Source organism: Triticum aestivum, chromosome 2B (assembly GCF_018294505.1).
Source record: "Triticum aestivum cultivar Chinese Spring chromosome 2B, IWGSC CS RefSeq v2.1, whole genome shotgun sequence".
In the NCBI taxonomy this organism is placed as follows: domain Eukaryota; kingdom Viridiplantae; phylum Streptophyta; class Magnoliopsida; order Poales; family Poaceae; genus Triticum; species Triticum aestivum.
Window position 1 is genome coordinate 773139316 of NC_057798.1, and position 67660 is coordinate 773206975.

General features: G+C 44.1%; 1 protein-coding gene across 1 annotated transcript; it reads left to right on the top strand.

Annotated features, from left to right (window-relative positions):
* Positions 1–42139: 42139 nt before the first annotated feature.
* Positions 42140–55638, top strand: LOC123047293 (uncharacterized). The gene is made up of 24 exons (XM_044470795.1): positions 42140–42390; positions 48463–48689; positions 48810–48915; positions 49334–49435; positions 49520–49579; positions 49690–49768; positions 49880–50030; positions 50507–50630; positions 50978–51155; positions 51269–51297; positions 51613–51761; positions 51839–51941; positions 52116–52211; positions 52298–52350; positions 52463–52586; positions 52813–52875; positions 52957–53013; positions 53124–53285; positions 53814–53884; positions 53973–54066; positions 54290–54426; positions 54529–54609; positions 54822–54927; positions 55282–55638. The coding sequence occupies exons 1-24, from the start codon at positions 42196–42198 to the stop codon at positions 55324–55326; spliced, it is 2592 nt and encodes an 863-aa protein (XP_044326730.1). The 5' UTR covers positions 42140–42195; the 3' UTR covers positions 55327–55638.
* The last annotated feature ends 12022 nt before the right edge of the window (positions 55639–67660 follow it).

A 67660-nucleotide genomic window follows, 5' to 3' on the forward strand; every position in this document is an offset into this window, starting at 1 on the left:
ATATTGGAATGGCAAACAATGTTGCCTAAGGAAGTTTTCATTTTCTTTGGACGAAAAAACCATTTTCCATTTTTCGAGTGCCCAAAAGGAGGTTTTTTGTGAAGGACCTCCCAAATAATTGTTGCAAAATTGGACTCCATCAATTTTCTAAAATACTACTCCATATTTAATATACAATTGACCAAATGGTTGGGTGTCAAAAGCTTTGATCCACCTCTGCTGAAAAATACAAATTTCCGCCAATTCAGCTGGAAACGGGTCGAATTTGAACTGCAGCTGCCTCATAGTTTGCTATTTATTTTTTCCAAAAATAATTTCTAGTTACATAAGTACCTATTTAATCGGAGAAACATCAAAAAAATTCCAAGATTCAACCACTAGCTAGGAACGGTCATTTCCGCCGTTTTGACCGCATTTTGAAACGGGCATAAAAAATTCAAAAAAAAATCAAAAAATTGGGAAACCATCGCATTGTGTCATTATATGTGGCCAAGTTCCCAGGAAAAATAACAAACTTGTAATTCGGCAATTATTTTAAAAAAGTGTTCTCAGAAATGAGCTATCATCTCTGAAGATTCATGGCTTTCAAGCCAAATGATCAATCTTATGGCCACATTCATGGCATAGTTTGTTCAAATGATCTCATACTGTGCACAAGGGTGCATATATATTGGAATGGAAAACAATGTTGCCTAAGGAAGTTTTCATTTTCTTTGGACGAAAAAACAATTTTTCATTTTCCGAGTGACTAAAAGGAGGTTTTTTTGTGAAGGACCTCCCAAATAATTGTTGCAAAATTGGACCAAATCAATTTTCTAAAATACTAGGACATATTTAATGCACAATTGACAAAATTGTTGGGTGCCAAAAGTTTTGATCCACCTCTCATGAAAAAGACAAACTTCCGCCAATTCAGTTGGAAGCGGGTCAAATTTGAACTGCAGCTGCCTCATAGTTTGCTATTTATTTGTTCCAAAAATCATTTCTAGTTACATAAGTACCTATTTAATCATAAATACATGGTTTGGTGGCGATACGTCGAGGTTTGGGCGGTGGCCGAGGGCCCCAACTCTAGAGCGCGTAAACTCGCATGCCCGCCGCATGGTCACCGCGTGACCGTGGCGTTGCCATGTGTTCTGGGCTGCCTAGGTATGTCTAGTGGGTTGGGCACTCCCCATGTAGGTGCTAGGAAGAAAATCACAACATAAGATTCTCACGAGGAGACCGATCGATGCTCAAACATGAATAAGCAGCCAAGTGTTTGATTTGCGGTACGGGAAATGAACATGGCTAATGGGCGTGGGTTTTGGCTGAGGATGATCAGTTACTAAGAAGACCGTCTTCACAAATTTTCACCTCAAAAGGAGGAGCCTAGGTGGTACTTGCTTTACAAAGTACCACACTGGACATAAATACGAATGTTGAAGCTCGGCTCAAAATAATGAATGGATTGAGCTGGCATTTGGTGGAGGATGGTTATTTGGGCATAGGAAAGCACTGTAGAAAATGGATACCATTTGGACATGCCAAAGTGGTACTTCCTTCACAAAGTGCTGCTCGGAACAGAATAGGAAAATGAATATTTTCGAATTATTTTTGAACTAGGCAAGGAATGTTTTTCACATATTTGATGAAGATATGATCTAAAACATTTATGAGAATTTTTTGGGAATTTTGGGAATAACAGAAATATAGGTTGCTTCACAACCTAGGGCAAAAACTGCCACATGGACATGACACATAGGCAAAACTGATGAGATGGCGCCTAGTCATCACAACCCACCACAATCTACAAGGCTATGACCATCTATATTGGTCATTAACAACTAGAAATAAGGCAGCGGACTAGCACTGTTTGCTCTGTGACCATTTCGTGTAAGGAAATTACGACCTTTCTGACCAAAATGGTCGCAATGGTTTAGGGTTTGGAGCCCCCCGAACAGCTTTTGACCAATTGGTCTAAAATGGTCATAGATCTATGACCAATTCTTCCAGGGTCACTGACAGAAGGTCACTAGTTGACATATTTCTTGTAGTGGGCTACGGCAAAAACTGGATGCACTTGGTGTACAAAATGGACAATCTCTTTCGTAGTATCAGGGTTTCAGACGAAAACTTGTCTGTTACAAAGGGATTTCATTTTTTAACTTATTTGAACTCCAGACTTTTTGTGTGTTCAAAATGCACCATTCAAAGCCATAATTTTCAACCCTTTTTGACTTCATTTGTTATTTTTCATGCATTTACTGATTTTTTTGAGCTATATGACCCTGAAATTGAAAAGCACTTCAAATGAACTCTGAAGAGGTTGAAAGTTGGCATGGTATCATCATTTCACCCAGATAGCATGTGCTAAAGAGTTGAGAGGGTTACGGCAAAAACATGGATGCACTTCGTGTACAAAATGGACAATCTCTTTCGAATTATCAGGGTTTCGGACGAAAACTCATCTGTTACAAAGGGATTTCATATTTTTGAACTTATTTGAACTCCAAACTTTTTGTGTGTTTAAAATGCACCATTCAAAGCCACATCATCAATTTTCAACCCTTTCTGACTTCGAGGTATCAGGCTTTCATACGGAAACTTGTCTGTTACAACAAGCATTTCATTTCTTCACATGTAACTGCAGTGACATTCTAGATCAAAGGCATCATCATAATAGTTGTGGAAAGAAAGACTTTACTTTTTCTTCGCTTGTGTCCTTTGCTTATTGCATCGTAACCATGGATAATCTTCATCGTTTATCAGGGTGCTTGGGTCAGCCTTGACTTTGAAGGTAGGAATTTCATGAAACTTTTCTTAATATTTGGACATGTCTGTCTCTCCCTCCACTCCGACGATGTATCCTTTTTTGTGAAAGAACTATGTGGCACTTTGGCTCATTGTATGATGTGTTCGCTTCCTTATCTTTTCTTTTTCTCGGTTTGGTAGACATGTCCTTCAAATAGAAAACCTGTGCCACATCATTGGCTAGGACGAACGGTTCGTCTGTGTACCCAAGATTGTTCAGATCCACCGTTGTCATTCCGTACTGTGGGTCTACCTGTACCCCACCTCCTGATGGATTGACCCATTTGCACTTAAACAAAGGGACCTTAAAATCATGTCCATAGTCAAATTCCCATATGTCCACTATGTAACCATAATATGTGTCCTTTCCCCTCTTGGTTGCTGCATCAAAGCGGACACCGTTGTTTTGGTTGGTGCTCTTTTGATCTTGGGCGATCGTGTAAAATGTATTCCCATTTATCTCGTATCCTTTGTAAGTCAATACAGTCGAAGATGGTCCCCTGGACAACGAGTACAACTCATCACAAACAGTGTTGTCACTTCTGAGTCGTGTTTTCAACCAACTGCCGAAAGTCCTGATGTGTTCACAAATAATCTAGTCATCACACTGCTCCGGGTGTTTGGAGCGTAGATTGTTCTTGTGTTCATCGACATACGGGGTCACCAAGGTAGAGTTCTGCAGAACTATGTAGTGTGCTTGAGACCAAGAATGCCTGTCCCTGCATATTATTGAGTCCCCTCCAAGCGTGCCTTTTCCAGTCAGTCTTCCCTCATACCAATCTTCTTAAGGCCAGGAATGAAGTCAACACAAAACCCAATGACATCCTCTTTTTGATGGCCCGTGGAGATACTTCCTTCTGGCCTAGCGCGGTTATGGACATATTTCTTTATGACTCCCATGAACCTCTCAAAGGGGAACATATTGTGTAGAAATACGGGGCCCAAAATGACAATCTCGTCGACTAGATGAACTAGAACGCGTGTCATGATATTGAAGAAGGATGGTGGGAACACCAGCTCGAAACTGACAAGACATTGCGCCACATCACTCCTTAGCCTTGATATGATTTCTGGATCAATCGCCTTCTGAGAGATTGCATTGAGGAATGCACATAGCTTCACAATGGCTAATCAGACGTTTTCCGGTAGAAGCCCCCTCAATGCAACCAGAAGTAGTTGCGTCATAATCACGTGGCAGTCATGAGACTTTAGGTTCTGGAACTTTTTCTCTGGCATATTTATTATTCCCTTTATATTCGACGAGAAGCCAGGCGGGACCTTCATACTGAGCAGGCATTCAAAGAAGATCTCCTTCTCTTCTTTGGTAAGAGCGTAGCTGGCAGGACCTTCATACTGCTTTGGAGTCATGCCGTCTTTTTCGTGCAAACGTTGCAGGTCCTCCCATGCCTCTGCTGTATCTTTTGTCTTCCCATACACGCCCAAGAAGCCTAGTAGGTGTTGGGGAACATAGTAATTTCAAAAAATTTCCTATGCACACACAAGATCATGGTGATGCATAGCAACGAGAGGGGAGAGTGTGTCCACGTACCCTCGTACACCAAAAGCGGAAGCGTTAGCACAACGCGGTTGATGCAGTCGTACGTCTTCACGGCCCGACCGATCAAGCACCGAAAGCATGGCACCTCCGAGTTCTTGCACACGTTCAGCTCGATGATGTTCCTTGAACTCCGATCCAGACGAGTGTCGAGGGAGAGTTCCGTCAGCACGACGGCGTGGTGACGATGATGATGTTCTACCGACGCAGGGCTTCGCCTAAGCACCGCTATGATATTATCAAGGAGGACTATGGTGGAGGGGGGCACCACACATGGCTAAGAGATCAATGATCAATTGTTGTGTCTCCATGGGGTGCCCCCCTCCCCGTATATAAAGGAGTGGAGGAGGGGGAGGGCCGGCCCTCTCTATGGCACGCTTCCAAGTAGTAGGAGTAGGAGAGAAGGAAAGGGAAAAGAGAAGAGAAGGAAGCAGGGGGCGCCGCCCCTCCCCCTAGTCCAATTCGTACTAAGCATTGGGGGGCGTGGAGCCTCCCCTCTCTCTTTTCCCTAAAGCCCAATAAGGCCCATATACTCCCCGACAAATTCCCGTAACTCTCCGGTACTCCGAAAAATACCCGAATCATTCGGAACCTTTCCGATGTCCGAATATAGGCGTCCAATATATCGATCTTTATGTCTTGACCATCTAGAGACTCCTCGTCATGTCCCCGATCTCATCCGGGACTCCGAACTACCATCGGTACATCAAAACACATAAACTTATAATATAACAGTCATGGAACTTTAAGCGTGCGGACCTTATGGGTTCGAGAACTATGTAGACATGACCGAGACACGTCGCCGGTCAATAACCAATAGCGGGACCTGGATGCTCATATTGGCTCCCACATATTCTACGAAGATCTTTATCGGTCAAACCGCATAACAACATACGTTGTTCCATTTGTCATCGGTATGTGACTTGCTCGAGATTCGATCGTCGGTATCTCAATACCTAGTTCAATCTTGTTACCGGCAAGTCTCTTTACTCGTTCCGTAATGCATCATCCTGCAACTAACTCATTAGTTATAATGCTTGCAAGGCTTATAGTGATGTGCATTACCGAGTGGGCCCAGAGATACCTCTCCAACAATCGGAGTGACAAATCCTAATATCGAAATACGCCAACCCAACAAGTACCTTTGGAGACATCTGTAGAGCACCTTTATAATCACCCAGTTATGTTGTGACGTTTGGTAGCACACAAAGTGTTCCTCCGGTAAACGGGAGTTGCATAATCTCATAGTCATAGGAACATGTATAAGTCATGAAGAAAGCGATAGCAACATACTAAACGATCAAGTGCTAAGCTAACGGAATGGGTCAAGTCAATCACATCATTCTCCTAATGATGTGATCCCGTTAATCAAATGACAACTCTTTGTCCATGGCTAGGAAACATAACCATCTTTGATTAATGAGCTAGTCAAGTAGAGGCATACTAGTGACACTTAGTTTGTTTATGTATTCACACATGTATCATGTTTCCGGTTAATACAATTCTAGCATGAATAATAAACATTTATCATGAAATAAGGAAATAAATAATAACTTTATTATTTCCTCTAGGGCATATTTCCTTCAGTCTCCCACTTGCACTAGAGTCAATAATCTAGTTCACATCATCATGTGATTCAACACCAATATTCACATCTGTATGTGATTAACACCCATAGTTCACATCATCATGTGACCAACACCCAAGGGTTTCACATCGATATATGATCATGTTTTGCTCGTGAGAGAAGTTTAGTCAACGGGTCTGTCACATTTAGAGCCGTATGTATTTTGTAAATATTCTATGTCTACAATGCTCTGCACGGAGCTACTCTAGCTAATTGCTCCCACTTTCAATATGTATCCAGATTGAGACTTAGAGTCATTTGGATCGGTGTAAAAGCTTGCATCGATGTAACTCTTTACGACGAACTCTTTTATCACCTCCATAATTGAGAAACATCTCCTTAGTCCTCACTAAGAATATTTTTGACCACTGTCCAGTGATCTACTCTTAGATCAAAATTGTATTCCTTTGCCAAACTTACAGCAAGGTATACAATAGGTCTAGTACACAGCATAGCATACTTTATAGAACCTATGACTAAGGCATAGGGAATGACTTTTCATTCTCTTTCTATTTTCTTCCATGGTCAGGTTTTGAGTCTTACTCATATTCACACCTTTGCATCACAGGCAAGAACTCTTTCTTTAACTGTTCCATTTTGAACTACTTCAAAATCTTGTCAAGGTATGTACTAATTGAAAATCTTATCAAGCATCTTGATCTATCTCAATAGATCTTGATGCTTAATATGTCAGTAGGTTTACTGAGGTCTTTCTTTGAAAAACTCCTTTCAAACACTCCTTTATGCTTTCCAGAAAATTCTACATCATTTACAATCAATAATATGTCATTCACATATTGAGGGAGTCCTGGATTAGGGGGTGTCCGGATAGCCGGACTACCATCATCGGCCAAACTATCATCGGCCGGACTATCATCATCGACCGGACTCCAAGACTATGAAGATACAAGATTGAAGACTTCGTCCCGTGTCCGGATGGGACTTTCCTTGGCGTGGAAGGCAAGCTTGGCGATACGGATATGTAGATCTCCTACAATTGTAACCGACTCTGTAACCTTAGCCCTCTCCGGTGTCTATATAAACCGGATGGCTCTAGTCCATAGGACAACCAACAACATCAACCCTTACAATCATACCATAGGCTAGCTTCTAGGGTTTAGCCTCCCTGATCTCGTGGTAGATCCACTCTTGTAAACATCCACAATATCAATATCAATCAAGCAGGACGTAGGGTTTTACCTCCATCAAGAGGGCCCGAACCTGGGTAAAACATCGTGTCCCTTGTCTCCTGTTACCATCCGCCTAGACGCACAGTTTGGGACCCCCCACCCGAGATCCGCCGGTTTTGACACCGACATTGGTGCTTTCTTTGAGAGTTCCTCTGTGTCGTCACCGATAGGCTTGATGGCCTCTTCAATCAACAACGACGCAGTCCTGGGTGAGACTTTTCTCCCCGAACAGATCTTCGTATTCGGCGGCTTCGCACTGCGGGCCAACTCGCTTGGCCATCTGGAGCAGATCGAAAGCTACGCCCCTGGCCATCAGGTCAGGTTTGGAAGACTAAACCTCACGGCCAATATCTGCGGGGACTTGATCCTCGACGGATCCAAGCCGCATCTAAGGGCGCCGCACTGTCACAATGGGCACGACCTAACTCTGCCGCCGGACAGCGCCTTGGAGGCCGCACACGAATCCGCTCCGACCTATAGTCCGGAGCCAATCGCGCAGATCGAGGACGGGTGGCTGGACACCGCCTCGGGAGCTGCAACTTCTACGGCGATGGAGCCAAACACTGACCCTATCCCGCATATAGCTCATGACTCCGAGGTGCCGGACTCCCTACCGGACTCCGAACCTCCTGCGCCCCTGCCAGTCGAATCCGATTGGGCTCCGATCATGGAATTCACCGCTGCAGACATCTTTCAGCACTCACCCTTCAGCGACATCCTAAATTCGCTGAAGCATCTCTCGCTATCCGGAGAGCCCTGACTGGATTACGGCCAGGACGGTTGGGACGCGGACGATGAAGAAATTCTGAGCCCACCCACCACCCACTTCGGAGGCACTGTCGACGATCTAACCGACGTACTCGACTACGACTCCGAAGACATCGACGGTATGGACGACGATGCCGGAGACTATCAAGAACCAGTGCCTACAGGACACTGGAAGGCCACCTCGTCATACGACATTTACATGGTGGACACCCCAAAAGATGAGGACGGCGAAGAAGCAGTGGAGGCAGATTCCTTAAAGAAACAGCCCAAGCGCCGACATCAGCGGCGCCGCTCTAAATCCCGCCATGGCAAGAATGGAGATTCCGGCATAGGAGATAATAACACCCTAGAAAGTGCTGAAGACAACCCCCTCCAGCAAGATTCAGCGCAAGAGGAGACAGAAGCAAGCCCTCACGAGAGGGCGGCAGACAAAGAGGTCGAGGATGATAATTACATACCTCCCTCCGGAGACGAGGCAAGCCTCGACGACGACGAATTCATCGTGCCTGAGGATCCCGTCAAACAAGAGCGTTTTAGACGCACGCTAATGGCCACAGCAAATAGTCTAAAGAAAAAGCAGCAACAGCTTCAAGCTGATCAAGACCTGCTGGCCGACAGATGGACCGAGGTCCTCGCGGCCGAAGAGTATGAACTCGAACGCCCCTCCAAAAGCTACCCAAAACGCAAGTTGCTCCCCCGACTGGAGGTGGAAGCATACAAACCGGCAGCACTAGCGCACAATACGGCAGACCGACCACCTCGTGGCCGTGACAGAGAGGCATGTAAGCCCTCCACCAAAACCGTACCCCAGCACTGCTCAAAAAGCGCGAAGCCACGGGGGAACGCGTCGGACTTGCGGGACATATCGGAGGACAAGGCAAGATAATCCAGATCTATCTATGGATCACGTGGGCGCCCCAAGACCCACGACGAATACCGTCGCGCCGGATACAACTACTCCGGCCGGGCCGAACACAGCAGACAACGCTCTCTTGAGCTACGTCGCGATATTGCTCAATACAGAGGCGCCGCACACCCACTATGCTTCACTGACGAAGTAATGGATCATCAAATCCCTGAAGGGTTTAAACCCGTTAACATCGAATCCTACGATGGCACAACAGACCCCGCAGTTTGGATCGAGGATTATCTCCTTCATATACACATGGCCCGCGGCGACGATCTTCACGCCATCAAATATCTCTAGCTCAAGCTTAAAGGACCAGCCCGGCATTGGCTTAACAGCCTGCCCGCAGAGTCAATTGGATGCTGGGAAGACCTGGAAGCCGCATTCCTCGACAACTTCCAGGGCACGTACGTGCGACCATCGGACGCAGATGACCTAAGCCACATAATCCAGCAGCCAGACGAATCGGCCAGGCAATTCTGGACACGGTTCTTAACAAAGAAAAATCAAATCGTCGACTGTCCGGATGCAGAGGCCCTCGCTGCCTTCAAACATAACATCCGCGACGAGTGGCTGGCCCGGCACCTAGGACAGGAAAAGCCGAAATCCACGGCAGCCCTCACATCACTCATGACCCGCTTCTGTGCAGGAGAGGATAGCTGGCTAGCTCGTAGCAACAACCTCAGCAAAAATGCTGGCAGTCCGGATACCAAGGACCACAATGGCAGGTCGCGTCGAAACAAAAACAAACGCCGCATTAACGGCGACAGCAATGAGGATACGACAGTCAACGCCGGATTCCGAGGCTCCAAACCCGGTCAACGGAAGAAGCCATTTAAAAGAACTACCCCGGGCCCGTCCAATTTGGACCGAATACTCGACCGCTCTTGTCAAATACACGGAACCCCCGAAAAGCCAGCTAACCACACCAACAGGGATTGTTGGGTATTCAAGCAGGCAGGCAAATTAATTGCCGAACACGATGACAAGGGGCTACACAGCGATGACGAGGAAGAGACGCGACCGCCGAACAACAAAGGACAGAAGGGATTCCCCCCTCAAGTTCAGACGGTAAATATGATATACGCAACGCATATACCCAAGAGGGAGCGGAAGCGTACACTAAGGGACGTATATGCAATGGAGCCAATCGCCCCAAAATTCAACCCATGGTCCTCTTGCCCGATCACTTTCGATCGAAGAGACCATCCGACCAGTATCCGCCATGGCGGATTCGCCGCATTGGTTTTAGACCCAATCGTTGATGGTTTTCACCTCACGAGAGTCCTGATGGACGGCGGTAGTAGCGTGAACCTGCTTTATCAGGATACAGTGCGCAAGATGGGCATAGACCCTGCAAGGATTAAACCTACGAAGACGACCTTCAAAGGCGTCATACCAGGTGTTGAGGCCAATTGTACGGTCTCAGTCACACTAGAAGTGGTCTTCAGATCCCCGGATAATTTCCGAAGCGAGGAGTTAATCTTCGATATAGTCCCGTTCCGCAGTGGCTATCATGCTCTGCTCGGACGAACCGCGTTCGCAAAATTCAACGCGGTGCCGCATTATGCATACCTTAAGCTCAAGATGCCAGGCCCTCGTGGAGTCATCATGGTAAACGGAAACACGGAACGCTCCCTCCGAATGGAGGAACATACAGCGGCTCTCGCGGCAGAAGTACAGAGCAGCCTTTTAAGGCAATTCTCGAGTCCGGCCGTTAAACGGCCGGACACGGCCAAACGCGCCCGGAGAAAAATCAACCAAGACCACCTGGCACGTTCCGAGCACGCGTAGCAATGCGGCCCCAACCCCCGCCCTCGCACAATTGCAAGACAAACTCTCCGCGTACATAATTACGCCCTGGAGATACCATGGGTCTAGGGGAAGGGGCACGACCACAACAAACCCAGAGTGTGGTTCGACCACACTAGGGGCTCCCAAGTGTGTCGCTCTTTTTATCTTTTATTTTCCCTTTTTTATATATACAGGAATCTGTCTGGCAGCGAACCTGCCGAACTCATGATGCAACAGCCAGGGAGGGACAAAGGCTGCGACGAACACTCAGGTGGTCTCCATTACGAGCATTAAATTTGTTAAATACACCATTCCGCGGCCTACCCCTGGAGGGAGACGCCCTTAATTCGTCCGATCCCTTGCTTTCCGCACTATTTGTATCATTCCGCACTCATAGCAGACCTTCTTGAATAAAATGCAGCACTTTTTGCCCATAATTGCATTACTTTCTATATATATATGTTCATTTATGACATGTTGCATCCGTATATTTTGGTACGGCCGAATACACCAGGGGCTTCCGTTCCCCGCATTATGGTGTGATAAGTCCGAACACTTTCACAAGTGCGGCACCCCGAACTTATAGCATTATATGAATCGGCTCCGAATCATGTCTTGGGTCAATAGTTGGGTTTGCCCGGCTCCCATGTTTGGCACCTTACGTTTCCGTTCTATCGGCTAAGGTAGCACTGGGAGAACCACTGCGATTGCGCCCCGGTTGAGCCGGGTTAATGCCTCAGTGGAGAAAGCTAAAACTGACCGTCATGATAAGGCGAGAGACTGGTCGCTGTTCGAGAGGTTTTTTCGGGTCCTTAAAGGCCTACGCCGCTTCGAGCGAAGTTCTGGATAATGTCCGACGAAGGCGTGGATAGCGCCCCAAATTCGGTCTTCCAAATACTAGGGGCTTCGCCGAAATTTAAAATTATAGAATTCTATGGCTAAGTGAGAGTGTTCAAGCATTATAAGTCCGGTTGCCTTGTTCGTCGTGTTGAGCGCCTCCCTAGATGGACCCAAATATGGGAACAAGAGTGCTCAAGTTTATCCCGAACACCCCAGCACTAGTGGCATGGGGGCTGAAGCCAACGACTTGCCATCTCTCAGATTTTATAAACGTCCGCACAGAAGGTAATATTTTAAATTAAACAAGCATTGCTTAGCGCATATGAACAAAGTTTTCAGCGCACAGGATACTACATAGCGAGTTTACTCAATAATTACATCTCGGGGGCACTCATCCGCAATCTTGCGGGCACCCTTCAGGATAGTCTTATAGTACATTTCGGGCGTACGATATTCCTTCCCCATCGGCGGCGCGTCAGTGATTAGCTTCTCCGGATCTAGCTTGCCCCAATGCACCTTTGCGCAGGCAAGGGCCCGACGAGCACCTTCAATACAGGCGGAGCGCTTGATGACCTCCACCCAGGGGCACGCATCCACCAGCCGCCGCACGAGGCCGAAGTAGCTCCCAGGCATGGCCTCTCCAGGCCACAGCCGGACTATGAGGCCCTTCATGGCCTCCTCAGCTACCTTGTGGAGTTCGACCAGCTGCTTCAGCTGGTCGCTAGGGGGCACCGGATGGCCGGCCTCAGCATACTGAGACCAGAAGACCTTCTCCGTTGAGCTTCCCTCCTCACCATGGTAGAATGCGGCGGCATCAGACGCACTGCGAGGCAAATCTGCAAACGCCCCTAGAGAGCTCCGAATCCGGGTAAGTATCAGGTAGTTTACATTAACATGCTTGCTTTGCATGAAAAATGCCTTACCCGCCGCTATTTTCTTCACATCTTCCACCTCCTGAAGGGCCTTATGGGCCTCGGCCTTGGCGGCTTTGGCACTTTCGAGAGCCGAGGCAAGCTCGGACTCTCGAGTCTTTGAGTCACGCTCCAAACTCTCATGCTTTTCCATGAGAGCCTGGAGCTCTTGCCGAACCGCCGCCACCTGCGCCTCCTGCTTTTTTCGCTCTATCCGTTCCGCGGCCGCACTGCGTTTGGCCGCGAACATGGCCTCCTTCAGGGCTTCCACCTCGTTCGTGGCCCCTGCAGTACCCATGTTATCCTTGTTATTCTTTTATTGCAACCTAAATCCTTTTCTGTAAGGTAACTATTCAAAGTGGTGTTACTCACCTTCTTTGTCCTGGAGCTGCTTCTTGGCACGGTCGAGCTCTTGCTCGGACCGCTTGAGCACCTGCTTCAAAGCACTGACCTCCGTAGTCAGTGCGGCAGAGGTCAGCAGTGCAGCCTGCACACCCATATTGACATAATTTTTTTAGCAACCCTGCGTATATCTTTTTTTTCAGATCCTCAGTCCGGCTTTTCTTTCCGAACACCGAACTGAGCATCAGGGGCTACTGTCTATGCAGTATTACATTACATAATTTTAACTTCTTACCTCAAAGCCTATTAGAAGGCTACTGCAGGCTTTGGTCAGCCCGCTCTTGGCGAGCTGTACCTTCTGAATCACCGCACTCATGATAGTGCGGTGTTCTTCCTTGATGGAAGTGCCTTGGAGCGCCTCCAACAAGTTGTCCGGCGCCTCCGATTGGACGGAAGCCGCCGGCGTCACGGTCTTGCCCTTCTTGCGAAGGGGCCGCCGGCCAGACTCCGAAACCACTGCGGGTTCCGATGTGGAGTCCGGCGCAAAGTCCGGGAGGCCGCCTTGTCGCGCCTCCGGAGCCTCCCCCTGATGGGTCCCTTCTTGGGATCCCACCTCGGCGTCCTCAGTGGCACGAGGGGTAGAGGCCGTCGGGATGGAATCCACATCCGACGGAGCCAATGACCCGCTCGATGAAGCGGGGAGATCATCATCGGCCGGACTACAGGCAGTATGCGGCATTAGAAGGATGCTATGTGACATAAAAAGAAATTATAAATCATTCAGGAATCCGGATACTTACGATCTCGCCGGAGGCCTGGCCCTTGAAGGCCATTCTTCCTCGCCAACGTTGATGTTGGCGGAGCTGTCCGGGGGAATAGTCCTTCCCCTCTTGGGCCCTTCGGCCTCCCCTGTTGGGGAAGCCTTCCTCTTCCTCTCTCCCTCCTCGGGGAGAGAGTCCTCTTTCTCCTCCTCATTTTCGGGGGAGGAGTCCGCCTCGGAGTCGTCGGACACCTGAAAACGGGAACTCTTTCGAGTACCCGTGGCCTCCTTCTTGGCCTTCTTCTCCGGCACCACGTGCGGTGCCGGAACCAGCAGCCTCGCTAGACGGGCGTCTACTGGGTTATCTGGCATGGGAGCCGGGTAGTCGATCTGCCCCGCCTTCTTCATCCAGTCCTGTCAAAGGAAAGGGGGAAATCAAAACCCGCATAGAGTCAAACTATGAAAAAGCAAGTGTCCCATAAAGGGGTAGAATCACTTACCTCGTCAGCTTGGCGCTGCGAGCGAAATATGCGATCTTCAGTCGCGGATCCACGGGCTTCGGCGCCCTTAAACAGCACCCTCCAGGCGCCTTCGTACGTCATGTCGAAGAGCTCGCTCAACGCCTGGTGCTGTTCCGGATCAAACTCCCACAGATTGAATGCCCTCTCTTGGCATGGGAGAATCCGGCGGATGAGCATGACTTGGACCACGTTAACCAGCCTGAGCTTCTTCACCAGCTTCTGGATACAGGCTTGGAGTCCTGTCACCTCCTCCGAACTACCCCACTGCAAGCCCTTGTTTTTCCAGGAGGTGAGCTGCGTGGGAATACCAGATCTGAATTCGGGGGTCGCCGCCCACGTAGGGTCACGCAGCTTGGTGATATAGAACCACCCTGATTGCCATCCCTTGATGGATTCCACGAAGGCCCCTTCGAACCAAAGGACGTTGGGCATCTTTCCCAACATGGCGCCTCCGCACTCCGCTTGAGTGCCCTTCACTAACTTCGGCTTGACATTGAAGGTCTTGAGCCACAAGCCGAAGTGGGGCCGGATGCAGAGGAAGGCCTCGCACACGACGATAAACGCCGAGATGTTGAGGATGAAGTTCGGCGCCAGATCATGGAAATCCAGGTCATAGTAGAACATGAGCCCTCGGACAAAGGGGTGAAGTGGAAAGCCCAGTCCGCGGAGAAAATGGGGAAGAAAAACGACCCGCTCATGGGGCCTGGGGGTGGGGATGAGCTGCCCCTCGTCGGGCAGCCGGTGCGCGATGTCGCCTGACAGATAGCCGGCGCCGCGCAGTCTTTCGATGTGCTCCTCCGTAACAGAGGAGGTCATCCACTTGCCTCCCGCTCCGGACATGGTCGGAGAAGGTCAAGACAAGATGCGCGAACTTGGGCGCTGGAGCTCGAGTGCGCCGAGATGGATAAGCAAAGGAGGAAGAAGGCGTAGGTGAAAAGGTGAATCCTTATCCCTTATATATAGGCGGACGAAGACTATGCGTCCCCACCTGCCTGGTAAAACTCTCTTATCTCCCAAGCGTCACCATCAATGGCGCGGTTGGGTTACCCACGTCCGTATTGATGAGAATCCCGGATTAAGGGGGAACACGATCTCTGCTTTGACAAGACGTGCCAAGGAAACCGCTTCGCTAAATGCGCTGAGGCCGTAAAGTAAAAAACGATTCAAGTAATAACTTGGTAGTGGTGTGACGTCAAGCCGCAAAAAACGTCAGCAGATTGAACTTGTGTATATATTATTCTCTCTACGGTGGAATGTGGAATTTATTTTGCAGAGCCGGACACTATCCTGGTGTTCACAATCTTCTGCGAATTATTCGAAGGAGGAACCCGCCTTGCAATGCCGAACAATATGCGCGCCGGACTCATCGTCATTGAAGCCTGGTTCAGGGGCTACGGAGAGACTCCTGGATTAGGGGGTGTCCGGATAGCCGGACTACCATCATCGGCCAAACTATCATCGGCCGGACTATCATCATCGACCGAACTCCAAGACTATGAAGATACAAGATTGAAGACTTCGTCCCGTGTCCGGATGGGACTTTCCTTGGCATGGAAGGCAAGCTTGGCGATACGGATATGTAGATCTCCTACAATTGTAACCGACTCTATGTAACCCTAGCCCTCTCCGGTGTCTATATAAACCGGATGGCTCTAGTCCGTAGGACAACCAACAACATCAACCCTTACAATCATACCATAGGCTAGCTTCTAGGGTTTAGCCTCCCTGATCTCGTGGTAGATCCACTCTTGTAAACATCCACAATATCAATATCAATCAAGCAGGACATAGGGTTTTACCTCCATCAAGAGGGCCCGAACCTGGGTAAAACATCGTGTCCCTTGTCTCCTGTTACCATCCGCCTAGACGCATAGTTCGGGACCCCCTACCCGAGATCCGCCGGTTTTGACACCGACACATATACTTATCAGAAAGGCTTTAGTGCTCCCACTCACTTTCTTGTAAATACAGGCCTTTCCAAAAGTCTGCATAAAACCATATGCTTTGATCAACTCATCAAAGCGTATATTCCAACTCCGAGATGCTTGCACCAGTCCATTGATGGATTGCTGGAGCTTGCATAGTTTGTTAGCACCTTTAGGATTGACAAAACCTTCTGGTTGCATCATATACAACTCTTCTTTAATAAATCCATTAAGGAATGCAGTTTTGACATCCATTTGTCAGATTTCATAAAATGTGGCAATTGCTAACATGATTCGGACAGACTTAAGCATCGATATGAGTGAGAAAATCTCATCGTATTCAACACCTTGAACTTGTCGAAAAACTTTTTGCGACAAGTCGAGCTTTGTAGATAGTAACACTACTATCAGCGTTCGTCTTCCTCTTGAAGATCCATTTATTTTCTATGGCTTGCCAATCATCAGGCAAGACAACCAAAGTCCACACTTTGTTCTCATACATGGATCCCATCTCAGATTTCATGGCCTCAAGCCATTTCGCGGAATCTGGGCTCATCATCGCTTCCTCATAGTTCGTAGGTTCATCATGGTCCAGAATAGGATTACCGTACCACTCTGGTGTGGATCTTATTCTGGAAGACCTACGAGGTTCGGTAGCAACTTGATCTGAAGCTTCATGATCATCATCATTAACTTCCTCACTAATTGGGGTAGGAATCACTAGAACTGTCTTCTCTGATGAACTACTTTCCAATTTGGGAGAAGGTACATTTACCTTATCAAGCTCTAATTTCCTCCCACTCACTTCTTTCGAGAGAAACTCCTTCTCTAGAAAGGATCCATCTTGGCAACGAATATCTTGCCTTCGGATCTGTGATAGAAGGTGTACCCAACAGTTTCTTTTGGATATCCTATGAAGACGCACTTCTCCGATTTGGGTTCGAGCTTATCAGGTTGAAACTTTTTCACATAAGCATCGCAACCCCAAACTTAAAAAACAACCACTTTGGTTTCTTGCCAAACCACAGTTCATAAGGCGTCGTCACAACGGATTTTGATGGTGCCCTATTTAAAGTGAATGCAGCAGTCTTTAATGCATAACCCCAAAATGATAATGGTAAATTGATAAGGGACATCATAGATCGCACCATATCTAATAAAGTGTGGTTACGATGTTCGGACACACCATTACGTTGTGGTGTTCCATGCGGCATGAGTTTATGAAACTATTCCACATTGTTTTAATTAAAGGCCAAACTCATAACTCAAATATTCATCTCCACGATCATATCGCAGAAACTTTATTTTCTTGTTACGATGATTTTCCACTTCACTCTGAAATTCTTTCAACCTTTCAACTATTTCAGACTTATGTTTCACCAAGCAGATATACCCATATCTGCTCAAATCATCTGTGAAGGTCAAAAAATAACGATACATGCCACGAGCCTTAATACTCATTGGTATGCATACATCAGTATGTATTATTTCCAACAAGTCAGTAACTCGTTCCATTGTTCCGAAGAACGGAGTTTTAGTCATCTTGCCCAAAAGGCACGGTTCGCAAGCATCAAATGATTCATAACCAAGTGATTCCGAAAATCCATCTGTATGGAGTTTCTTCATGCGCTTTACACCGATATGACCCAAACTGCAGTGCCACAAATAAGTTGCACTATCATTATTAACTTTGCATCTTTTGGCATCAATATTATGAATATGTGTATCACTACGATCGAGATCCAACAAACTATTTTCATTGGGTGTATGACCATTGAAGGTTTTATTCATGTAAACAGAGCAACAATTATTCTCTGACTTTAAATGAATAACCGTATTGCAATAAACATGATCAAATCATATTCATGCTCAACGCAAACACCAAATAACATTTATTTAGGTTTACCACTAATCCCAAAAGTATAGGGAGTGTGCGATGATGATCATATCAATCTTGGAACTACTTCCAACACACATCGTCACTTTACCCTCAACTAGTCTTTGTTTATTCTGTAACTCCTGTTTCGAGTTACTAATCTTAGCAACCAAACAAGTATCAAATATCCAGGGGTTACTGTAAACACTAGTAAGGTACACATCAATAACATGTATATCAAGTATACCCTTGTTCACTTTGCCATCCTTCTTATCCACCAAATATTCAGGGCATTTCCACTTCCAGTGACCATTTCCTTTGCAGTGTAAGCACTCAGTTTTAGGCTTTAGTCCAGCTTTGGGCTTCTTCGCGGGAGTGACAGCTTGCTTGTCATTCTACTTGAAGTTCCCTTTCTTTCCCTTTTCTTGAAACAAGTGGTCTTGTCAATCATCAACACTTGATGCTCTTTCTTGATTTCTACCTTCGTTGATTTCAACATCACGAAGAGCCCGGGAATCGTTTTTGTCATCCCTTGCATACTATAGTTCATCACGAAGTTCTAGTAACTTGCTGATGGTGACTAGAGAACTCTGTCAATCACTATCTTATCTAGAAGATTACCTCCCACTTGATTCAAGCGATTGTAGTACCCAGACGATCTGAGCACATGCTCACTAGTTGAGCGATTCTCCTCCATCTTTTAGCTATAGAACTTGTTGGAGATTTCATATCTCTCAACTCGGATATTTTCTTGAAATATTAACTTCAACTCGTAGAACATCTCATATGGCCCATGACGTTCAAAACGTCTTTGAAGTCCCGATTCTAAGCAGTTAAGCATGGTGCACTAAACTATCAAGTAGTCATCATATTGAGCTAGCCAAATGTTCATAACGTCTGCATCTGCTCCTGTAATAGGTCCGTCACCTAGCGGTGCATCAAGGACATAATTCTTCTGTGCAACAATGAGGACAATCCTCAGATCACGGATCCAATCCGCATCATTGCTATTAACATCTTTCAACACAGTTTTCTCTAGGAACATATCAAAATAAGCATATGAAAGCAACAACGCGAGCTATTGATCTACAACATAATTTGCAAAATAGTACCAGGACTAAGTTCATGATAAATTTAAGTTCAATTAATCATATTACTTAAGAACTCCCACTTAGATAAACATATCTCTAATCATCTAAGTGATCACGTGATCCAAATCAACTAACACATAACCGATCATCACATGAAATGGAGTAGTTTTCAATGGTGAACATCACTATGTTGATCATATCTACTATATGATTCACGCTCGACCTTTCGGTCTCAGTGTTCCGAGGCGATATCTGCATATGCTAGGCTTTTCAAGTTTAACCTGAGTATTCTACGTGTGCAAAACTGGCTTGCACCCGTTGTAGATGGACGTAGAGCTTATCACACCCGATCATCATGTGGTGTCTGGGCACAACGAACTTTGATAACGGTGCATACTCAGGTAGAACACTTTTATCTTGAAATTTAGTGAGAGATCATCTTATAATGCTACCATCAATCAAAGAAAGATAAGATGCATAAAAGATAAACATCACATGCAATCAATATAAGTGATATGATATGGCCATCATCATCTTGTGCTTGTGATCTCCATCTCCGAAGCACCGTCATGATCACCATCGTCACCGGCGCGACACCTTGATCTCCATCGTAGCATCATTATCGTCTCGCCAACTATTGCTTCTACGACTATCGCTACCGCTTAGTGATAAAGTAAAGCAATTACAAGGCGATTGCATTGCATACAATAAAGCGACAACCATATGGCTCCTGCCAGCTGCCGATAACTCAGTTACAAATCATGATCATCTCATACAATAAAATATAGCATCACGTCTTGACCATATCACACCACAACATGCCCTGCAAAAACAAGTTAGACGTCCTCTACTTTGTTGTTGCAAGTTTTACGTGGCTGCTACGGGCTGAGCAAAAACTGTTCTTACCTACGCATCAAAACCACAACGATAGTTCGTCAAGTTAGTGTTGTTTTAACCTTCTCAAGGACCATGCGTAGCCACACTCGGTTCAACTAAAGTTGAAGAAACTGACACCCGCCAGCCACCTGTGTGCAAAGCACGTCGGTAGAACCAATCTCGCGTAAGCGTATGCGTAATGTCGGTCTGGGCTGCTTCATCCAACAATACCACCGAACCAAAGTATGACATGCTGGTAAGCAGTATGACTTGTATCGCCCACAACTCACTTGTGTTCTACTCGTGCATATAACATCAACGCATAAAACCTAGGCTCTGATACCACTGTTGGGGAACATAGTAATTTCAAAAAAATTCTTACGCACACGCAAGATCATGGTGATGCATAGCAACGAGAGGGGAGAGTGTGTCCACATACCCTCGTAGACCGAAAGCGGAAGCATTAGCACAACGCGGTTGATGTAGTCATACGTCTTCACGGCCCGACCGATCAAGCACCGAAAGCACAACACCTCCGAGTTCTTGCACACGTTCAACTCGATGATGTCCCTCGAACTCCGATCCAGCCGAGTGTCGAGGGAGAGTTCCGTCAGCACGACGGCGTGGTGACGATGATGACGTTCTACCGACGCAGGGCTTCGCCTAAGCACCGCTATGATATTATCGAGGAGGACTATGGTGGAGGGGGGCACCGCACACGGCTAAGAGATCAATGATCAATTGTTGTGTCTCAAGGGGTGCCCCCCTCCCCGTATATAAAGGAGTGGAGGAGGGGGAGGGCCGGCCCTCTCTATGGTGCGCCCTAGGGGAGTCCTACTCCCACCGGGAGTAGGATTCCCGTTTTCCTAGTAGAACTAGAAGCCCTTCCAAGTAGTAGGAGTAGGAGAGAAGGAAAGGGAAAAGAGAAGAGAAGGAAGGAGGGGGCGCCGCCCCTTCCCCTAGTCCAATTCGGACTAAGCATTGAGGGGGCAAGCAGCCTCCCCTCTCTCTTTTCCCTAAAGCCCAATAAGGCCCATATACTCCCCGGCGAATTCCCGTAACTCTCCGGTACTCCGAAAAATACCCGAATCACTCGGAACCTTTCCGATGTCCGAATATAGTCGTCCAATATATCGATGTTTATGTCTCAACCATTTCGAGACTTCTCGTCATGTCCCAGATCTCATCCGGGACTCCGAACTATCTTCGGTACATCAAAACACATAAACTTATAATATAACCGTCATCGAACTTTAAGCGTGCGGACCCTACGGGTTCGAGAACTATGTAGACATGACCGAGACACGTCTCCAGTCAATAACCAATAGTGGAACCTAGATGCTCATATTGGCTCCCACATATTCTACGAAGATCTTTATCGGTCAAACCGCATAACAACATACGTTGTTCCATTTGTCGTCGGTATGTTACTTGCTCGAGATTCGATCGTCGGTATCTCAATACCTAGTTCAATCTTGTTACCGGCAAGTCTCTTTACTCGTTTCGTAATGCATCATCCTGCAACTAACTCATTAGTTACGATGCTTGCAAGGCTTATAGTGATGTGCATTACCGAGTGGGCCCAGAGATACCTCTCCAACAACCAGAGTGACAAATCCTAATATCGAAATATGCCAACCCAACAAGTACCTTTGGAGACATCTGTAGAGCACCTTTATAATCACCCGGTTATGTTGTGACGTTTGGTAGCACACAAAGTGTTCCTCTGGTAAACGGGAGTTGCATAATCTCATAGTCATAGGAACATGTATAAGTCATGAAGAAAGCAATAGCAACATACTAAACGATCAAGTGCTAAGCTAACGGAATGGGTCAAGTCAATCACATCATTCTCCTAATGATGTGATCCCGTTAATCAAATGACAACTCTTTGTCCATGGCTAGGAAACATAACCATCTTTGATTAATGAGCTAGTCAAGTAGAGGCATACTAGTGACACTTAGTGTGTCTATGTATTCACACATGCATCATGTTTCCAGTTAATACAATTCTAGCATGAATAATAAACATTTATCATGAAATAAGGAAATAAATAATAACTTTTATTATTGCCTCTAGGGCATATTTCCTTCAGTAGGTTCATGCAAAGGTTCTTCGTCACGTGCATCACGTCGATTGAAGAGCGGACCTCTAGGTCTTTCCAGTAGGGTAGGCCACAAAATATAGATTTCTTCTTCCACATGGGTGCGCGTCCCTCAGCGTCATTCGGAACAGGTAGTCCGCCGGGACCCTTTCCAAATATTACGTGTAAAGCATTGACCATAGCAAGTACATGACCACGGTACGCATGGCGGGCTTCTTCTGGTGATCTGCCTCGGCTTTGAAATGCTTTCCTTTCTTTCGACATTGATGGTTGGTCGGAAGAAATCGACGATGGCCCAGGTACACATTCTTCCTGCATTTGTCCAGGTATATACTTTCAGTGTCAGCTAAATAGTGCGTGCATGTGTGGTATCCCTTGTTTGTCTGTCTTGAAAGGTTACTGAGAGCGGGCCAATAATTGATGGTTACAAATAGCAAAACGTGCAGGTTAAATTCCTCCTGTTTGTGCTCATTCCACACACGTACAGCGTTTCCATTCCACAGCTGTAAAAGTTCTTCAACTAATGGCCCAAGGTACACATCAATGTAGCTGCCAGGTTGCTTAGGGCCTTGGATGAGAACTGACATCATAATGAACTTCCGCTTCATGCATATCCAAGGAGGAAGGTTATACATATATAGAGTCACGGGCAAGGTGCCATGATTGCTGCTCTGCTCCCGAAAGGATTAATGCCATCCGTGCTTAAATCAAACCATACGTTCCTTGAGTCACCTGCAAACTCAACCCGGTACTTTTTCTCGATTTTCCTCCACTGCGACCCGTTAGCTGGTGCTCTCAACTTTTCGTCTTTTTATGGTCCTCTCTATGCCATCGCATCAACTTGGCATGCTCTTCGTTTCTGAATAGATGTTTCAACCGTGGTATTATAGGAGCATACTAAATCACCTTCGCAGGAACCCTCTTCCCGAGGGGCTCGCCGTCAACATCACCAGGGTCATCTCGTCTGATCTTATACCGCAATGCACTGCATATCGGGCATGCGTTCAAATCCTCGTACGCACCATGGTAGAGGATGCAGTCATTAGGGCATGCATGTATCTTCTGCACCTCCAATCCTAGAGGGCATACGACCTTCTTTGCTGCGTACATACTGTCGGGCAATTCATTATCATTTGGAAGCTTCTTCTTCAATATTTTCAGTAACTTCTCAAATCCATTGTCAGGCACAACATTCTCTGCCTTCCACTGCAACAATTCCAGTATGGTACCGAGCTTTGTGTCGCCATCTTCGCAATTGGGGTACAGCCCTTTTTGTGATCCTCTAACATGCGATCGAATTTCAGCTTCTCCTTTTGACTTTCGCACTGTCTCCTTGCATCAACAATGACTCGGCGGAGATCATCATCGGGCACAATATCATCTGGTTCCTCTCGATCTTCCGCAGCTTCCCCCGTTGCAGCATCACCATATTCCAGGGGCACATATTGTCATCGTCCTCTTCTTCTTCGATGTCTTCCATCATAACCCCAATTTCTCCGTGCCTGGTCCAAACATTATAGTGTGGCATGAAACCCTTATAAAGCAGGTGGCTGTGAAGGATTTTCCGGTCAGAGTAAGACTTGTATTCCCACATATAGGGCATGGACAGCACATAAAACCATTCTGCTTGTTTGCTTCAGCCACTTCGAGAAAATTATGCACGCCCTTAACATACTCGGAGGTGTGTGTGTCACCGTACATCCATCGCCGGTTCATCTGCGTGCATTATATATAATTAAGTGTGTCAAAAACCATTACAAAACATCATGGATAGATCAGTGACCAAATTAATAGAAGTTCATCATCACATTAAAACCAAAGTACATACATAGTTCTCATTGAACAACATATAGCTCTCCAGAGCATCTAATTAAACCATACATTGAAACTATGTAAAACATTTCAATGCAACAACAAATGCGATCATAATCGCAACCAAGGTAACAATTGATCCAACGGCATAATGATACCAAACCTCGGTATGAATGGCATATTTTCTAATCTTTCTAATCTTCAAACGCATTGCGTCTATCTTGATCTTGTGATCATCGATGACATCCGCAACATGCAACTCCAATATCATCTTCTCCTCCTCGATTTTTTTATTTTTTTCTTCAAGTAATAGTTTTCTTCTTCAACTAAATTTAACCTCTCGACAACAGGGTCGGTTGGAATTTCCGGTTCACATACCTCCTAGATAAATAAAATCTATGTCACGTTGGTTGGCATAATGGTCATAAACAATAAATGAACCAAATAGTTATAAAATATAATATATACCACATCCGATTCATAGACAGGACGAGGGCCAACGGGGGCGGATACCAAAACCATTGCACTATATAATAACAAGCAATAATAAAAGTAAGAAAATTAGACAAGTATCTATCTAAATTAAGATTTTTTTAGAAATAGGATAAGAACAAGAGGCTCACCGCGGTGGTGTTGGCGACGAAATCAGCGCAGGCGATCGACGGCGGTGAAGACGGGGACGGGACGTGACGGACCGCTAAACCTTGACAAATCTCGAGGAAAATGGAGCTTGGAGGTCAAGCTTCGAGAGGAGAAAGTTTAAATAGTGTGGCTCGGGCATTTCATCAAACACCTTATGTGGCCGCAGGCGATGGGGTATATATAGGCAACACATTGGTCCCGCTTCGTGGCCGGAAACGGGACTAAAGCCCACCTTTTTGTCCCGATTCCAGCCACGAACCGGAACCAATGGCTGTGGACCAGGAGCGAGGGTCATTGGTCCCGGTTCGTGCCTGGAACCGGGACAAATGCCCCACGAGACCCGGCCGCCCCTCGGGCGCACGAACCGGGACGTATGCCCCCCATGGGTTCCGGTTCGTTACTGAACCGGGACTAATGGGCTGGCCAGGCCCCAACCAAAGCCCTGTTTTCTACTAGTGAAGAAAATAAATAAGCAAAGGTGTTTTCATCTCGAAATTGAAATGCAAATTACTGATTTACGGGCCAGTGCGGAGGGCGGCCGAGCAAACCCCGCAAAGCGAACCCGCAAAACCGTTTTCCACGAACTGTATACACATTTTGCGGTAGGCATTATACGAGGTCTGCTAGAGATACTCTGAGCATCTATGTCTGTACATTGCAAAAAAAAAAAGATCATGTCCGATGCATCCATACTTGACACAACCAATGTGCCGGTGACCTTAAACGGCAGAAAAATCTGAAAATTATTTAATGATACTTTCTTCGGCCTGGATCAGGAACCGTTTGGCCAAATCGTTTAAAACCAATGAAGAGGATACCTCCCCGGAAACAATCTACGATTTGCCGCAAACTGAGGACCTCCGCGAGCCTCGGCCACCGCCCATATCCAGGCATAGTGTAAACGAGGGTCTATTTTTTGGTGAACAATGGAGTCAATGGTACACGTACGGGGTTTTTTTACAGGGTTGTTACGGATTGACTTAATGTGGTAGATTTTTATTGCCTGTTAGTTGGCGAGGGGTCCACCTCATAAAAATTGTGGGAGCGGAGGTGCCTCAAAACAGTCTCAAACATCTGGGCTGCCCGCCCAGTTACTACCGGGTGTCTCGGACCGTCCTCAAAGTACTAGGTTGACTGATGCCCCACATATCCAGCCCAAAAATGGGACGGATATGGGTCAGCCTGAGCACGTCCGCGTGCGTTCGTCTGAGAAGCCCGGCCCACCACCGAACCCACGATTGCCCCACAAAAAAATCATCCGGCTCATCGCTCTGACCCTAACTCACTCACACTCTCCTCTCTTGCTCCGTCCTCTCCTCTTCCCGCACAGATTTCGATAGAGTCCGACGCAATGTCGAGCTCCGGCAGCCGCTCAGATTCCGAGTGGATCCCGACTTTGAGCGGGCCCTCCGCATCACCTTGGAGCGGTCCAAGGTGGAGACCGAGGGCAGCTCCGGATCTGCAGCGTCGCCGCAGACGCAGCTCCCCCGTCGCCGTAGCGCGGACGTCGGTGTTGGCCCCTCCTAGCCCGTGCGCAGCTTCGACAGGCCCGCGCAATCCATGCCTCCCCTATGCCGTCCCCTGCCTGCGCCGACCGCTGCTCCCCCACGTGGGCAGCGGTGGGTGCACGTGCACGCCCACTGGCCTGGACGCGCATGCTGGAATCAAGGTGCACGCCGCCTGCCGCGAGAGGCAGTGGGAAAGGGAAAGGAAGGACGCGGAGCAGTCCGTGCGCCGCTGCCACGGGATGCAGGCGGAGGCCAACGAGGACGCGCGGCTCCTCGATTGGGACTACCGCCGGTCGCTTATGACTGCAGAGACGGACGCACGGAGGCTACGTCGAAAGAACAGCAAGGCGCTCCGGATTGCCATTGAGAAGTCCGATAGTGAGGCGACAGAGGCGGTGGTGGAGGCGGCTCGGCTCGCGACGCTCAAGCGGCAGCAGGACAGGGTTGTCCGCGGTTGAAAGGGCTCATCATCCTCTCCGACACATCCGACGACGACGACGACCGTGGCTCCTCGTTCGACGACTCGGGCGATCCTCAATCAGCCATCGATGCCTACAGCTGCGTCGGCGACCGGAAGGGCAAATGCGGGCGAGGAAGTGGTGAAGCTCCGTCGTCTCTGTCTGTAATTTCAAGCTTTTATTAGATTTATGCCCCTAGTTGTGTCCCACACGTCTGTTTTACCCCTAATTCCCAAAAGTCACCGGTTTTGTCTAAGTCACTTTGCTCCTCTTATGCTTTTGCCCTTTGACCGTTTGATCGTCAGTTTGAAAACTCCATAACTAATTCATACTAAATCAGAAAAATGCAAATAAGATACCAAAATGTTCAGAAAAACATCACCTATATGTCAGTGTCATTTGCTTTCATGAAAAAAGTGTTGGAAAGTTCACATCCGAGTTTTAGCTCTTTTGATACCACCATGAATAGTGAACTCTAAAAAATTCAAAAAAAATATGGTGGCAAAGAACAACAAACGTTCTAAGTGCTTGCCAAGATTCATTAGGGAACGACATTCGTGGAAGTCGTGGCAAAAAATAATCTATTTTGGAGTGCTGATTGTTTTTTTTTTTGCCGCGCCACCCATAAATGTTATTCCCTGATGAAACCTGACAGGCACTTAAAACATTTGTCATTCTTTGCCACCAATTTTTTTGAATTTTTTTGAATTTTTTTAGATTTTACTATTCATGGTGGTAGCATAAGAGCTAAAACTCGGATGGACACTTTCCAACACTTTTTTCATGCATGCAAATGACACTGGCATATAGGTGATGTTTTTCTGAACATTTTGGTATCTTATTTGCATTTTTCTGATTTAGTATGAATTAGTTATGAAGTTTTCAAACTGATGGTCAAACGGTCAAAGGGCAAAAGCATAAGAGGAGCAAAGTGACTTGGACAGAACCAGTGACTTCTGAGAATTAGAAGTAAAACAGATGAGTGTGACACAACTAGGGGCATAAATCTAATTATCCCTTTTAGTAGTCTAGTTTAAACTTGTCCGACGATTATGTGAATTTTGGCAATCTTTTGAAGATCCGTTGGTGATTGGAATGTTCATTTATATGTCTGATTCTATTTCTGTTTTATGACCTATGTTGTTTAGTTCTATGTTGCATGCTTTAGTATGGATATAGATACATAGATGTGGACAATTGAATTTGAAAAGTTCCCGGTCAATGTCTGTGGACGTGCCCGTGCGCGTCCGCGCCAGGGCATGTCCGCGTCTGAGGAGCCGGATTTGCAGGTTGCGGCTGTGGAGGCTCTAAACCCGGTTGGGAAAGGAAAATCGCCTAGAGTGGCTGTATTCTTTCTACTACTTATTTTGTTGTACCTAGAGTGGCCTTCCACCAACTAAGGCTTGATCTAGAGTTCCACTGACGCCGTGGCCTAGTGATACTAGTTATACCATAATGACTTAATAATATCCGTTTAAGAAATGACCTTCTACTAACTAAGAGCATCTCCAACAGACGCCCAATATTAGCGACGCGCCCAAAAAATCGAAGTTTAGCGCGCGCGGAGTTAAAAGTAGCACTCCAACGGACGCTGCATAATAGAGCACGCTGTAAAAAGCGTTCAGCGCGCCGGACGAAACTGGATTGCAAGCCGTATATTTAGCGCTCGAGCTCCAGCGCGCTGAACTTTTCACGCGCGTGGAAAGTGCCCCGTGCGCCCGCAGCCGCCGTTGGCCTCCTCGCATCCGCGTGCCAGCTCGCCAGCCGACCACGGGTGGGGCGGACCGCGGCGACGGCCACGGCGGCGGCGGGGCGGGGAGGAGCGCAGGCGCGGCCAAGGCCACGGCGGCGGCAGGCCCCGGCCCCGGCCACGAGCGGCACCGCGCGGGCGCAGCCACGGCCACGACGCTCGCGGGGCCGGGAGGAGCGCAGGCGCGAGCCCAGCACGGTGACGGGGCGCCGGCCACGGCCACGAGCGGGAGGGCGCAGGCGCGGGCCCGGCCACGACGACGACGGGGCGCGGGCGCGGCCGCGACGGCGACCGGGCGGGGCGCGGGGCCGGGAGGAGCGCAGGCGCGAGCCCGGCACGGCGGCGGGGCGGGGCGCTGGCGCGGCCGCGACGGCGGCCGGGCGGGGCGCGGGCCACGGCCACGGCCACGAGCGAGAGGGCGCGGTCGCGGTCGCGGCCGCGACGGCGGCGGGGTGCGGGCGCAGGGCGCGGCGGGCCGCGGCCTCCACCACGAGCGGGAGGGAGCGGGCGTGGGCTCGGCCACGACAGCGGCGGGGCGCGGGCGCGGCCGCGACGGCGGCCGGGCGGGGTGCGGGCCACGGCCACGAGCGGCAGCGCGCGGGCGCGGCGGGCCGCGGCCACGACCACGAGCGCAAGGGCGCGGGCCGACCACGGCCGCGGCCACGGCGGTGGCGGGGCTGGGAGGAGCGCGTCCACGGGCACGGGCGGCACGGCCACGGCCACGGCGGGGCGAGCTAGGTACGGGCGCGCGTGGTTATTTTTGGGCGCCTATTGAAGTTGCTACTGTTGCTAGTTGGGCAGTATATTTTTAGGCATCTGTTGGAGATACTCGGTCGTCCGGCGTGCTAAAACGCTATTTTGACGCTGTAAAAGTTTTTTAGCGCGCGGCTGGATTGGGCGTCTGTTGGAGATGCTCTAAGGCTTGGCCTAGAGTGGCCTTCCCCCAACGCCATGAGCTAATAATACCAACGCCATGTCCTACTAATAATATCCATTTAAGAAAAACGACCTATTAAACTACTAAACTAAACGAAAGGACCTACTAAACTATGACCTTCAGCCTTCAGCCAACTAAGGCCATGACCTACAATGGCTTCCGCCAACTAAATGAAATCAATTCGTGCGTGATTTAATTTGCTCTCTATCCGGCAAAACATTAGTGGCCTTCCACCAAATAGAAGTGAGGATGGGATACATGGTGGCTTCTCACTGGCCAGACGGATGTCCGGACTCTTGCAAAGTTCCTTCATGTTTGTCTCCAATTTGCAAGAGAAAATACGTCCGGACCGCGTCGCGAACCGATTCAAGCCCGCATTGGATGGCTACCTCTGTCCAGACAACGTGATCCAGATAGTTGCGGGAGGTTTGATGGTCAGCGTTGAAGATGCCCCGAGGGAGATCCTTGCCGTCTGACAAGGTTTTGTAAAAAAGAATGCGGTCAATGTTGAATTTGTTGTTCTTTTCTCACAAGATGTGTTTCAAAATCATGTTCGGATTTTTATGGCATGCCATTGTAGCCTTTTTTAAAAGGGGAATGTATTAATATCGAGTAGATATCAATTACACCTAGGCTTTGCACCAACAAGATGGCTAAAAAATTTAGGAAGCACGCAGCCAAAAAAAGAAAATAAAAAAAAGGAAAAAAGAGAAAAAAAAAGAGATCAATCACCCATAGTAGCAACACTATAACCACCCCAGAGACAAAACTTGGAATAGAAAGAAGATTCTCCAAAAGGCAACGTCTTCAGGAAGAAAACAATGCACAAGCGTTGTCATTGCCTGATCAAAGATAGTAGATTTTCACTTTGGAGAGAGATAGGGTTCCCAAAAACAATGTTCACCTTCAGTAAGGCTACTATCAGGCACAACCAATAAAGGCCATACAATATGTTTTTGTTGTGGAACGTAGTAATTTTAAAAAAAATCCTACGCACACGCAAGATCATGGTGATGCATAGCAACGAGAGGGAAGAGTGTTGTCTACGTACCCTCGTAGACCGTAAGAGGAAGCGTTATGACAACACGGTTGATGTATTCATACGTTTTCACGATCGACCGATCCTAGTACCGAACGTACTGCACCTCTGTGGTCTGCACACGTTCAGCTCGGCGACATCTCACGAACTCACGATCAGTAGAGCTTCGAGGGAGAGCTTCGTCAGCATGACGGTGTGATGACGGTGATGATGAAGCTACCGGCGCAGGGCTTCGCCTAAGCACTACGACGATCTGACCGAGGTGGATTATGGTGGAGGGGGGCACCACACACGTCTAAAAGATCAATGATCAACTTGTGTGTCTCCATGGGGTGCCTCCCTCCCCGTATATAAAGGAGTTGAGGAGGGGGAAGGGTCGGCCCCTATATGGCGCGCCCTGGAGGAGTCCTACTCCCACCGGGAGTAGGATTCCCACCTTCCCTAGTTGGACTAGGAGAGAAGGAAGGGGGAGAGAGGGGAGAAGGAAAGGGGTCGAGAGGGGAGAAGGAAAGGGGGGCGCCGCCCCCCTCTTCCTAGTACAATTTGGACTAGAGGGGGGGCGGCCTGCCCTGGCCTCTCCTCTCTCTCTCCACTAAAGCCCAATAAGGCCCAAATACCTCCCGGAGGGTTCCGGTAACACCCCGGTGATCCGGTATATGCCCGATCTCTCCCGAAACCATTCTAAAGTCTAAATATAGTCGTCCAATATATCAATCTTAATGTCTCGACCATTTCGAGACTCCTTGTTATGTTCGTGACCATATCCGGGACTCTGAACTACCTTCGGTACATCAAAACACATAAACTCATAATACCGATCGTCGCCGAACGTTAAGCGTGCGGACCCTACGGGTTCGAGAACTATGTAGACATGACCGAGACTCATCTTCGGTCAATAACCAATAGCAGAACCTTGAGGCTCATATTGGTTCCTACATATTCTACGAAGATCTTTATCGGTTAAACCGCATAAAAACATACGTTGTTCCCTTTGTTATCGGTATGTTACTTGCCCGAGATTCGATCGTCGGTATCTCAGTACCTAGTTCAATCTCGTTACCGGCAAGTCTCTTTACTTGTTCCGTAATGCATCTTCCCGCAACTAACTCATTAGTCACATTGCTTGCAAGGCTTATAGTGATGTGCATTAACGAGAGGGCCTAGAGATACCTCTCCGACAATCGGAGTGACAAATCCTAATCTCGATCTATGCCAACTCAACAAACACCATCGGAGACACCTTTAGAGCATCTTTATAATCACTCAGTTACGTTGTGACGTTTGGTAGCGCACAAAGTGTTCCTCCGGTATCTGGGACTTTCATAATCTCATAGTCATAGGATCATGTATAAGTCATGAAGAAAGCAGTAACATCAAACTAAACGATCATCGTGCTAAGCTAACGGATGGGTCAAGTCAATCACATCATTCTCTAATAATGTGATCCCGTTAATCAAATGACAACTCATGTCTATGGCTAGGAAGCTTAACCATCTTTGATTCAACGAGCTAGTCAAGTAGAGGCATACTAGTGACACTCTGTTTGTCTATGTATTCACACATGTACTAAGTTCCCGGTTAATACAATTCTAGCACTACTAGAAAAAGGGTTGTTAGTGGCGCACCTGTTTTTGCTATTAATGGCGCACTATAGGTGCGCCACTATTACCACGCCACTAGTAATAAATACTAATGGCGCACCATGGCGCACCTCTGGTGCGCCATTAGTATTGCAGGTAAGATGGCGCACCTGTAATGCGCCATTACTATTGCTACAGGTGAGCCACTGGTAATTTTTTTTTGAATTTTTTTGATTCTTTTTTATTTTTGAAGGCAGGAAAATAGTAGTGGCGCACCGTCTAACCCCCACCGTGCGCCATTGCTATTTTTGAATTTTGAATTTGGATCTAGATCTGGCTCATTTTTTGGCTTTTTTTTGCTTGTTTTTTTCTTGAATTTTTTCAAATTTCGTTCTCGACCTGGATCTGGTACGTTCTTTGTGCCGGGGGAGCTCCAGATGTGGCCAGAAGTAGAGGAGGAGGGAGGCGAGACCGTGAGGAGGAGAGGAGGGAGGAGAGACCGTGAGGAGGAGAGGAAGGTCACCGGAGAGGAGGAGGAGGTCGTCGGAGAGGAGGAGGAGGTCACCGGAGAGGAGGAGGAGGACCGTGAGCAGGATAGGAAGGAGGATCACCGTGAGGAGGAGAGGATGGAGGAGCACCGTGAGGAGGATAGAAGGGAGGAGGAGGTCGCCGGAGGAGGAGCACCGTGAGGAGGAGAGGAGGGAGGAGGAGGTCGCCGGAGGAGGAGCACCGTGAGGAGGAGGTCACCGAAGGAGGAGCACCGTGAGGAGGAGGAGGTTGCTGGAGAGGAGGAGGAGATGGAGTGGAGGAGAAGAGGAGAGGAGGAGATGGAGTGGAGGAGAGGTGGAAAAGAATGAAGAATGAAGGGGTAAGTGGCTGGCTGGCCCTTTTGTACTTCTGCCCAACTAGCAGTGGCGCACCGTACACTGGTGCGCCATTGCTATTTTTTTTTTGAATTGTGAAGGCGGGAAAATAGTACTGGCGCACTATTCACTGATGCACTATTGCTATTTTTTTTTATTTTTTTCGATTTTTTGCCTTCAGATCTTAAAAGCATCGTAACTTTTTTTTGTTAGGTTTTTGGGGATTTTAAAAATCTTCAATGTGGCTCCCCAGTTGAATTCGGATGTAACTTTTCGAGTAGATGATTTTTTATATAAAAAACTTTTTAATCCGAGTTCATATGCAAAAGTTATGCCCAATTTACTAAATTCCAGAGAGATTTTGCAAATAAATTCAAAATTCATATTTGTAAATTTTCCCAACAACTAGACCACATATCACATGGAAATTTATTTTCTTTTATTTTTTTGACATTTCCATCATTTTATTTTATTTTTTAAAAGTTGAAAAGGCGGTCGGGGGTGTGGTGCATTTGGTGAAATTTTTGCTCAAAGTTAGTAATGGCGCACCGTGGGTGTGATGCGCCATTACTAGTTAAAACTAGCTAGTAATGGCGCACCTGGGGATTGTGCGCCATTACTAGTTTTGAAAAAAAAAAGAAAATTTGTTAGTAGTGGCGCACCGAGGGTGTGGTGCGCCATTACTAGTTAAAACTAGTAATGGCACACTATCCCATGGTGCGCCATTACTAATTTTGAAAAAAAAAATCTTAGTAGTGGCGCACCGTGGGTGTGGTGCGTAATTAGTGATATGACCACTAATGGTGTGCCTATATATGGTGCGCATTAATGCCCATATTAGCTATAGCCGTTTTTCTAGTAGTGTAGCATGAATAATAAACATTTATCATGATATAAGAAAATATAAATAACAACTTTATTATTGCCTCTAGGGCATATTTCCTTCAGTCCCCCACTTGTACTAGAGTCAATAATCTACATTACACAGTAATGATTCTAACACCCATGGAGTCTTGGCGTTGATCATGTTTTGCTCGTGAAAGAGGCTTAGTCAATGGGTCTGCAACATTCAGATCCGTATGTATCTTGCAAATCTCTATGTCTCCCTCATTGACTTGATCGCAGATGGAATTGAAGCGTCTCTTGATGTGCTTGGTTCTCTTGTGAAATCTGGATTCCTTTGCTAAGGCAATTGCACCAGTATTGTCACAAAAGATTTTCATTGGACCCGATGCACTAAGTATGACACCTAGATCGGATATGAACTCGTTCATCCAGACTCCTTCATTTACTGCTTCCGAAGCAGCTATGTACTCCGCTTCACATGTAGATCCTGCCACGACGCTTTTCTTAGAACTGCACCAACTGACAGCTCAACCGTTCAATATAAACACGTATCCGATTGTGACTTAGAGTCATCCGGATCAGTGTCAAACCTTGCATCAACGTAACCATTTACGACGAGCTCTTTGTCACCTCCATAAATGAGAAACATATCCTTAGTCTTTTTCAGGTATTTCAGGATGTTCTTGACCACTCTCTAGTGATCCACTACTGGATTACTTTGGTACCTCCCTGCTAGACTTATATCAAGGCACACATCATGTCTGGTACACAACATTGCATACATGATAGAGCCTATGGCTGAAGCATTGGGAACACCTTTCATTTTTTTCTCTATCTTTTGCAGTGGTTTGGAATTGAGTCTGACTCAACTTCACACCTTGTAACACAGACAAGAACCCTTTCTTTTCTTGATCCATTTTGAACTTCTTCAAAACTTTATCAAGGTATGTGCTTTGTGAAAGTCCAATGAAGTGTCTTGATCTATCTCTATAGATCTTGATGCAGAATATATAAGCATCTTCACCGAGGTCTTTCATTAAAAAACTCTTATTCAAGTATCCTTTTATGCTATCCAGAAATTCTATATCATTTCCACTCAACAATATGTCATCCACATATAATATTAGAAATGCTACAGAGCTCCCACTCACTTTCTTGTAAATACAGGCTTCTCCAAAAGTCTGTATAAAACCGTAATGCTTTGATCACACTATCAAAACGTTTATTCCAACTCCGAGATGCTTGCACCAGTCCATAAATGAATCGCTGGAGTGTGCACACTTTGTTAGCATCCTTTGGATCGATAAATCCTTCCGGTTGCATCATATACAACTCTTCTTTTAGAAATCCATTCAGGAATGCAGTCTTCACATCCATTTGCCAAATTTCATAATCATAAAATGCGACAATTGCTAACATGATTCAGACGAACTTAAGCATCGCTACAGCCGAGCTTTGTAGACAGTAACATTACCATCAGCGTCAGTCTTCTTCTTGAAGACCCATTTATTCTCGATGACTTGCTGATCATCGGGCAAGTCAACCAAAGTCCACACTTTGTTCTCATACATGGATCCTATCTCAGATTTCATGGCCTCAAGCCATTTCATGGAATCTGGACTCATCATCGCTTCCTCATAGTTTGTAGGTTCGTCATGGTCAAGTAACATGACCTGCAGAACAGGATTACGGTACCACTCTGGTGCGGCTCTTACTCTGCTTGACCTACGAGGTTTGGTAGTAACTTGATCTGAAGATACATCATCATCATCATTAGCTTTCTCACTAATTGGTGTAGGAGTCACATGAAGTGATTTCTGTGATGAACTACTTTCCAATAAGGGAGCAGGTACAGTTACCTCATCAAGTTCTACTTTCCGACCACTCACTTCTTTCGAGAGAAACTCCTTCTCTAGAAAGGATCAATTCTTAGCAACGAATGTCTTTCCTTCGGATTTGTGATAGAAGGTGTACCCAACAGTCTCCTTTGGGTATCCTATGAACACATTTCTTCGATTTGGGTTCGAGCTTATCAGGTTGAAGTTTTTTCACATAAGCATCGCAGCCCCAAACTTTAAGAAACGACAACTTTGGTTTCTTGCCAATCCATAGTTCATAAGGTGTCGTCTCAACGGATTTAGATGGTGCCCTATTTAACGTGAATCCAGCCGTCTCTAAAGCATAACCCCAAAATGATAGCAGTAAATCAGTAAGAGACATCATAGATCACACCATATTTAGTAAAGTACGATTACGACGTTCGGACACACCATTACGCTGTGGTGTTCTGGGTGGCGTGAGTTGCGAAACTATTCCGCATTGTTTCAAATGAAGACCAAACTCGTAACTCAAATATTTTCCTTCACGATCAGATCGTAGAAACTTTATTTTCTTGTTACGATTATTTTCCACTTCACTCTGAAATTCTTTGAACTTTTCAAATGTTTCAGACTTATGCTTCATCAAGTAGATATACCCATATCTGCTCAAATCATCTATGAAGGTGAGAAAATAACGATACCCGCCGCGAGCCTCAATATTCATCGGACCACATACATCAGTATGTATGATTTCCAACAAATCTGTTGCTCGCTCCATTGTTCCGGAAAATGGAGTTTTAGTCATCTTGCCCATGAGGCATGGTTCACGAGTACCAAGTGATTCATAATCAAGTGATTCCAAAAGTCCATCAGAATGGAGTTTCTTCATGTGCTTTACACCAATATGACCCAAACGGCAGTGCCACAAATAAGTTGCACTATCATTATCAACTCTGCATCTTTTGGCTTCAATATTGTGAATATGTGTATCACTACTATCAAGATTCAATAAAAATAGACCACTCTTCAAGGGTGCATGACCATAAAAGATATTATTCATATAAATAGAACAACCATTATTCTCAGATTTAAATGAATAACCGTCTTGCATCAAACAAGATCTAGATATAATGTTCATGCTCAACGCTGGCACCAAATAACAATTACTCAGGTCTAAAACTAATCTCGAAGGTAGATGTAGAGGTATCGTTCCGACCGCGATCACATTGACTTTGGAACCATTTCCCACGCGCATCGTCACCTCGTCCTTAGCCAATCTTCGCTTAATCCGTAGTCCTTGTTTCGAATTGCAAATATCAGCAATACAACCAGTATCAAATACCCAGGTACTACTGCGAGCATTAGTAATATACACATCAATAACATGTATATAACATATACCTTTCTTCACCTTGCCATCCTTCTTTTCCGCCAAATACTTGGGGCAATTCCGCTTCCAGTGACCAGTCCCTTTGCAGTAGAAGCACTCAGTCTCAGGCTTAGGTCCAGACTTGGGCTTCTTCACTTGAGCAGCAACTTGCTTGCCGTTCTTCTTGAAGTTCCCCTTCTTCCCTTTACCCTTTTTCATGAAACTGGTGGTCTTGATGACCGTCAACACTTGATGCTCCTTCTTGATTTTTATCTCCGCAGTCTTTAGCATTGAGAAGAGCTCGGGAATTGTCTTATCCATCCCTTGCATGTTATAGTTCATCACGAAGCTCTTGTAGCTTGGTGGCAGTGATTGAAGAATTCTGTCAATGACACTATCATCTGGAAGATTAACTCCCAGTTGAATCAAGTGATTGTTATACCCAGACATTTTGAGTATATGCTCACTGACAGAACTATTCTCCTCCATCTTGCAGCTATAGAACTTATTGGAGACTTCATATCTCTCAATCTGGGCATTTGCTTGAAATATTAACTTCAACTCCTGGGACATCTCATATGCTCCATGACGTTCAAAACGTTGTTGAAGTCCCGCTTCTAAGCCGTAAAGCATGGCACACTGAACTATCGAGTAGACATCAGCTTTGCTCTGCCATATGTTCATAACATCTGGCGTTGCTCCTGCAGCGGGTTTGGCACCTAGCGGTGCATCCAGAACGTAATTCTTCTGTGCAGCAATGAGGATAATCCTCAAGTTACGACCCAGTTCGTGTAGTTGCTACCATCATCTTTTAACTTAGCTTTCTTTAGGAACACATTAAAATTCAACGGAACAACAACACGGGCCATCTATTTACAATAACATAGACATGCAAAATACTATCAGGTACCAAGTTCATGATAAATTAAAGTTCAGTTAATCAAATTATTAAAGAACTCCCACTTAGATAGACATCCCTCTAATCATCTAAGTGATCACGTGATCCAAATCAACTAAACCATGTCCGATCATCACGTGAGATGGAGTAGTTTTTAATGGTGAACATCACTATGTTGATCATATCTACTATATGATTCACGCTCAACCTTTCAGTCTCAATGTTCCAAGGCATTATCTGCATATGCTAGGCTCATCAAGTTTAACCCGAGTATTCTGCGTGTGCAAAACTGGCTTGCACCCGGTGTATGTGAATGTAGAGCTTATCACACCCGATCATCATGTGGTGTCTCGGCACGACGAACTTTCACAACGGTGTATACTCAGGGAGAACACTTGTACCTTGAAATTTAGTGAGAGATCATCTTATAGTGCTACTGTCGAACTAAGCAAAATAAGATGCATAAATGATAAACATCACATGCAATCAATATAAGTGATAGGATATGGTCATCATCATCTTGTGCCTTTGATCTCCATCTCCAAAGCACCGTCACGATCACCATCGTCACCGGCGCAACACCTTGATCTCCATCGTAGCATCGTTGTCGTCTCGCCAACTATTGCTTCTACGACTATCGCTATCGCTTAGTGATAAAGTAAAGCAATTACATGGCGATTGCATTTCATACAATAAAGCGACAACCATATGGCTCCTGCCAGTTGCCGATAACTCCGTTTACAAACATGATCATCTCATACAATAAAATTTAGCATCATGTCTTGACCATATCACATCACAACATGCCCTGCAAAAACAAGTTAGACGTCCTCTACTTTATTATTGCAAGTTTTACGTGGCTGCTATGGGCTGAGCAAAAACCGTTCTTACCTACGCATCAAAACCACAACGGTATTTTGTCAAGTATGTGATGTTTTAACCTTCACAAGGATTGGGCGTAGCCACACTTGATTCAACTAAAGTTGGAAAAACTGACACCCGCCAGCCACCTGTGTGCGAAGCACGTCGGTAGAACCAGTCTCGCGTAAGCGTACGCGTAATGTCGGTCCAGGCCGCTTCATCCAACAATACCGCTGATGGAGTCCTGGATTAAGGGGTATCCGGACAGCTGGACTATATACTTTGGCCGGACTGTTAGACTATGAAGATACAAGATTGAAGACTTTGTCCAGTGTCCGGATGGGACTCTCCTTTGCGTGGAAGGAAAGCTTGGCGATTTGGATATGTAGATCTCCTTCTTTGTAACCGACTCTGTGTAACCCTATCCCCCTCCGGTGTCTATATAAACCGGAGGGTTTAGTTCGTAGGACAACAACAATCATAATCATAGGCTAGCTTCTAGGGTTTAGCCTCTACGATCTCGTGGTAGATCAACTCTTGTAATACTCATATCATCAAGATCAATCAAGTAGGAAGTAGGGTATTACCTCCATCGAGAGGGCCCGAACCTGGGTAAACATCGTATCCCCAGCCTCCTGTTACCATTAGCCTTAGACACACAGTTCGGGACCCCCTACCTGAGATCCGCCGGTTTTGACACCGACAACCGCCGAATCAAAGTATGACATGCTGGTAAGTGGTATGACTAGTATCGCCCACAACTCACTTGTGTTCTACTCGTGCATATAACATCTACGCATAAACCTGGCTCGGATGTCACTGTTGGGGAACGTAGTAATTTCAAAAAAATTCCTACACACACGCAAGATCATGGTGATGCATAGCAACGAGCGGGAAGAGTGTTGTCTACGTACCCTTCTAGACCGTAAGCGGAAGCGTTATGACAACGCAGTTGATGTAGTCGTACGTCTTCACGATCGACCGATCCTAGTACCGAATGTACGACACCTCCGCGATCTGCACACGTTCAGCTCGGCGACGTTCCACGAACTCACGATATAGTAGACCTTCGAGGGAGAGCTTCGTCAGAACGACGGCGTGATGCCGGTGATGATGAAGCTACCGGCACAGGGCTTCGCGTATGCACTACGACGATATGACCGAGGTGGATTATGGTGGAAGGGGGCACCGCACACGGCTAAAAGATCAATGATCAACTTGTGTGTCTTCATGGGGTGCCTCCCTCCCCGTATATAAAGGAGTGGAGGAGGGAGAAGGGCCGGCCCCTCTATGGCGCGCCCTGGAGGAGTCCTACTCCCACCAGGAGTAGGATTCCCCCCTTCCCTAGTTGGACTGGGAGAGAAGGAAGGGGGAGAGAGGGGAGAAGGAAAGGGGGGTGCCGCCCCCCCTCTTCCTAGTCCAATTCAGACAAGAGGGGTAGGGGGCGCGCAGCCTGCCCTGGACTCTCCTCTCTCTCTCGACTAAAGCCCAATAAGGCCCATATACCTCCCATAGGGTTCCGGTAACCCCTCGGTGATCTGGTATATGCCCGATCTCTCCCGGAACCATTCCGAAGTCCAAATATAGTCGTCCAATATATCAATCTTTATGTCTCAACCATTTTGAGACTCCTCGTTATATCCGCGATCATATACGAGACTCCGAACTACCTTTGGTACATCAAAACACATAAACTCATAATACCGATCGTCACTGAATGTTAAGCGTGCGGACCCTACGGGTTCGAGAACTATGTAGACATGACTGAGACTCATCTCCGGTCAATAACCAATAGCAGAACCTGGATGCTCATATTGGTTCCTACATATTCTACGAAGATCTTTATCGGTCAAACCGCATAACAACATACGCTGTTCCCTTTGTCATCAGTATGTTACTTGCCCGAGATTCGATCGTCGGTATCTCAATACCTAGTTCAATCTCGTTATCGGCAAGTCTCTTTACTCGTTCTATTATGCATCATCCCGCAACTAATTCATTAGTCACATTGCTTGCAAGGCTTATAGTGATGTGTATTACCGAGAGGGCCCAGAGATACCTCTCCGACAATCGGAGTGACAAATCCTAATCTCTATCTATGCCAACTCAACAAGTACCATCGGGGTCACATGTAGAGCACATTTATAATCACCCAGTTATGTTGTGACGTTTGGTAGCACACAAAGTGTTCCTCCGGTATTCGGGAGTTGCATAATCTCATAGTCATAGGAACATGTATAAGTCATGAAGAAAGCAATAGCAATATACTAAACGATCAAATGCTAAGCTAACGGAATGGGTCAGGTCAATCACATCATTCTCTAATGATGTGATCCCGTTAATCAAATAACAACTCATGCCCATGGCTAGGAAACTTAACCATTTTTGATTCAACGAGTTAGTCAAGTAGAGGCATACTAGTGACACTCTGTTTGTCTATATATTCACACATGTACTAAGTTTCCGGTTAATACAATTCTAGCATGAATAATAAACATTTATCATGATATAAGGAAATATAAATAACAACTTTATTATTGCCTCTAGGGCATATTTCCTTCAGTTTTCACACTGAAAATCATGACCTGATACTCAAAGAAGCACCGCCAACAAAGAAGTCCTCCAATACCGTCGCCCTCACTTGCGGAGGCTACTACTACAAATCACCTACCACCAGGCTCACAGGAACTCGTGCTCGATCTGGACGCGAACATATCCCGCAAGCCAAGTCTGAACAACTGCCTGTGAAGCAAAGTCTTCATTGCATCCAAGACCTCGCCTTTGCCACGTGCAAGTCCTTCAATCACGCTATGGCATTCTCCGCATGTGTCGATCCCTTGGAAATCTTGGTACAGACATGTCCCAATGTGTCAACAAAAACAGAGCTTCGTGATACCCCGGTGAAGCTGGTTATGCTGCTGTTGCGGGTGCACACGATCGACTCCTATCCAATCAAGGTGTCCAAAGAGCGTCATATATCTCAGTCCTTGTTTTCCATTAAAGGAGAAGTCTAGAACTCATCGATGGCCATATCAAAGAGGACTAATCACAGGTGGAACGTGACTTTGCGCGAAGACCACTAGGGCCACCGCCTGGCCAATTTTTTTGCGAAACATGAGATCCCAAGATCAACCATCTCGATGCCCACCTCTAGCGGAAGGAGAAGGCCGCCGCCGCCCCGGTGCCCAAGTGATGCGGGTAGAGCGGCAGACCTTCGATGCCATAGACAGGAAGCAACAGGGTGCGAAATCGGGGGCCGGCCAGGCCCATGCGGGAGTAGATTGAGCCCGCCCCGCCGCCGCTGCCAGTCGCCAGCCGCACCTATGGACGCCGCCACCACGCACCACCGCAGCAGAAAGAGTGGGAGCAGGCGCCGCCGCCGCCACAACCAGCCACAACCAGCAGGAGCCCCGCCGCGGCCACATTGCGCGGGCTGTGCCTGGCGGCAGCGGCGGAGGGTGGGGAGGGGGTGAGGAACCCTGTAGCTGTATGTTATATCTACATGCCAAATTGTTTCTAGAGTCTTGAAAACCCTGTAGAGTGTATTTTCGGTCGCCGGTTGCACCACAAAGGCGCGTGAACGAAGATGCGTCCTCAGTCAGTGAAGATCAGAACGTTGGAGCTTATGTGACCAAATCCCATTTTCTACGACAAAACAGTAATGCTGAGTGGTACAAGTCTAATAAACACAATGGCTTAGCCTTTAGAGAGAGAGAGAGGTGGTTGGTCGATCTGAGGAGGGACGGCCGATGGTAACGCGCCGTCGTCGGACGTAAATATATGATACCGATTTTCCGTTTTCAGTACGAGAAATATTCTGCAAGTTGTGACGCGCGGTCCAGCAGCCGCTCCGGCTTAAATAGAGGGGGTCGGGCGAGAGAGCAATGCAGAGCGACGGGGAGAGAAGAGCATAGCATAGGCACCGAGCAGAATGAGGGTGGCGGTGGTTGGTGGCGGGGTGAGTGGGCTGGCGGCGGCGCACGAGCTTGCCGCCAGCGGCGGAGACGCCGTGCGGGTGACCCTGTACGAGGAGGAGGCCTGCCTCGGCGGGCACGCCAGGACGGTGGCCGTCGACGACGGCGCCGGCTGCGTCAAGCTCGACCTCGGCTTCATGGTCTTCAATCAGGTCCGTACATGAGCTATGCTCTTTGCTCTGCAGCTTCCCGTTCTACTCGCCCCTTGGCCTTGAGATTGCATGCATGGCTGAGGCCGTGTCATGTGCTGGCAGCGTGAAACTCAGCCAAATGTTCCCATATACAGTAGTATAGATCATCTGTCGCAGTGACAATGTTCGCCATGCTTCTGAAAACTGCTCCGTTATTCACCAGCGGGGAAGAAAGCATTACGGCCTTTGGAGGAATATAAGGAAACAAAAATGATTTGTTGTCACTACCAGAACGGTCAACAATGCACGTGTCCCCCAAACGAAAACACTGCTTTTGGAGGAATATAAGCAAACAGAAATCAAAATATAATGTACTACTTCCTCGGTCCCATAATATAGGAACGTTTTTGACACTAGTATAGTATCAAAAACGTTCTTATATTACGGGACGGAGGGAGTAGTATATACTACTAAAATTTTCAGAATGACTCAGCGTCCGGCACTTTTTGTAAAACATGTGTACATACTTGGATGGATCGGACCCTGACCAACTGAGTTGGATGGTGCAGGTTGTGCGTCGGACACACGTCGGACAAAAATCATCGAACCCATACCACTACTCCTAATACTTTGTCCTAGAGATAGCCTTTAGTAGCCGTTGTCTAAACGTGTGTGTTGGTGTGAGTGCATGTGTGCGTGGTGTCTTGTCTGTGTGCGTCTATTTTTTTTTACTCGCAGTTTATAGGTAGAATTTATTACATTGGTATAAAGTTAGCCATAAGCTGGCCGTGTATGGCCGAAGCACCCCACGCATCACAGTGTGGCTGTACTCTGGGATGGACTTCGTTCTAAACCTTTCTATGGCTGAGAAGCCTCCTTGAGTAATGAAAATTTTCTCTCCCCCGCAAAAAAAAAAGAGTTTCCGCCACCTGTAGTTCCCACACCGATCATTAGCCAGGGGTGGAGGATTTCCTTACAACCCCCTTGACAGAAGGCTGTAGGCTGAACTTGCAGATATATATTGTGCCTTGATCTCATCAATCAGAGTTCTTGTTTGTTCTGATAGTTTGGTGCTATTCTAAGATTATGATGCATTTCCTTTTATGTTTGCGGTCATGTGTCGTTTCTTAGTTCCACGTTGACCGTTATGGTTTTCTTTTGTAGGGAGGTACTGTTACGTTTTAAATTTTGATATACTAACCCAATTTTTGGTGGATCCCGAGGGACAAAGAAAAGTTGAAGTGCTTGATCCTTTATCTCGTTTCTCCATACAGAAGTTGAGAAGTACTCGAAAGTGCTATTGTGAGCTCGGGCTCACATGATCTCAAATGAAAAGTTAAATCCAAAAAATAGTAAACAAATACAAAATTCTGATTTTTTTAATCAAGAAACATTGATGATTTTTGTACATGCATGCAAATTTTTGAGACGGAATCACATTTGTGGAGCTGTGGACAAAAAAATGATCCTCCTAAATGCTTCCAAAAACACTCTTTTTGGAGCATCGACTTTGTTTTTTTTCCCACACCATCACAAATGTGATTTCCTCATGAAAAATTGCATGCGTGTAAAAAAATTCAATGTTTCTTGCAAAAAAAATGTGATTTTTTTATTATATTCACTTTTTTGTGCATTTTACTGTTCATCCAAGATGTTGTGAGCTCAAGCTCACATAGTCCATGTCCAGAGGTACCATTTTTCTGCCGAGTAGGTTTCAACAATTTACATGCTTATGTTGAAAATGTAATTGTAGTTGTACAGACTATTTTATAACTTGCAAAAAAATCTGGACATACGTGCGTCTTGCAACTAGCCTATACGCACAGAACCAAGCATGTGTCATCCGATTAACCACACAGAAATCATTTTTAATTATTCTATACGTATTTTGGGGGATTTTAGTGCATTTTTTCCAAGAATTATAGTGATGCTTTAAATTTTAAATATTTCATAAGTAATTTCAGCAACATTTAAGAGAAACAGATTTAAATTATTCTATACATATTGTTAATTTCAATATTTTTACAAATATAATTCATACAAATCTAAATGATGCAGGTTTATTAATTTGAAAAGCATTTTATGGACATTTCCCCAATTATAATTATTTTGAAGAGAAATTTCAGTTTAAGTCATAGTTTTTCACATGTATTCAATTTATTTTATACATTCAATTATATAAAACAATTTAAAAATATTCCAAGTGATATTTATAATAATTTCAAAATTTTCAAACATTTATCAATTATATAAATCAATTTAGAAAATATCTCTAGGCAGTTTCACAACAATTTCATTTTTTACAACATATTTTAGTCAGCTATTTAATACTATATGATACTTGTTTTATTTGAAAATTTATTTTGACATTCGATGAAATAAAATGTGTTTGTTTTGGTCTTTCTCGTGTATTTCTGGAAATAACCACTATACACATTATTATATGAAGTGTATCAATCAATTATAGACAGATTTTAGTTAATTTAAAAAATATTCCATATGCAATTTCACAAACATTACAATATTTAAAACATATTTCACTTATATCAATCAATTCAATCCTATTTCACTCGTAGTTTCAACAACTATGAAACTAGTATTTTTTAAAAGGAAAATGTTTTTAAGTTGATTGAAATGATGCATTTGTTTCAGTAATACGAAACAATAGAGAGATTTTCGAAAAAATAAAGAATTTTCAACACCCTTCCCCCAGAAAAAAAATTCAAAAACTATTCTTCTTTTGGTGGATTTTAGTGCATTCTTTCCAAGAATTATAGTAATGTTTTAAATTTTTAAAATTTCATAAGTAATTTTAGCAACATTTAAGAGACACAGATTTAAATAATTCTACACATATTGTAAAATTCAATATTTTAAAAAATATAATTCATACAAATCTCAATAATTTGAAAAGCATTATACGGACATTTCTACAATTGTAATTATTTTAAAGACAAATTTCGGTTTAAGTCGTTGCTTTTCACATGTATTTAATTTATTTTATACATTCAATCATATAAATAATTTAAAAATATTCCAAGAGATATTTATAATAATTTCAAAATTTTCAAACATTTATCAATTATATAAATCAATTTAGAAAATATTTCTAGGCAGTTTCACAACAATTTCATTTTTGACAACATATTTTAGTTAGCTATTTAATACTATATGATACTTGTTTTGTTTGAAAATTTATTTTGACATTCGATGAAATAATGTGTTTGTTTTGGTCTTTCTCGTGTATTTCTTGAAATAACCACTATACACATTATTATATGTAGTGCATCAATCAATTATAGACAGATTTTAGTTAATTTAAAAAATATTCCATATGCAATTTCACAAACATTACAATATTTAAAAACATATTTCACTTATATCAATCAATTCAATCATATTTCACTCGTAGTTTCAACAACTATGAAACTAGTATTTTTTAAAAGGAAAACGTTTTTAAGTTGATTGAAATGATGCATTTGTTTCAGTAATACGAAACAATAGAGAGATTTTCGAAAAAATAAAGAATTTTCAACACCCTTCCGCCAGAAAAAATAAATTCAAAAACTGTTCTTCTTTTGGTGGATTTTAGTGCATTCTTTCCAAGAATTATAGTAATGTTTTAAATTTTTAAATTTTCATAAGTAATTTCAGCAACATTTAAGAGACAAAGATTTAAATAATTCTACACATATTGTAAAATTCAATATTTTATAAAATATAATTCATACAAATCTCATTAATTTGAAAAGCATTATACGGACATTTCTACAATTGTAATTATTTTAGAGACAAATTTCGGTTTAAGTCATTGTTTTCACATGTATTTAATTTATTTTATACATATGTCAATTATATAAAAAAAGTAAAAATATTCCAAGTGAAACTAATAATAATTTCAATTGTTTTGAACATATATCAATTAATATAGATCAATTTAAAAAAATATTTCCAGGCAGTTTCACAACAATTTCAGTTTTTACAACATAATTTAGTCATCTATTTAATACTACGATACTTGTTTTGTTTGAAGATTTATTTTGACATTCAGAGAAATAATGTGTTGGTTTTGGTCTTTCTCGTGTATTTCTAGAAATAACAACTATACACATTATTATATGAAGTGTATCAATCAATTACAAACAGATTTTAATCAATTTCAAAAAATATTCCATATGCAATTTTACGAACATTCCAATATTTAAAAATACATTTCACTTATATCAATCAATCCAATCATTATTTCACTCGCAGTTTCAACAACTATGAAACTAGTATTTTTGAAAAGTAAAATGTTTCTAAATTGATTGAAATGATGGATTTGTTTTAGTATTTTGCATGTATCTTGTATATCTAAAAGATTCATCCTCACTAACTTATTTATCTCAACACACAAAAATACCACCCTACCATATACAATAATGAATAGGATAAGACGCACCTCAACATGCAATCATGCATGGTAAAAAAAAACAGGTACAAGATTCAACCATGCATGGGAAAATGCTTTCCAGTCGATTATTCTACTTATATTCAATAAATATGTTACAACAATACATAATCAAATATAGTTAGTCATATGTTTGTTTCATTTTGGTTCTTATGTTATCAAGCAAGTTTTCTTCCTCGACCAATTGCGGCAGCGGCGCGGGGTATCCTCTAGTTTCTGAAAATTAAATCTCCTATTTTTTTTTCTGAAAATAACCGGTACATGCATTTCTAAGTATAGGCAGAAAATGCTAGCAGTAGGCACTAATCTTAAAGCGCGAAAGAAGGGTGATAACGCTCCCCAATTCACGGAGCCGTTGGAAAATCCACTTTGCGTTTGGCTCCCACCATTCCAGTGGACTGGCCATCAGTGGTCTTCCGCCGGGGCCGCCAACTTCGCCGTCCTCCGCGGGGCGGCCGCCGGCGCCTCCTGAAAACCATTTCGGCCAACTCGGCATGGAGTCTCATGACGCCTTCGGCTTCCTCAGCCGCCGCCGCGGAGGATTTCCCACCGCTGCCTCTGTGCCTTCGCCCACCTCAGTCGGCGGCCCGGCGGCGTCCCGACTGCCGCTCGAACGAGGCGCTTCCGGTCACCCTCCGTTGCCCCTTGCAGCCCTCTGCCTTCGCCTGCTGCAGCGGCCTGCCGCCCGTATTTTGAAGCAGGCCCCGTCGGGCTCGAAGAACAGCAGGGAGCCTCGGCCGTGACCGTGAGCTCGTCGTCATAGCTCTCATCAGGCCCCGGCGTCGTCGGGCTCGAAGGTCAGGCAATGCAGTCTTGATCGGCACCATAGCTCTCATCACCTCCCCTCCCCCCTGATTAGTGCAGCTCGTGCGTACCTGCTCATTGCACGGAAGGTGCTCGGTGGATTGCTTCTAAGCACAAAAATCATCTAGCGTTTCTACACTAAACATTCATCACATTTTCCGGGCCAACCTTTGCATTCTTATAAGCATATTTTGGTGTCTGCTTCCATGTGCTCATTGCTTTTGCATCACGAGTTCATGACAATGACACACTGTACCGGATCTTGATATTGGAACTTTGGAAGTAAGTAGATTATACTGTTAGCAGGTCCAGCAAGCTTAAATGGAGAGTTTGGCGTGTGAATTTGTGTTTGTGCCGGCCGTGATTTAGGTTCTGAATTTATGTCCATCTATACAAAATCACTTCCCTAGCGAGTGGGAAGATTCTACGGCACTAGTTTCTTCCAGCACAACTGCTTCGTTATGGTTCACCTGGCTTGATTTTTGAAAAGTACACAATAAACGTTCGGCCATCACAACAAGAATTCTTATAAGGCTTGTGAAAATTTCTCTGTTGTTCAGAGGAATGCGTTATGATTTTTTGAGGAATAAGGAAAATTTCGAAAAGTATTACACTAAAATAGTGTGTGTGTGTGTGTGCGCGCGCGCGCACGTGTGTGGCTCCTTTCGAAGGAAATATGCATGATTTATATCTGGTACTATTTATCTTTTACTTTGAGTTTTTTTGCAAAAAATCTTTTGCTCTGGTTATCAGTATATGACTTCCTACCCCTGGACTGACGATTTATAATATATTTGTTCCTCACCAAGATTTTTGTTGTGCTCTATGCATCAACGTAGGTAACATATCCCCACATGATGGAATGGTTAGAAGGGCTCGGGGTTGACATGGAGAGATCGGACATGTCTTTCTCAGTGAGCACACAATCGAAAGGAGGCGTCGGAGGATGTGAGTGGGGAAATGGCAATGGTATCTCAAGCCTCTTGGCGCAGAAAAGCAACATACTGAAACCCAGTTTTTGGCGCATGGTCCTTGAGATACTCAAGTTCAAGAATGATGCTCTGACGTAAGCAGTCAAGGCCCTCAGTTCTCATGTGCATACATAATACTTTCATTCGTAGCTGGATGCCTGGTGTTTATACTAAACAATGACAATTAATTCGCTGGTTCGATCTTTGAAATGAAGGTACCTGGAGGACCATGAACACAACCCTGATCTGAACCGTAATGAGACATTGGGGCAGTTCATTCAGTCGCATGGATATTCCCTATCGTTTCAAGAATCTTATCTTGTACTACTTCTATCTAATCTACTTGCTTATTCCTCTTTTAGTGTACCAGCAACCCTTCATTTTGGCAAAATCTCACATCAGAATTCTGTATTCAGTTTTTGTTTTTTCATGTTTTAACAGTCATGTAAAACTGTGTAGAGAAACTATAACTTTCAAATAAGCATGGTAAATTTAGATGAAATATTCATTATAAATAAAAGCTGGGCCTAGTCCTCAATGGCCAGTTTTCACACCTACATGGGTGCAGGGGACGGTAAGTCGGTATGGCTGGCTATTAGCTTGTAGAAATTTTTTGTTTATATTTTCACACACAAAAAAGGAAAAGAAAATTTGTGATTATGCACACATTGTATTGTGATTAGGAATGTGTGTTTATGCTTTTTTGAGTTGGTAAAACGAAAATATACATTTGGTGCAGATTCCAGTCTGCACTGGCATGTGGTCATGTTCATCACAGGATGTTTTGAGCTTGTCTGCTTTCTTGGCGCTGTCATTTTGCCGTAACCATGGCCTTCTTCAGGTGCCTATCTACTTCTTATGCATGTTCCTTTCTCATTCCATTTGTCTTTGTGCATCTGAAAGCTGACTAAATCTCTGCACTCAGCTGTTCCATCACTCCCAGTTGCCCACTGTCAAGCCTCGTTCGCAGTCCTATGTAAACAAGGTATGCAATGCGATCCATCAGCCCCAAAAGAGATCACACATGATATTTATTACGCTATTTAGGCTTTGGCTGCAGCCAAATGCAGGGACTGAACAATGGAACTATTGCAGGTAAAAGGAGAATTGGAGAGCATTGGCTGTCGAATTAAAACCAGTTGTCAGGTCAAATCTGTTTCAAGCCTTGGTGGAGGTATGTATACGTGTTATTGTTTGTTGATTGACTGTACAAAACAATGTGTCATCATATATATTTTATTGATTCACTAACTGAAATAATCCTGTATCTTGGCACTGGCAACAGCTGGCTACAGAGTCTTGGAGAAGGATGGTTCAGAGGAAACATACGACAGTGTCATCCTTGGGGTCCATGCACCCAATGCTCTCAAAGTACTAGGACTTGAAGCTACAAATCGCGAACGGAGAATTCTAGGTGCTTGTCAGTATGTCCATAGGTAAAGCTTGCCCTATCTAGACCATTCAATTTGCGTCAAGATTTGTGCTATCTTTATATAGAATTTTTTCTTTTTTGTTTCTTCCAATCAAGAGAACATTTGACCTTGAAACTTTGCAGATCATTGTACAAAATGTCACTCATTGTATAAAATGTTTTTGGTTTTTTTGATGAAACATAAATTTGTCAAATTTCAAATTGTGAATGAATTGTATCATTTTAAAAAATTTATGTTGTGCCAAAAACTCCGTAAACTTTTCTGCACATGGTAGTACTTGTATGATGTTGATCTGCAAAGTTTCGAGTTCAAATGTTCTTTTATTTGGAGAAACAAAAAATAGAAGTTCGCTTGCACGAACTTTGATGCAAGAATGGACGGTGAGCATAGATGGTACACTAGTATAGGGGTACAACCAGAACTTCCCCTAAATGAAGTTTGATCTGATCTACTGGTTGTCTGACATGTTTATGTTGCAGGGATATATACCTTCACTCCGATCAAAATCTGATGCCCCGAAATTCGTCAGCATGGAGCGCCTGGAATTTCCTGGGGACAAGTAGCAGGGTTTTTTCTGTTACTTACTGGCTAAACCAAATTCAGGTAAGTTCTGTGCTTTTCATATGTATAGTTTGGTATAATGAATTAGTTTTACAGATGACATATTTTTTTTTATCAAATGACCCTTCCCTGGCTTTATTACGATGCTGAGACCATTTTGTGCGTGTTACATGTCCTCAGGATTTAGTCATGCCTCCTCGGCCAAAAGGAAGAAACCACATGAAAAAAAAAAGATTTTCATCATGTTAGAAACTTAGAACTCAGAACACCCTGTAGAGTAGGCTCACAGAGTAACAGCAAAACGGAAGCTTCAGCCTAACCCCTCCAGCAGCATGAATGGATTACTCAATTATTAACTGTGGCATATTTGTTCTTTTTTGCTCTTCTAGAAAATTGAATCTGTCAGGCCTTTCCTGGTGACACTCAACCCCCCTTGTGTTCCGGATCATGTACTGCTTAAATGGAATACAAGCCTTCCTGTTCCGTCTGTGGCCGCGGCGAAGGCTTATCTTCAGCTTGATCAGATCCAGGGAAAGAGGGGAATATGGTTCTGTGGGGTATATAACGGTAACTTGTTTCATGAATTTCAGTTTCAGATATCTTATAACTACATTAAAGTTAGGTGTGAAATGATCTAAAGAGCACTGGGTCTCAAATGTCTCTTCTGCATTGCATCGTAGGTCATGGCTTCCACGAAGACGGATTGAAGGTATTTGCATGCACAACCTGTCCATTTTTCCTTTTAGACCTGCCTCGCATAATGAACCATACTGTTACATGCTAAATTGGTGAGGGTCCAGCAAAGCTAAACATAACTAATCCTATTATCCTTCCCAACAAAAAAACAAACCATCTCCTTGCTTAGTTCCGAGCTTTTCCTTTATTTATCTGGGGGGGGGGGGGGGGGGGTGTTTACACCACCCTGACATATATGCTTTTGGTTTCCATCACATAAGTCAGGGCAACCATTTCATGAAATAGTTATGTGAGGTCTTTTTGTGTTGGACATATTGAATCGATGCAGTCCGGGAAAGCAGCAGCTCAAGGTTTGCTTGGAAAGAAATGTGATGTTCTGCTGAACCCAAAGAAGATGTCTCCATCATGGACTGAGGCTGGGGCGCGCCTTCTAGTTATAAGATTTTTCAACCAATACGTATCCATTGGTAACTTGATGTGAGTCCTCGTATGAAGTCGAGATACTATGTGACATCTAGTTATGATTTCTGCTCACCTTAATTGTTTTTGTACAGATTGGTCGAAGAAGGAGGTAGTGTGTTCAGCTTTGGTAAAGCTTGCGACAAATGCTGTGTAAAATCTGTCATCCAAGTTCATGACCCCTTGTTCTATTGGAAGGTTATCTTCTCTTTTCTTGTTCTGACTACACATGTATTTAAAAAGAAAAATGAGTGGTGATGTGTCCATGCATGATTCCTAATTTCCTATATACTCCACTGCAATTGCTTTGTACAACTTTCTTATTTGAATTTGAACTACGTGTTCTTATCCTGACTCTCTCATGGCTTTCAGGTTGCAATAGAAGGAGGCATGGGCTTGGCAGAAGCCTATATTGATGGTTGTTACTCTGTTCTTGACAAGAGAGAAGGCCTTCTGAATCTTATCCTGGTAAAACTATATCATAGTCCATGAGCTTATGGGTAGAGCTATTTCCTGTTCATTACAGATCAAATCCATGATCAATTACTTCGCAGATTCTCATTGCTAACAGAGACGAGCGTAGGAACCGCCGCATTGCTAGAAAAGGGTTCTGAAACCTTCCTCTACTAGATTCCTATGAATTGTTTGATAAAAATGAAGTAGTGCCTATGAGTATGCGTTTGTGATTAATCATGTACATAATGTTTTTTGGTTTGCAGGTTTTGGTTGTCACCCTTCCATGTAATAGCTCAATTGGCATATGCTAAACACTTTTTGCGCGAGACCTCAAGGAAGAACACTGCGACACAAACTCGTCGAAACATCTCTCAGCACTATGATCTTGTCAGTACTCATGTCTCTTCTTTTGTTATTATACATTCCATCAGGATTAAGATAACCAGCTGGTTAGGCAATTTGTAATACCAGAATTATGGCAGATCTTATTGAGATTGATTTTTTTTGTGTTCCAATCCTTATAAAAAAGATTTGTTATCATTCATTACTTGCCATATGTCGAAATACCAAATAGTACTAATAGTTCCGTCTTTCTTCTTATATATGTGCGCAGAGTAATGACTTTTTCTCGCTTTTTCTGGATAAATCAATGACTTACTCTTGTGCAGTTTTCAAGGTTTGTAAATCCTGTGATTTTCTTCCGCGGCTTGGTTGCAGAGTAGTTTTATTAATTCATGGACTAATATTAAATTGCTAGGATAATGAAAGCTTAGAAGTAGCCCAGCAACGTAAACTTAGCCTTCTAATCAACAAGGTACTTACATTTCTCCAGAGATTGCATTATTAGATTGATTACTAGTTGGACAATGTTGTGAACATGATCTGATGGTACTTCATTCTTGCAAAATACACATTTAACCAAAGGCTAAAGTCAAGAGGGGGCATCATGTTCTTGATATCGGTAGCGGCTGGGGAAGTTTAGCAATCGAAACAGTTAAGCAAACTGGCTGCAAATACACTGGAGTCACTTTGTCGGCGGAGCAGCATAAATACGCTGAGAGAAAAGTAAGAGAAGCTGGCTTAGAGGTTAGTTCTATATTACTCCCTCTTTTACGCAATACCTGTCCAGTTTTATAGTTTATCAGTAATTACCATTCCACCATATGTCTTCATTGACGAAGTGTAGTCTACGGGTATATTACCCTGAAGCGGACCAACTCGGTCCATCACAGGCTCACAGCCCACTCGAAATGAAATGGTATTATCTCGTACGCCCACCATTCCTGAAAACACCAATCCTCCACACGACTGAACCAGGCCAGGGACAGCAAGGAATACTCCACCGCCTCCTCCATCGTCTGCCCGTCCTCCACCAGCGGCGATACCCATCCCGGCGAGTGAAATAACTACCACATTGCCAACGGCAACCAGTGGAACTTTACAGCGGCATATCTCGGAGTCGAGTAGTTTGGATTGGCATATATTATAATTTCCTAACTACAGAACAAATATAGATGTGCACGCTGAATTACTATTGTTTTGCCCCAGCTTATATGCTTCGGCAGGGTGAAATTTTAGCTAACAATTATATTATCTGTTGTTATTAATTTTCAGGACCGCATAAATTTTCTGCTGTGCGACTACCGCAAAATACCACCTTTTAAGTATGACGCAATCATAAGCTGGTAAGTGTTACTATATTACAGATGTGCGCTGTGACTTTGATAACCTTGCTTGTGGTTGTACTTGATGTATTCCTCTTATGTACATCAGCGGTATGATTGAACATGTTGGCCATGAATACATGGACGAATTTTTTGCTTGCTGTGAGTCTTACTTGGCTGAAGATGGGATATTGGTCCTCCAGGTTAGTGCATCAACAGCTAAGTATATTTCCAAACGACTTCATAGCTGGATTCCACCATCCCTACGAACACCAACCAAGTAGTATATGCCTTATTTTCGGTGCAAAAGAACGAGGATTAGGCCTTATTCGTCGGATTGCCAGAAAAATCCAATGAAAGATAATCCTTGTTATCCAAGCAAGACCTTAGTTTATCATGAACTAACCATTATACATGTGCGTTCAGTTCATCTCAGTTCCAGAGGAACGGTATGAGCAATACAGAAAAAGGCCAGACTTCATAAAAGAATACATATTCCCTGGCGGTTGCCTTCCTTCTTTGGCCCGTATAATGTCTGCCATGACCACGTCATCAAGGTTCTGGTACGTTTTACATCAATTGATCAATATTGATTGGTTACTTCATGGCCATGGATGGATCTCCATCGATTGAACCTCCCTGATCTTGTTGTGCACTGGGTGTAGCATAGAGCATGTCGAGAATATTGGACCCAATTACTACACAACTCTGATGCATTGGAGGGACAACTTCATGGCCAACAAAGAGTAAGTATCACTTTGTCATTCACTATTCAAGAATACTGTTGTACAGTTAATTATGAAAAAATTGGTAAAAACAAGACTAGGGTATATAACTATATATCATATGTTCATTGAGCAGGTAAATTTGTTGTGACGATTATATACGCATATACGTACATTGTTACAGTTGGTTGCTCGGTTAGTTTTAATTTCTTATCCCTTTCTTCTTCTTGCAGTGAAGTTTTGGCCCTGGGCTTTGATGAAAGGTTCCTCCGTATATGGGAGTACTACCTCATATTCTCTGCGGCTGGTTTCAAGTCACGAGCATTTGGAGATTACCAGGTATGCTCTATGTACATAAGTATTTACCTATGCTATTTCCAGACAAATGCAAGTCATATGCTCCATCCGGATTTAAAAGGATGACATTTTGGAAATCAGCGACCGTTAGTTTTCACTGCAGTAAATCATAAAACATGGTAAAAAATTAAATGATAAAAAATGTTTTGTTGAGAAAGACCTAAAAAATGTCATTTTCACAAATCAAATCAAAATGTTTAATAAAATTGTACTGGTCAGAGTTTTGAAACTTTGACCAAATCATCTCTGAACCTTCGCCGTTTTGGGGAAAGGAGGTATTTGCTCTAGGTACTGATTGTGATGCCTGAAATGCTGACGTGTATATACTGCATGCAGGTTGTTTTCTCTCGTCCAGGCAACCGTCGGCTAGGCCAGCCTTGATGGCTGAAGACAGCATATCCTTCTCCGTTCGGCTGTTGAACTGTTACTTCTCGGTACCCTACGGCCTTTTAATAAGTCAGTCCTGGAACGGTTTGTTCATAAGGGCAGTCCAATCAGGTGGTTTGGTGATCTATCGTGTTGCTTAATCATTCAATGTTTGGTTTTTCGTGGCAGTATATTGGTATCTGTCAATAAACTTGTATATGCAATGCAAGTGCTACATTGTTAGCCAGGTTCCTAGAATTTGAGAATTGTATGAAGTGGTTTGTTATCTTTATTATTTGTGGTAAAGAGTTGATGTCCTTTTGTGTAGTTTTTGTTCCATTCTGTGTTTGACATTTCCAATGCTGCTTATGTGGGAGAATCAATCTATCTATCTTCTATACCTACCTATTCTAATTCTAGACTTTCAAGAAATTCCCACGTTAATTAGATTTTACGAGCCGTTAATCTGGTGGGACCGAGTTATTACGGTAGAGATCCACCCAGATAAGATTTTTTCTCTCTCTCAAAATTCCCTTAATTCTACCTGAAAAAAGAATTAAAAATTCCTATAAACGTGTATTTTTTTAGTGTACGTTCCTATTGTATTAGTATCTTACGAGCATGGGACTCTCCTTTCTTTCTTGCAGCACGGGACTCAGCTGTCCTCTTTCTCCCCTTTATACCTAGAAAAACCAAATCATCACGGTTGCTAAAAAAAGAAGCCCTCCTCCTGTATCCCTAACCTTCTGGTGCCTACCATCGCAGCGCCACTTCTCATGGATCGCGCCGCTGCTTCCCATTGATCGCGCCGCCGCTCTGCTCACCACCATCGCCGTCACTTCGTCACTCCCTATCCCAGCCGTCGTCGCTGCCCACCGCATCCAGCCGCTGTCACATCTCACGGCCTCCACCACCACCACAAAACATCTCTCTCCTTAGTCCTCTCTCTTGGACCAGCACGCTGCGGCGGATGCTTCTGGTCCCGTGATGGCGACTCAGCTGGTCGAGGGAACGCGGCCAGGCGGACTGTGTCCCGTTCGGTGATCTTCCCCACTTTCTGCTCCTCCTCTCCAATCAAAAGTCACGTCACGTTTCCACCTCTCAGACTCTCCTCCCGTTCTCACCTCGCCCAAAGAAAAATACGCCTCAGCTCACAGGGTGCCCCTGCAGCAGCAATACGAGGGCTAGATGGGATCCAGTGGCAGGCTGGAAGCACAACATCAGGACCCTCAAGTCCTAATTGGTATGTCCCTGTAATCAAGGTTAGTGTGTCGCTTCTGCTGTTCACAAAGTTTAATGAGAATCTAAATTAATCAGGATTTTATTCGATCAATCTATTTCGGATTGTCTTATTAACATACATGGGCACTTCGGAAGGGCTCTTTGTCGCCCCTTTATTCAATGGCAAGAACTACCACAATCAACCAGCAGTTTGCTTGCAACGAACCATCCTCTTTTTACGAAAGTCTGCTGTCAGTTTGATGGAGTAGAACCATGTGATTTACCGGAATCATAATTGAAAGATACCCTTTATTACTTTTTCATATAGTCAGGTTATGGATGACAAGCAGCTGAGAGCTGGTGTCAAAACATTAGTATTGAGAACGGTTATCCATTAGTTAGTACTTAGAATTATTGTGTTCTGAACAAAAGGCTATTCCACACACAAGTGAAATATTAACGGTTTTGAATTGGTGGGAAGCTCTATGGATCTATTTTAGGTTTTGAGCAGCAAACGTACTGTATTTATACAAAAAGTAAATTCGCTAGATTTCTGTGTAACATGCATGCAGATTTTCGCATATTTTTCAGGTGGTCCGTGGCTTCTGATGGAGTTGCGTTGAAACTATAGACTAAGAGTTCTTCAACCTATCAGGTGTTTATTTGAGTGCCGTAACAGTGGCATAAGATCCAATGGATTGGTTAGTAATTTAATCATCCTCAATTACCTCAGTTTTGCTAATTTGGATACTGTAGCTTTGATTAAAATTTGTTCACGTTGTTCATCTTATTTTGAGGCATGTACATGTGCCTCAGGTACAGGTTTTTTATCGCCCAAATATACAAATCAATTACTCTTCTGGCTGAGTCCTTCCCATGAAAGGCTGTTTCATCGTTTGATCATACAGTCCTTGCATTTACATTTTTGGATCACACAGTATCAACTGGCCGCCCAAGAAACCATTAGCTATTAAGATGTTGCTAAGATAGCAAGTTAATGGGAGAAAGATCTGTCTGGCCAGTCCGCGTGCCCCGTAAACAGCACGAGGACCAGATCGACCTTATTCTATGGTATTAATATTTTCATTTGTCAGTATTTTATGCATTTGAATTGCCCTATTCTAAGGTAGTAACATTTTCGTTTGATGCATCCTATGAAATAAGGGTCCAATGGTTTGCAAAGTAAAGAGACCTCCGTACCTGTTTGTTTGCAACAATAACTGATAAGTACAAATGCAACAGGATATTATTTAGGGTTGGAAACTACAGGTGCAGTTCATAATTATTTTTCGTGATAAAAATACGTCCATGTTAGAAATTTATTCTGTTTCAGAGATTTGTCAGCCTATAGGTCTTCTGCACAATTTGTACTATGCAATTCTTCAACACGACAGTCTTTGCTTCCTTCAAGCTGATTGAAGTATTTGCCTTTTTTGGCCGGGTGATTGAAGTATTTGCCTTAACTGCAACAAATTCATTCAGGATTGTTTCCAGTCATATATCTCCTCCCTGCCTCATTACACATGTTCCTTGCTAGCTAAGGCGAAAGAATCCTCAACATGCCGACCGCCTTCCTTTTGGTTGTTGTTGATCGTCATTATTTTGGGGTTGCGATGCAGCCACGGAAACATTGGAAAAACCAACTAGCACGAAGGAAAAAACAAGCAAGTAATTTCATGGTTTGCTCATTTATATGTCATGTACGTAGTTCATATTGCTTACATACTACATGCCAAAAAAGAGCTGATCAAAGTTTAATACCTCTTTTTTCCAAGTTACGCATTCAAAAATATTAACCCTTTTGTGTTCCTTTAATTTGTATTAAGTTATGTTTCCTTTATTCCTACAATTTAGGGTCTAAGGAAATGGCGTCTAATATGCACTTAATGCAATTATCAGTTAGATTCTATTAGCGTTCCTGGAAAGTGAAGGTCGGCGTAAATAGGCTATGAGATTCTATTAGCGCCAACAACAACTAAGTTATTTGACATGATACTACTTGAAAAAAGAGGTCAGCTTTTTGGTTAAAATATATGTATATTCATCATAAATAGGCTACTATGGTATATAAAAGTTATTCCAAATTTTGAGGCTTCTTCATAAATCACTAAACTGTTTCAGGGCGCTATGATACATGTCGCGGTAATGACATATGGTGTTCAGGAATTTTTCTATCATACCCATCAATACTTCTGTACATGCAAAATCGGTATTGTTTGCAAGACGATTCATTATATCTAGGGCTACTATGATTATACAAGTTAATCCAAAATTTTCAGGCTTCTTCCTAATACACAATAATTCTTTGAGGGCACTGTGATACATGGCAAGGCAATGTAGCATATGGTTAACAAGTTCACGAATTTTTCTATCATGCCCATCAATACTTCTGTGTATGCAAAATAGGTATGCTCACAAGATGTTGTAGAGAAAATAGAGATGGGAGCCCACTCGCAAGGTACAATTCAAAGCATATGTTCTATTACAAAACATCACTGCAAAAAACTGAAATTATATATGAATCAGAATATATATTCAGTTTTTATATATTCCTATTGTTATATTTTATTGTGTGCTAATTTAATCTATAATGGATATGAAAAGAACTATACTATGAAGCATCAATTAAATCAATTAACACATCAGGGCAGTTGTACTACATAATGGCAAAAGCATCAAAAACAACAAAAACAAGGCAATCACTTCTATGGTGCCAAGTGTGAAAAGTAATCTGAGCAGATCCAATGGTAATTTGATAATATATTATTATATGGGAAGTAATTTGTACTGTACTTGCCCATATATTATATGCCACATTATTTGTACGTACAAACTTAAGTTAGAGATATGCTGAGTGCAACAACTTGCACCATGTTTGAGACAGAAGCAAAAAGTTAAGAAATCTCCAAGATACTTGATATATATGGATTGTGCAACAATGAGAATGCGAAAGAAATCCAAAATGTACATGGATTGAGATTGGTATTTCAGTATCGATTGGATGACTATAACCTCAAGATTGGTTACAAAGATTACACTATGTATAGAATCTTTTTCATGGATCCTAAAAAAAAATCTGTCAGTAATATATATGAAGTTGTTGAGCAGGTGCCTTTCTTATTATGATGCTCTATATTTTTTACTCTCTATTACAAGCGGAATATATCGAGATATCTTAACTTTTATGGTGACAAACACATATTCCGCATGTTACCGATGATATATTAATTGTGAAGGACGCCAAACTGACTAGGGCCAGGAATACATGTTGTATTGTACAATTGAGGAAGAATTAGAAACTAAGAGTAGTGAAGACAAAGATGAATTCAAACTCAAGCAACCATCTAATTAAGAGAAAGCATAAAATTACTCACAGATGTGTCCGCAATGATAAAATTCCAGATCACGATATTTATGTTGGACATTAAGAAAATGAAGGAAGGAAGAAGTATTCAAAGATCAATGAAAGGAGTACTGACAGAAGGTAGAAAGGAAAAGGTCATCTATTTTGAACCCTATAAAGCCCCATCAATGCACCTGTATTATTTAATGACAGCAAAAATATAATGCATAAAAAAGGAGGCGACCAAAAACTATCCAAATGGGCAAATACAAGGAAAATAGGAATGTGTTGCTACATCCTTAGAGCAGCCAAAAAGGAAGCTACATGAAAACAAAAGAGTTACTGTCAATTCTTAATATCCTAGCCCGTGCGAATGCACGGGTTGACGACTACTGTTCCTAATTACCATGCTTACCAATGACTCAGGAGGAGCTTTTGTTATGCTTACCAATTACCAAATGCCTAGTTTTTTCAAGAAAGAAGGCTCGAAATGAGCTTGGCTGTAAATTAGTAAAGCCATAATCATTTAAGGGTACAAGGAATTGCTCACACCGTACAACCTCACTCTAGTTTGAGATAACAAGCGCAAAAAAACACACGCCTGCAGCACCCCCGGAACAGGACCAGTGGGTACAAGAAAAACTTGTTTGGTAGTGTACACGAGGGCCTGTCTCCACATGTCACGAAACTTAAAAGCAGCCCAGGGCCTGGCTCGCTACGAACGCTTGAACAGATTGTTTCCAGCGAGCCATGTTGAGTCGTGCGCAAAAGGAGGGCATGATGTACGCGGCGGTGGTGGGTAAATGGGCGTGGAGATGGCGGGAGACGAAAATCTGCCGGCGCAGGATGGTGTCCAAATTTCTCGCTCACCTCTAGCGCTAGAATAAATCCAACCTCAGTTCTTGCAGTAGTGGTGGCGAGTACATTTTCCGACAGCAGGACCTTCTTCTTCCATTTCTCCGACTCTGTCTCGTCCTCCTCGTCTCCGCCATGGGTGGGTCGTCGGCTCCAAAGGGGGTAATTAGCATACAACCTCCTATGCTAGGTCATTAGATACGGTGTAGGATCAATTTCTCCATTGCTTACCACACCATCGTTGTTGCCATTAGGTCGTGTTATGGATGAACAGATGAAGCTGATTGTTCACACAACAACACTCATAGTTGTGATTTAGGTCTGGGCCATGTTGGTCCACAAGAGAGTTGTTCGTTGGAGTGATAAGTTTGGCATCCGTTATGATCCAACGGTAATCCAAGATAGGTAGAGATGGCGAATTTGAACTAAATCTACAAATCCAATGACATAGAGGCTATGAACATGCTTTGGAAACGAAGAGCACCTTTTTCCAAGCTTGTGGAGACGTTTAGGACTAGGGTGCTGCTAGAAGATAGCATTCACACCTCTGTGGAAGAGCAAATTGCCATGTTCCTTCATGTTGTGGGTCATAATCAGAGGTTCAAAGTGATTCACAAATTGTTTAGAGATCCATGGAAACCATTTTCCTGGTATTTCAAGCAAGTCATGTATGCTATTGAGGAGCTCAGAGGAGAGATGATAAAGGCACCAACTGGGCAAACTCCAAACAAGATACACACAAGCCAAGATGGTATTCGTATTTCAAGGTGAGCACTACCCATAGTTCATGCCATAACATGCTTGTATTGTTGTCATACAGCTGTGACAATATGTTGTTGTGCCATCACAGGATTATATCGGCACAATAAATGGTACTCATTGATGTCTGCTAGAACTACGCCGGTATTTCCCCAAAGAGGAAGGGATGATGCAGTATAGCGACGGTAGGTATTTCCCTAAGTGATGAGACCAAGGTTATCGAACCAGTAGGAGAACCTCCTCACACCACGTAAACAGCACCTGCACACAAATAACAAATACTCGCAACCCGACGTGTTAAAGGGTTGTCAATCCCTTTCGGGTACGTCGCCTCAAGATAGGCAAATAACGTAAGGTAAAAGTGGTAGATAGGATAAATAGATCGCGGAACAAATAAATTGCAGCAAGGTACTTTTGTATATTTGGTTTAATAGATCTAAAAATAAATGCAAGGGAAAATAGATCACAAAAGCAAATATGATGAAAAGAGACCCCGGGGGCCATAGGTTTCACTAGTGGCTTCTCTCGAGAAAAATAGCAAACAATGGGAAAACAATTATTGTTGGGCAATTGATAGAACTTCAAATAATCATGACGATATCCAGACAATGATCATTACATAGGCATCACGTCCAAGATTAGTAGACCGACTCCTGCCTGCATCTACTACTATTACTCCACACATCGACCGCTATCCAGCATGCATCCAGTGTATTAAGTTCATGAGAAAACGGAGTAATGCAATAAGAACGATGACATGATGTAGACGAGATACTTTATCTATTGCGGAGATATAGATCTCATCTTGTTATCCTTAGTAGCAACGATACATACATGTCGATTCCCCTTCTGTCACTGGGATCAAGCACCGTAAGATCGAACCCACTACAAATCACCTCTTCCCATTGCAAGATAAATAGATCAAGTTGGCCAAACAAAACCCAAATATCAGAGAAGAAATACGAGTCTATAAGCAATCATGCATATAAGAGATCAAAGAAGACTCAAATAATTTTCATGGATAAAAACATGGATCTGGTCATAAACTCAAAGTTCATCGGATCCCAATAAACACACCGCAAAAAGACTTACATCATATGGATCTCCAAGAGACCATTGTATTAATAATCAAGAGAGAGAGAGAGAGAGAGAGAGAGAGAGGAAGTCATCTAGCTACTAACTACGGACCCATAGGTCTACAAAGAAATACTCACGCATCATCGAAGAGGCACCAATGAAAGTGGTGAACCCCTCCATGACGGTGTCTAGATTGGATCTGGTGGTTCTGGACTCTGCGGCAGCTGGAATTGATTTTCGTCGACTCCCCTAGGGCTTCTGGAATATTGGGGTATTTATAGAGCAAAGAGGCGGTTCAGGGGGCACCCGAGGTGGGCACAACCCACCAGGGCGCCCCTGGGCCTCCAGGCGCGCCCTGGTGGGTGCTTCCCCCCTCAAGCCACCCCCACAGGTGCTTCCTTGGCCCACTGGATGTCTTCTGGCCAAAAAAATCCTCCAGGAGTTTCGTTGCGTTTGGACTCCGTTTGATATTGATTTCCTGCAATATAAAAAACATGCAGAAAACAACAATTGGCACTGGGCACCATGTCAATAGGTTAGTACCAAAAAATAATATAAAATGACTATAAAATGATTGTAAAACATCCAAGAATGATAATATAACAACATGGAACAATAAAAAATTATAGATACGTTGGAGACGTATCACTCATATGACTGATAGAGTCCTGAGGTCACGGGCTGCAGCATACATGAAAGTACTACACAAGCCAGAATGTGTTTGTTGTTGTTGACTTCGACCTGAAGTTCACATATGTTTGCTATCTAGGAAGGATCAGCACATGATGCCAACATTCTTGCTGATAGCATGGATCGATATGATGGCACTGATGGTAAGTTCTCCCTAGGAGCCTCTGGATATGCATGTCGGCTTGGTGTACTCCCACCCTTCAAGAAAACAAGGTACCATTTGAATGAGTTCTCTTATAGGAACTATCATAGGACTGCACATGAGTTGTTCAATCTCAGACACTCTAAGCCTTAGAGTTATGGTGGAGTGGGCATTTGGAGCTCTGGAGAACATATTTAAGATTCTGGATCCGAAGCGATTCCACCCTTTCCCACGCAGATTTGGCTTGTTCTCGCACATTGCATTCTCCATAATTGGATCCTACAACGCGTTTGTGATGAGCTTGTGTCGAGCGATGAAGATGTGACGACTGATGAGGTTAATACCCTCGGCCATGGTGTGGAGGCACATGACAATGAAGCTTGGAAGAGCAAAATGTTGGAGTGGGTTGAGGCAATGTGGGAAAACAGGGGTAACAAAAGGATCTGATGAAGAAGCAACAACAGAACAAGAAGTGCAATATCACAAGAAGAAGAAGACGAGGATGGACTTCCCCTAGTTCGGCATGGATAAACTTTCCCCTACCGAGCATTTGACTATTAATTTGTACTGCAATTTGTTAGTATCAAGGATGAACTGTCATTTGTTTACTAGCTAGGACTAAAACAATGTTTATTTCGTAGTGCGTATGTAGTGTAACGTGTGGTAAGGTCACCACTAATGAGAAGGGTTGACCACAATATAGGTGATGGCTCTATGTTTTATGCATTTTGAGAGCTCATTTGTTGCATGTTCTTTTCATATATCATGTCCATTATGCATGATTACCGATTTTCACCCTTTTCATTATGATCATTGCATAATTAGTGTTATATTTAGTTTTTACTAGTTTCCTTTGTTTTGTTGTGTCTATAGGCGTTTTCGAGAAACCTAGAACCAAACACGTTGAAAAGGTCAAAGATGGGTTCAATGCAGAGGACTAGCAGCACCAGACTTAGGCGTTTGAAAGTGTCAAACTTTGAAATTTTTTGAAGTCCTCAAAATAAACATCCAACTCCTCATGTGCATCGCCGTTGTCCATACAATTTCATTGAGCCCAAGAATATCAAATTCTGAGTTTGTATGAAGAAATGGCAGCCGTTATGCTAAACAGAGGAAAAGACGTCGTTTGATATGAGCACGGCTGCTCGTACCGCCGCTCATACCATGGCCAGACAACACCGAAAGTTGTCTCTCTAAATGGGATTCTTCACCGATTTTGACTCTGTCTGTTCTCCCATGATCCTTGGCCAATAAGGAATAGTTTTGGAGAGGGTTAGGCTCACCTCGAGCCCTTGGATCAAAGGAGAACATCTACATCTATGGAGGAGTCTTGAGGAGAGCCCTTATATAGCTCTCCAACCCTAGCCGCTGCCGACATCCATCATTCATCTGATAACAATCACATCTCCATTGCCGCTCCAAGACTACCTCCATAGAGAGAAGAAGGGCCGAGACAAGAGGAAGAAGGGGAGGCACATCCACCACATGCACTGGCCTTCAGGCCAGTGCCATCTCCACCGCCGACGTCGTCTCCATCACCATTGCTACCTCTATGCTCCTCTCCTCCACCGGCTCCATGCTGGCTTGTGACATGCCTCTCCACTCTATGTTCTTCCTGCATATGTGTTGAGTAGTTGTACTAGTTCTTGAGGATTTGGATGCACTTTTGCATTATTAACACTATAATGTTTATAGGCAATCCGATCATCCTCTTTATTTGTTTTGAGTTAGTTTCCACATGGTGTTGTGAAGAGCGCTCACTCAACATTAGCCCCTTGTGGACTTGAGGGAACCAATATTGGTGTGATGGTGGGATGCGGAGGTCGTGGTGACAACGCTTATCTCCCTACCTTCCCGAGTCACTACAATAGGGAGTAACAAAGAACCCTAGAGAACTTTATGTCGTGTTCATGGGGAAACCCTTAATCATCTTTGTGGTAACCAAAGTGGGGATGCAAAGGTGGTGGCATGAATGATATGTGACTGCCAAGGATTTGCGTGTATCTTTATTTGGCTCCGCCCACGTGAGATTTTATCGAGTGGAGAAGTGATACAGACATAGATATATGGTTCTGTATGTGGTGATGACTTTAGATCCCTCAAGAACGCTTTACTACTCAAGGACCACTCCATTTAGTTTAGTCTCCTTTCTACTTGTTGTTTTTACTTTCTTGTTCTTAGGTAAAACTCCCTTTTTATTCTCCTTGCTAGAAACTGACTATTCTAGACTATTTCAAAACTCCAGTTTGGGTGCGTACGTAACTGTGTAAGTGACAATGTAGTTGTGGGATTTGTGGTGCCTTCTAGTTCCACGATGGCTATCCAACACATCATTGGATAAATAGCTTTAATTTCAATTTTTAGCTACTTGGATCAGCGGTTAATCCCCCGAAATGATGCAAACGCAAAACTATTTTTGGTTTCACCTTAAAAATCAACATCTTCCCGTTGGATCAAGACATGTCTCTCGTGTGAAATAGCATGATACGTCTCCAATGTATCTACTTTTCCAAACACTTTTGCCCTTGTTTTGGACTCTAACTTGCATGATTTGAATGAAACTAACCCGGACTGACGTTGTTTTCAGTAGAACTACCATGATGTTGTTTTATGTGTAGAAAAGAAAAGTTCTCGGAATGTCCTGGAAATCCACGGAGGCACTTTTCAGATTTAATAAGAATTTTTGGCAAAAGAATCAAGGTCAGGGGGCCCACGGGCTGTCCACGAGACAGGGGGGCGCCCCCCCTAGGGCACGCCCTCCTATCTCGTGGGCCCCTCGGACCTCCTCCGACCTCAACTCCAACTCCATATATACCGTCTAGGGGAGAAAAAAATCAAGGAGAAAGTTTCATCGCGTTTCACGACACGGAGCCGCCGCCAAACCCTAATCTCTCTCGGGAGGGCTGATCTGGAGTCCATTCGGGGCTCCGAAGAGGGGGATTCGTCGCTGTCGTCATCATCAACCATCCTCCATCACCAATTTTATGATGCTCACCGCCGTGCGTGAGTAATTCCATCGTAGGCTTGCTGGACGGTGATGGGTTGGATGAGATTTACCATGTAATAAAGTTAGTTTTGTTAGGGTTTGATCCCTAGTATCCACTATGTTCTGAGATTGATGTTGCTATGACTTTGCTATGCTTAATGCTTGTCACTAGGGCCCGAGTGCCATGATTTCAGATCTGAACCTATTATGTTTTCATGAATATATGTGTGTTCTTGATCCTATATTGCAAGTCTATAGTCACCTATTATGTGTTATGATCCGACAACCCCGAAGTGACAATAATCGGGATACTTCTCGGTGATGACAGTAGTTTTTGAGGAGTTCATGTATTCACTATGTGTTAATGCTTTGGTCCGGTTCTCTATTAAAAGGAGGCCTTAATATCCCTTAGTTTCCACTAGGACCCCGCTGCCACGGGAGGGTAGGACAAAAGATGTCATGCAAGTTCTTTTCCATAAGCACGTGTGACTATTTACGGAATACATGCCTACATTACATTGATGAATTGGAGCTAGTTCTATATCACCCTATGTTATAACTAGTGCACGAGGAATCGCGTCCGGCATAATTATCCATCACTGATCCATTGCCTACGAGCTTTTCACATATTGTTCTTAGCTTATTTACTTTTCCATGCTACTGTTACAACTACTACAAAAACCCAAAAACATTTACCTTTACTGTTGCTACTGTTACCATTACTATCATACCACTTTTGCTACTAAATACTTTGCTACAGATACTAAGTTATCCAGGTGTGGTTGAATTGACAACTCAACTGCTAATACTCAAGAATATTCTTTGGCTCCCCTTGTGTCGAATCAATAAATTTGGGTTGTACTTCACCCTCGAAAGCTGTTGCGATCCGCTACACTTGTGGGTTATCAAGACTAATTTTTGGCGCCGTTGCCGGGGAGCAAAGCTCTATTCTCTGAGTCACTTGGGATTTATATCTGTTGATCACTATGAAGAACTTGAAAGAAGCTAAGACCAAGATCTATCGCTCAACTACGAGGGGAGGTAAGGAACTGCCATCTAGCACTGCACTGGATTCTCCTTCCGTTATTAGTAAGCTTGCGACACCTAAACCTGCTACTGCTATGAATTCTGATATGTCGCATGTTATTGATGATGCCACTTCTGCTATGCATGATGAAACTACTTCTGTGCATGATACTACTTTGCCATTAGGTGAATTTTGTTGGAAATATGCCCTAGAGGCAATAATAAATTAGTTATTATTATATTTCCTTGT

What these genes read in the sequence shown, in the direction of transcription:
- LOC123047293 (XM_044470795.1), top strand. Translation starts at nt 42,196, where the DNA reads ATGAGGGTGGCGGTGGTTGGTGGCGGGGTGAGTGGGCTGGCGGCGGCG. An exon ending in GCTTGTCAGTATGTCCATAG is followed by an intron (nt 50,031 to 50,506) that starts GTAAAGCTTGCC and finishes TTTATGTTGCAG; the next exon opens with GGATATATACCTTCACTCCG. An exon ending in ACTGGCTAAACCAAATTCAG is followed by an intron (nt 50,631 to 50,977) that starts GTAAGTTCTGTG and finishes TTGCTCTTCTAG; the next exon opens with AAAATTGAATCTGTCAGGCC.